The sequence below is a fragment of the Hyperolius riggenbachi genome, chromosome 9 (assembly GCF_040937935.1).
Source record: "Hyperolius riggenbachi isolate aHypRig1 chromosome 9, aHypRig1.pri, whole genome shotgun sequence".
Classification (NCBI taxonomy): Eukaryota; Metazoa; Chordata; class Amphibia; order Anura; family Hyperoliidae; genus Hyperolius; species Hyperolius riggenbachi.
The window spans coordinates 179,985,092-180,057,180 of NC_090654.1; the positions used below are offsets into that span (position 1 = coordinate 179,985,092).

The 72,089-nt window shown below is 46.0% G+C and overlaps 1 long non-coding RNA gene across 1 annotated transcript; it reads left to right on the forward strand.

Annotated features, from left to right (window-relative positions):
• The first annotated feature begins 27,872 nt into the window (after positions 1-27,872).
• On the forward strand, positions 27,873-43,203 carry LOC137531790 (uncharacterized). Its single transcript, XR_011023755.1, has 3 exons — positions 27,873-28,027; positions 42,179-42,272; positions 43,146-43,203. It is a non-coding gene; the product is annotated as an uncharacterized lncRNA (long non-coding RNA).
• The last annotated feature ends 28,886 nt before the right edge of the window (positions 43,204-72,089 follow it).

Below are 72,089 nucleotides of genomic sequence, written 5' to 3' on the forward strand. Positions count from 1 at the left end.
ATTTAAGTATATAGATCCCACCACAAACAACTGGTTTGCAGAAAATTCAGGTTCACGAATCAAAAATTTGATGATCGCTAGAGATGGCCCGAACCTCCAATTTTCGGTTCGCGAACCTCCCGCAAAAGTTCTGTTCTCTCAAACTTTTGCGAACCGCAATAGACTTCAATGGGAAGGTGAACTTGGAAAACTAGAAACATTTATGCTGGCCAGAAAAGTGATGGAAAAGAGGTTTCAAGGGGTCTAACACCTGGAGGATGGCATGGCGGAGTGGGATAGACGCCAAAAGTCCCCGGGAAAAATCTGGTTTTGACGCAAAGCAGCGTTTTAAGGGCAGAAATCACATTGAATGCTAAATTGCAGGCCTAAAGTGCTTTAAAACATCTTGCATGTGTATACATAAATCAGGGAGTGTAATTAGAGTACTGCTTCACATTGACACACCAAACTCACCGTGTAACGCACCGCAAACAGCTGTTTGCGTAGTGACGGCCGTGCTGGACTGGTGCGCACCATGGTGAGAGTGCAGGCCGTAGCGGTTTTCAAGCCCATATGGTCACCGGGCTGAGGTAGCTGAATGACAGAACAGTGAGAACAGTGACTGTCCAGCTGATTAAATTTTATCTGTCCACAATGAAGCAATGACCTTATTATATTGGGTGTGCACCTTCCCCCCCCGGGACACTCATATAGCTGGCGGTCATTGCTTCATTGTGATATGCAAGCCCCTTCACCGCGGCAAGGTAATGATCACAAAGGGGAATTGGCACTTGTACGTACCTTTTGTTTTGTTCTTGCAGCCGCAGTGCAGCCAGAAAAATTAGGCAGGCATGTACATGCACCAGAAAAATTATTATAGCAGCCATTGCTAGCAGAGGCCTTAAAAATTCAGGAATCCGCCTGGAGTCCTGGACCCTGTTGGTGGTGGCGGAGAAGGATAGTCAAGCGGCCTGCAGGCAGAGATACTGTGTGGGGAGTGACTTAGTCTTGTGGCAGGCAGTCACACGGCGTGCAGGCAGAGATGCTGTGTGTGGGGACTGATTTAGTCTTCGGGCAGGCCTGACCGTGCTTTGCAGATCACTTGGTCAGATGGTCTCTTGACCCAACGCTGTGTGCCAGAGATGACACCACTTGCCTTTCAACATCACGGTACAGTTTGGGTATCGCTTTTTTGAGAAAAAATTACATATCTTCCACTGCGGTGTGTGGATTTGCTTTTGTGTGCTGCTTGATGGTACGTGCCTTCTTCTGAACACTGTACTTTGGTCGCAGGCCACACAAAATCATGACAGCGTGACCTCAAACAGACCTGCCAGGTGGTCTGCCTCTGCCTTTTGTTTTGTCCTTATTGGGGGGGGATGAAGTGAAAGGTATGCACTGACTTGACTAATACAATGTGCAGTCAGTCACACAGGTGCAGTTAACAGGTATGCACGGAGTGGTATATCACACTGCGTGCACTCATGTAGGTAGGCGAGTGCACTGAAGTGAACAACAGGTAGTAGGTATATGCAGTGATGGGTATTACATGTGCACCTGTCACACACAGACAGGTATCGGATAGACACAGTGACACTGCGTGCACTCACGTAGTTAGGTGGGTGCACTGAAGTGAACACAACAGGTAGTAAGTATATGCAGTGATGGGTATTACATGTGCACCTGTCACACACAGACAGGCACAGTGACACTGACTGACAGGGCTGTATATAATGCAAGTGGACCACACAAAAACAAAAAATATAGATCACAAGAACAAGATTAGCTCTCAAAAGAGCTGTTGAGGGGTGCTTTTTTTTAGCAATAACAATCAGCCATGAGCAAGTTAACAAGCCTACAAGAGCCTAACTAAGCTTTCCCTATTAGAGTCTGCAGCAGCTATCCCTTCACTAATTACTGCAGGCACACAAGGAGTGAGTCCACTGCATGATGCTGCCTGCCTTTTATAAGGGGGGGATGGGGCTCCAGGTGGGAGTGTAGCCTAATTGGCTACAATGTGCCTGCTGACTGTGATGTAGAGGGTCAAACCGAACTTCCCGGTTCGCTGCGATCGGGAACCGTTCGCCGGCTAACCGTTCGGGCCATCTCTAATGATCGCTACATCACTAGTGGGGAGAATATAGTAAAGTATTTGTGAACTGGGCAGCACGGTGGAATAGTGGTTAGTGCTCTCGCCTTGCAAGCGCTGGGTCCCTGGTTCGAATCCTAGCCAGGTCAACATCTGCAAGGAGTTTGTATGTTCTCCCTGTGTCTGCATGGGTTTCCTCCGGGCACTTTGGTTTCCTCCCACATCCCAAAAACATACAGATAAATTAATTGGCTTCCACCCAAAAAAAAAATGGCCCTAGACCATACATGCACTACACGATACAATACAATAACATTTGCAAAGCGCTTTTCTACCATAGGACTCAAAGCGCCTAGCTGTGTCTCAGATTAATACAGGGTTGCAGGCTAGGTTGTGTTACAGTGGAGATAGTCAGATGTTCATGAATGCCAATGAGGTAGGTTTTCAGTTTAGACTTAAATGCTTCCAGGGATAGAGCTGTCCTGATTGGGTGTCGCAGGGAGTTCCAAAGTGTAGGGGCAGCATGACAAAAGGCTCTGTCTCCAAAGGTTTTGAGGTGGACTCTGGGGGTGACCAAGGTGTTATGTCCTTTTGATCTAAGATTGTGGGGGGTGTGATGCAGATGCAACAAGTCCTTCAGGTATCCAGGGCCCAGATTGTGCAAGGATTTGAATGTCAGTAAGCCAATCTTAAACAGAATTCTCCATTTTATCAGTAGCCAGTGGAGTGAGCACAGAGTTGATGTTATGTGACAATGGCGGGGTTGGCTCGTTAACAGCCTTGCGGCGGCATTCTGTACTAATTGCAGGCGGCGTAAGTCTTTCTTATGCAGACCTGTGTAGAAAACATTGCAGTAGTCTAACCTTGATGTGACGAAGGCATGAACTAGGGTTGGAAGATTGTCTGAAGGAATTAGGTGTTTAATCCTTGCAATATTCCTTAGGTGAAAGAAGGAATGTTTCACAACAGCTGAGATTTGATTCCTGAAGCTTAATTTCCCATCAATCAGTACTCCCAGGCTGCGCACACAGTCTGAGTTGTTCAGGTCTGAGCTCCCTATCCTTAGCGGTGTTGATTGAGACTGGGGCTGCTTTGCTGTTGAGCCCTGGCCCTCGATAACAAGAACCTCAGTTTTGTCAGCATTAAGTTTTAGCCAATTATTATTCATCCACTCCTGAAGCTCAGCTAAGCATGCGTTTATTTGTGGAGTAGGGTCTGTGACGTCAGGTTTGAATGACAAATATAGCTGGGTGTCATCAGCATAGCAATTATATGTCAGGCCATGTTTTTGTATGATTTCTCCAAGTGGCAGCATGTATATGGTGAAAAGTAAAGGGGATAATATAGCGCCCTGAGGTACACCGTAATTTAGTGGCACAGGGTTGGAGAGGAAGGGCCCTAAGGCTACCCTTTGTGTTCTGCCAGCCAGGAAGGAGTTGAACCACCGGAGAACAATGCCATCTATGCCACAGTACTCTTGTAGCCAGTTGAGCAAGATTTCATGATCGACTGTGTCAAAAGCCGCTGAGAGGTCGAGCAAAATCAGGATGGAACATTGACCCTTGTCTCTTGCAATGAGCAGATCATTGCAAATCTGGGTGAGGGCTGTTTCACAGCTGTGATATTTCCTAAAGCCAGATTGAAGAGGGTCAAGGATGTTGTTTCTGGAGAGCTTGGCTTCAAGTTGGAGGTAGACAGCCTTTTCCTTTTCAATAACTTTTTCCAGAAAGGGGAGGTTTGAGACAGGTCTGTAGCTGTTTAGAGCATCTGGGTCTAAGGATGGTTTCTTGAGTAGAGGCCTGACGATTGCTTCTTTCAGAGTAGAGGGAAACCACCCTTCTTGTAAGGAGCCGTTGACTATTTTGTGGAATGCCGGTGTAAATAGTTCAGGGCATTTCAACATGAACTTAGTGGGGCCAGGGTCCAGATCGCAGGTAGTCTGGCAAAGGTTTGAGAGGATATCCAAGATGTCTTTTTCAGTGATTACCTTAAAATCAGACCATGGTTGTAGGCTATTTTTGCACCTGTTATATGGCTCTGCATGGGTTTCTGGGGCTGTGAATTGAATGGCAGATTGTATGGAGGAGACTTTGTCTGAAAAGAAGTGGGCAAATTTCTCGCACACATACATACATATGACTATGGTAGGGACTAGATTGTGAGCCCCTCTGAGGGACAGTTAGTGACAAGACAATATACTCTGTACAGTGCTGCGTAATATGTCGGTGCTATATAAATACTTAAATAAAATGAATAAATAAACTGTGTTAGGAGTGAAGGATGATTTTAAAGAAAACAAAGAGAACTCTGGAAATAAATAAAGTTTCCACTAGATCCGGTGGTAGCGTGAATCCCAATACACAGAGTATTAAAAAAAATGATTAATAGTTGTCCATTAAATCATGCTTGATATTCTACAAGAATACTTTATTTTTAAGTATTAGCACTGTGAATCAGCTCTTGTATGTTGCAAGACAAGACAAATAACATTTATATCACCCTTTTCTTCTGGCGGACTTAACCACTTGAGGGCCGCAGTGTTAAACCCCTCTAAAGAACAGGCCTTTTTTTTTTGTTAAATAGGCCACTGCAGCTTTAAGGCCAAGCTGCAGGGCCGCACAACACAGCACACAAGTGATCCCCCCCTTTTCTCCCCACCAACAGAGCTCTCTGTTGGTGGGGTCTGATTGCTCCCCCCATGTTTATTTTCTTTTTTTATACAAATATTATTGTTATTATTTTTTTAATAAAAAATATGATTTCTTTAAATATTTTTTCCTCTCCCTCCCCACAGCCGGGCAATCACGGCGATCGGCTCTCATAGGCTTCTGCCTATGAGAGCCGATCACTCTCTGGTGTCCCAGGGGGCCAGCCGTGTCACACGGCTGTCCCCAGTACAGCACTGCCTTAGATTGCAGCGCTGTACAACCCTAATAGATGGTGGTTTCGCCATCTAACAGTCTCTGAGTGGCGATCGCCGCTGGGAGACTGAAGGCAGAGTGGAGCTGAATATTGGCCAAGTGCACCATGGCCGTGTAGGAATGCCTGAAATGCCCACACACCTTCCTGGACTGCTAAAGGACCTCCTGTAAGCCTGCCTGAGTACTTACACACAAATCTTTGGATTATAAGATTCAGCACATGTGCCATGCAGAGTACATGTGTCAACTTTCCCAAACTCAAATCTGACAAGAGATTGCTGCTGTTGTCACACACCACGTTGCTGATCTCCAGTTGGTGCGGGGTCAGCCACTGATCCACCTGCTTGTTCAGGTCAGCCAGGAGAGCTGCTCCAGTTTGACTCTCGGCTTTGAGGCAAGACATGTCTAAGATGGCGTGACACTGTCGTACCTGGCATGCAGCATATGCCCTGGGGAGCTGGGGGTGTGTAGTTGGAGAGGAGATCACAGCACCAGTAGAGTGGCACTGCCGCTCAGCCGAGGAGGAGGAGGACAACAACGAAGAGGATGTAGCAGGAAGAGTAGGAGGCGAAGGAGAGGAGGTGGCAGCAGGCCTGCCTGCAAGCCATAGAGGTGTCACAAGCTTTTTTTGTGGTGCTTTTCAGCAACAAATATCAGCAAGGAGCAAGCTAACAAGACCTAACTAACACTTTCCCTATCTCTCCAGCAACTTCACCCTTCTCTCACTACCAGCAGGCAGCAGACAGAGTGAGAAGATGGCAGACGCAGCAGCGTTTTTATAGGAGGGGGCTGGGGTCCAGGAGGGAGTGCAGCCTGATTGGCTGCCATGTGTCTGCTGACTGTGATGTAGAGGGTCAAAATTTAGCGCAATATGTTTGCAACAAAAGTCATGTACATGAGTCAATTCCCCTTCGTGATCGTTACCTTGTCGGGGTGAAGGGACTTGCGTATCACAATAGCAATGACCTATATGAATGTGTTGAGGGGCACACCCAAGATAATAAGGTTGTTGCATCCTTATGGACAGATCAAATTTGATCAAATGGACAGTCACTGTTGTTCTGTCATCTGTCATTGAGCTACCTCAGCCTGACCATATGGGCTTGAAAACTGCCATCGCCTGCACTCTCGCTATCGTGCGCACCAGTCGAGCACGGCCATCACTACACACACAGCTGTTTTTGGTGCATTACACAGTGAGTTTAGTCTGTCAGTGTGAAGCAGTACACTACTACACTACCACTACTTACACTACCTACACACGCAAGATGTTTTCATGCACTTTATGCCGCCAATTTAGGAATGCAATGTGATTTCTGCTCTTTTAGGGATTATAACCCTGCTCTGCGTCAAATCTGTAATTCTCCCCAGGACTAGAGTTGGGACGAACCTCCGATTTTCGGTTCGCGAACCGGGTTCGCGAACTTTCGCGAAAGGTTCGGTTCGCGTTAAAGTTCGCGAACCGCAATAGACTTCAATGGGGATGCGAACTTTGAAAAAAAAAATAATTATGCTGGCCACAAAAGTGATGGAAAAGATGTTTCAAGGGGTCTAACACCTGGAGGGGGGGATGGCGGAGTGGGATACATGCCAAAAGTCCCCGGGAAAAATCTGGATTTGACGCAAAGCAGCGTTTTAAGGGCAGAAATCACATTGAATGCTAAATGACAGGCCTAAAGTGCTTTCAAACATCTTGCATGTGTATACATCAATCAGGTAGTGTAATTAAGGTACTGCTTCACACTGACACACCAAACTCATCGTGTAACGCACCGCAAACAGCTGTTTGTGTAGTGACGGCCGTGCTGGACTGGTGCGCACCATGGCGAGAGTGCAGGTTTTGGTGGCTTTACAGCCCATATGGTCACCTGGCTGATGTAGCTGAATGACAGAACAGTGACTGTCCAGCTGATCAAATTTGGTCTGACCACAATGAGGCAACGACCTTATTATCGTGGGTGTGCCCCCCGAGACACTCATCTAGGCGCCGGTCATTGCTCCATTGTGATACGCAAGCCCCTTCACCACGGCAAGGTAATGATCACGAAGGGGAATGGGCGCATGTACATGCCTTTTCTTTTGTTGTTGCAGCTGCCCGCAGTGCAGCCAGAAAAATTAGGCAGTCATGTACACGCACCCGAAAAATTATTACAGCGGCCGCTGCTAGCAGCGGCCTAAAAAATTCAGCAATCCGCCTGGAGTCCCGGACCCTGTTGGTGGTGGCGGAGAAGGTAGTCAAGCGGCCTGCAGGCAGACATGCTGTGTGGAGGGACTGGGAGCGACTTAGTCTTCTTGGGGCAGGCCAGGCAGCCAGTCACACGGCGTGCAGGCAGAGATGCTGTATGTGCGGGGACTGACTTAGTCTTAGGGCGGGCAGCAGCCCTCCGGGATCCATGCCTCATTCATTTTGATAAAGGTGAGGTACTTAACACTTTTGTGACTTAGGCGACTTCTCTTCTCTGTGACAATGCCTCCAGCTGCGCTGAAGGTCCTTTCTGAGAGGACGCTTGCGGCAGGGCAGGAGAGAAGTTGGATGGCAAATTGGGACAGCTCTGGCCACAGGTCAAGCCTGCGCACCCAGTAGTTCAAGGGTTCCTCATCGCTGTTCACAGCAGTGTCTACATCCACACTTAAGGCCAGGTAGTCGGCTACCTGCCGTTCCAGGCGTTGGTGGAGGGTGGATCCGGAAGGGCTACGGCGAGGCGTTGGACTAAAGAACGTCCGCATGTCCGACATCACCATGAGATCGCTGGAGCGTCCTGTCTTTGACTGCGTGGACACGGGAGGAGGATTAGTGGCAGTGGTACCTTGCTGGCGTTGTGCCGTCACATCACCCTTAAAGGCATTGTAAAGCATAGTTGACAGCTGGTTCTGCATGTGCTGCATCCTTTCCACCTTCCGTTGAGTTGGTAACAGGTCCGCCACTTTGTGCCTGTACCGAGGGTCTAGTAGTGTGGCCACCCAGTACAGCTCATTCCCCTTGAGGTTTTTTATACGGGGGTCCCTCAACAGGCAGGACAGCATAAAAGACGACATCTGCACAAAGTCGGATCCAGTACCCTCCATCTCCTCTTGCTCTTCCTCAGTGACGTCAGGTAAGTCAACCTCCTCCCCCCAGCCGCGAACAATACCACGGGAAGGTTGAGCAGCACAAGCCCCTTGCGATGCCTGCTGAGGTTGTTCTCCTGCCGCTGTCCAATCCTCCTCCTCCTCCCCCAAAGAAACACCTTGCTCATCATCCTCTGAGTCTGATTCGTCTTCTGCACACGACTTCTCTTCTTCCTCCTCCTCCCCCCTCTGTGCTGCCGCAGGTGTTGAGGAAACAGCTGGGTCTGATGAAAATTGGTCCCATGCCTGTTCCTGCCGTAACGGTTCCTGGTCACGCTCATTCACAGCTTCATCCGCCACTCTACGCACAGCACGCTCCAAGAAGTAAGCGTAGGGAATTAAGTCGCTGATGGTGCCCTCACTGCGGCTCACCAGGTTGGTCACCTCCTCAAACGGCCGCATGAGCCTGCATGCATTCTCCATCAGTGTCCAGTTGTCGGGCCAGAACATCCCCATCTTCCCAGACTGTTTCATTCTACTGTAGTTGTAGAGGTAGTGGGTCACGGCTTTCTTCTGTTCTAGCAGGCGGGAGAACATGAGCAGGGTCGAGTTCCAGCGAGTCGGGCTATCGCAAATGAGGCGTCTCACCGGCATGTTGTTTTTGCGCTGAATTTCCGCAAAGCGTGCCATGGCTGTGTAAGACCGCCTCAAATGCCCACAGAACTTCCTGGCCTGCTTCAGGACATTCGCTAAGCCAGGGTACTTTGCCACAAATCTTTGAACCACTAGATTCATGACATGTGGCATGCAGGGTATGTGTGTCAGCTTCCCCATATGCAAAGCGGCAAGCAGATTGCTGCCGTTGTCGCACACCACGTTGCCTATCTCCAGGTGGTGCGGGGTCAGCCACTCATCCACCTGTTTCTTAAGAGCAGCCAGGAGAGCTGCTCCAGTGTGACTCTCCGCTTTGAGACAAGCCATGTCTAAGATGGCGTGACACCGTCGTACCTGGCATGCAGCATAGGCCCTGCGGAGCTGGGGCTGTGTAGCTGGAGAGGAGAACTGCCACTCAGCCAAGGAGGAGGAGGACAGCGAAGAGCATGTAGCAGGAGGAGAGGAGGTGGCAGGAGGCCTGCCTGCAAGCCGTGGAGGTGTCACAATTTGGTCCACTGCGCCCTGCTTGCCATCGTTCACCACCAGGTTCACCCAATGGGCTGTGTAGGTAATGTAGCGGCCCTGCCCGTGCTTGACAGACCAGGCATCCGTGGTCAGGTGTACCCTTGACCCAACGCTCTTCGCAAGAGATGACACCACTTGCCTCTCAACTTCACGGTGCAGTTGGGGTATGGCCTTTCTCGAAAAATAAGTGCGGCCTGGCATCTTCCACTGCGGTGTTCCGATGGCCACAAATTTACGGAAGGCCTCAGAGTCCACCAGCCGGTATGGTAACAGCTGCCGAGCTAACAGTTCCGCCACGCCAGCTGTCAGACGCCGGGCAAGGGGGTGACTGGCCGAAATTGGCTTCTTCCGCTCAAACATTTCCTTCACGGACACCTGACTGCTGCTGTGGGCAGAGGAGCAGGAAGCGCTCAAGGGCAGAGGCGGAGTGGAGGAGGGTGCCTGTGAAGGTGGAAGGGAGAAAGCGGCAGAAGCAGATAATGCACCTGATGGAGGAGGAAGAGGAGAAGGAGGGTGGCTTTGCTTTTGTGTGCTGCTGCTGCTTTTGCTCAGGTGGCCATCCCATTGCTGTTTGTGCCTTTTCTCCAGGTGCCTTCGTAAGGCACTTGTCCCTCCGTGAGTGTTGGCCTTTCCACGGCTCAATTTTTGTTGGCAGAGCGAACAGATGGCTTTGGTCCAATCTGAGGCACACACATTAAAAAATTTCCACACCGCTGAGCCACCCTGGGATGTGGGCACTATGGGGACCTCAGCAGCTGATGCTGAAGGGCAAGTTGGCTGGCTGTACATAGGTGGCAATACATGGTGCCGGACACTGCCACCAGCTGTTTCTGACGAAGAGCTGCCCCAGCTTCTTTCAGCAACTTCTCTCCTCCTCCTACTCTCTGACTCCCCCTCTGAACTGTCCCCCTCTTCATCTCCTCTATTGGGTACATACAGAGGATCCCTATCATCGTCATCATCGTAATCATCCTGCCCAGCTTCGCTTGCCTCAGACAAATCCAAACATGCACCAACATCAGTAGGTCCTTCATCCTCCTTACACGTTACATCCATAATGTTGCCGCGTAACTCAGACATATGAGCTGGTGAAAATTCATCTGGCTGTAACAACAATGGCTGTGCATCAGTGATTTCACCACTAAATAATTCTTGCGAAGTGTCAAATGCAGCGGAAGTGGTGCTAGTAGTAGCACTGGTGGCTGAGCAAGATGAGGTGTTCTGTGTCGCTAAATACTCAACCACGTCCTGACAATCTTGGGAGGTGATGGGACGTGCCTTCTTCCGAGCACTGTACTGTGGGCCAGGTCCACACGAAATTACATTTACACGACCTCGCGCAGACCTGCCGGGTGGCCTTCCTCTGGCTCTGCCACTACCTCTTCCTCTACCTGTTTTGTCCATATCGGGTATGCACGGAGTGGTATATCACACTGCGTGCACTCACGTAGGTAGGTGGGTTCACTTAACTGCACAGGTATGCGCACTGATGCGGTGGGTTCACTGAACAGAACAGGTATACAGTGGCGGGTTCACAGAACAGGTATGCAGTGGCGGGTCCACTGAACAGAACAGGTATGCAGTGGCGGGTTCACTAAACAGAACAGGTATACAGTGGCGGTTCACTAAACAGAACAGGTATGCAGTGGCGGGTCCACTGAACAGAACAGGTATGCAGTGGCGGGTTCACTTAACTGCACAGGTATGCGCACTGATGCGGTGGGTTCACTGAACAGAACAGGTATGCAGTGGCGGGTTCACTAAACAGAACAGGTATGCGCACTGATGCGGTGGGTTCACTGAACAGAACAGGTATGCAGTGGCGGGTTCACTAAACAGAACAGGTATGCGCACTGATGCGGTGGGTTCACTGAACAGAACAGGTATGCAGTGGCGGGTCCACTGAACAGAACAGGTATGCAGTGGCGGGTTCACTTAACTGCACAGGTATGCGCACTGATGCGGTGGGTCCACTGAACAGAACAGGTATGCAGTGGCGGGTTCACTAAACAGAACAGGTATACAGTGGCGGGTCCACTGAACAGAACAGGTATGCAGTGGCGGGTTCACTAAACAGAACAGGTATGCAGTGGCGGGTCCACTGAACAGAACAGGTATGCAGTGGCGGGTTCACTAAACAGAACAGGTATACAGTGGCGGTTCACTAAACAGAACAGGTATGCAGTGGCGGGTCCACTGAACAGAACAGGTATGCAGTGGCGGGTTCACTTAACTGCACAGGTATGCGCACTGATGCGGTGGGTTCACTGAACAGAACAGGTATGCAGTGGCGGGTTCACTAAACAGAACAGGTATACAGTGGCGGTTCACTAAACAGAACAGGTATGCAGTGGCGGGTCCACTGAACAGAACAGGTATGCAGTGGCGGGTTCACTTAACTGCACAGGTATGCGCACTGATGCGGTGGGTTCACTGAACAGAACAGGTATGCAGTGGCGGTTCACTAAACAGAACAGGTATGCAGTGGCGGGTCCACTGAACAGAACAGGTATGCAGTGGCGGGTTCACTTAACTGCACAGGTATGCGCACTGATGCGGTGGGTTCACTGAACAGAACAGGTATGCAGTGGCGGGTTCACTTAACTGCACAGGTATGCGCACTGATGCGGTGGGTTCACTGAACAGAACAGGTATGCAGTGGCGGGTTCACTAAACAGAACAGGTATACAGTGGCGGTTCACTAAACAGAACAGGTATGCAGTGGCGGGTCCACTGAACAGAACAGGTATGCAGTGGCGGGTTCACTTAACTGCACAGGTATGCGCACTGATGCGGTGGGTTCACTGAACAGAACAGGTATGCAGTGGCGGGTTCACTAAACAGAACAGGTATACAGTGGCAGTTCACTAAACAGAACAGGTATGCAGTGGCGGGTCCACTGAACAGAACAGGTATGCAGTGGCGGGTTCACTTAACTGCACAGGTATGCGCACTGATGCGGTGGGTTCACTGAACAGAACAGGTATGCAGTGGCGGGTTCACTAAACAGAACAGGTATGCGCACTGATGCGGTGGGTTCACTGAACAGAACAGGTATGCAGTGGTGGGTTCACTAAACAGAACAGGTATGCGCACTGATGCGGTGGGTTCACTGAACAGAACAGGTATGCAGTGGCGGGTCCACTGAACAGAACAGGTATGCAGTGGCGGGTTCACTTAACTGCACAGGTATGCGCACTGATGCGGTGGGTCCACTGAACAGAACAGGTATGCAGTGGCGGGTTCACTAAACAGAACAGGTATACAGTGGCGGGTCCACTGAACAGAACAGGTATGCAGTGGCGGGTTCACTAAACAGAACAGGTATGCAGTGGCGGGTCCACTGAACAGAACAGGTATGCAGTGGCGGGTTCACTAAACAGAACAGGTATACAGTGGCGGTTCACTAAACAGAACAGGTATGCAGTGGCGGGTCCACTGAACAGAACAGGTATGCAGTGGCGGGTTCACTTAACTGCACAGGTATGCGCACTGATGCGGTGGGTTCACTGAACAGAACAGGTATGCAGTGGCGGGTTCACTAAACAGAACAGGTATACAGTGGCGGTTCACTAAACAGAACAGGTATGCAGTGGCGGGTCCACTGAACAGAACAGGTATGCAGTGGCGGGTTCACTTAACTGCACAGGTATGCGCACTGATGCGGTGGGTTCACTGAACAGAACAGGTATGCAGTGGCGGGTCCACTGAACAGAGCAGGTATACAGTGGCGGTTCACTGAACAGAACAGGTATGCAGTGGCGGGTTCACTTAACTGCACAGGTATGCGCACTGATGCGGTGGGTTCACTGAACAGAACAGGTATGCAGTGGCGGGTTCACTAAACAGAACAGGTATGCAGTGGCGGGTCCACTGAACAGAACAGGTATGCAGTGGCGGGTTCACTTAACTGCACAGGTATGCGCACTGATGCGGTGGGTCCACTGAACAGAACAGGTATGCAGTGGCGGGTTCACTAAACAGAACAGGTATACAGTGGCGGTTCACTAAACAGAACAGGTATGCAGTGGCGGGTCCACTGAACAGAACAGGTATGCAGTGGTGGGTTCACAGCACAGGTATGCAGTGGTGGGTTCACAGCACAGGTATGCAGTGGTGGGTTCACAGCACAGGTATGCAGTGGTGGGTTCAATGAACAGGTATACAGTGGCGGGTCCACTGAACAGAACAGGTATGCAGTGGTGGGTTCACAGCACAGGTATGCAGTGGTGGGTTCACAGAACAGGTATGCAGCCAGACAGGAACAAGCTAAGCCTAACTAATCTTTCCCTGAGAGACAGTCTGCAGCAGCTCGCCCTACTCTGACTAATGCAGGCACACGAGTGGCCGTAATGGCCGCCGCTGCCTGCCTTATATAAGGGGGGGTGGGGCTCCAGGGGCTAGTGTAGCCTAATTGGCTACACTGGGCCTGCTGACTGTGATGTAGAGGGTCAAAGTTGACCCTCCATGTGCATTATGGGGCGAACCGAACTTCCGCAAAGGTTCGCCTGCGGGACGCGAACGCGAACCACTGAAGTTCGCATGGAACCGTTCGCAGGCGAACCGTTCGGCCCAACTCTACCCAGGACTTTTGGTGTGTATCCCACTCCGCCATGCTCACCTCCAGGTAATAGATAGAGATGGCCCGAACCTCCGATTTTCGGTTCGCGGACCGCGAACGCGAACTTCCACGAAAGTTTGGTTCGTGTGAACTTCCGCGAACAGCAATAGACTTCAATGGGAAGTCGAATTTTGAAAACTAGAAACACTTATGCTGGCCATAAAAGTGATGGAAAAGATGTTTTAAGGGATCTAACATCTGAGTATTTTCATGGATAAGTGTAATAGACGCCAAAAGTCCCGGGGAAAAATCTGGATTTGACACAATTCAGCGTTTTAAGGGCAGAAATAACATTGAATGCTAAATTGCAGGCCTAAAGTGCTTTAAAACATCTTGCATGTGTATACATCAATCAGGGAGTGTAATTAGAGTACTGCCTCACACTGACACACCAAACTCACTGTGTAACACACCGCAAACAGCTGTTTGTGTAGTGACAGCCGTGCTGGACTGGTGCACACCATGGCGAGAGTGCAGGCCGTGGCAGTTTTCAAGCCCATATGGTCACCGGGCTGAGTTAGCTCAATGATAGAACAACAGTGACTGTCCAGCTGACCAAATTTGGTCTGTCCACAATGAAGCAACGACCTTATTATCTTGAGTGTGACCTCTCCCCCCACCCGAGACACTCATATAGCTGTCGGTTATTGCTTTATTGTGATACGCAAGCCCCGTTTCCGCAGCAAGGTAATGATCACGAAGGGGAATGGGCACATGTACATGCCTTTTGTTTAGTTGTTGCAGCTGTAGTGCAGCCAGAAAAATTAAGCAGGCATGTACACGCACCAGAAAAAAAAGTAGTATAGCGGCCGGTGCTAGCATCGACCTTAAAAATTCAGGAATCCGGGGCGCATGCGCGACGCGCTGGGCGGAGGACGCAACCCGATGTAGCTCCTGCCTAACGGAGCAGAATTTACCGCTTACCGAGGCTAATTCAACATTTCAGTGACCAGAAACAATAGCACCCTCGAGTAACATCACCTGTGCATGTCTCCAAAGAGAAAGAAGGGAGTTGAATCTCACCAGAGGCTAGTAAGAGACTATCTCCTAAGGCCGCTTGACTCCGCCATGTCGTCACAAGATGGCCGCGGCTCCCCTACTCCCTCCCAGGCCTCGCAGGCAGAATCCTGCCCAGAGTGGACGACAGCTCGACCGGAACGAAACAAGGGCCTGACTAAGCAGGACTTGGAGGACAGCCTTGAGAACATGTGTGCTAAACTAATCACCAAGTTCCAAGCAGAGCTGCATAAGACAGAATCCGCTCTGATGCTGGAGATTGCTTCGCTCGGAAGCCGCACAGATCTATTGGAAAGAAAACATGACGACTTGTTAGCAGAACATCAAGCTTTACGGACGGAACACGAGCAGTTACAAGAGACCGTGAACTCTTTAGAAGGGCGGACCGAGGATCTAGACAACCGCAATCGTAGGAACAATCTACGGGTGAGGGGATTACCAGAATCATTCGCAGAGTTGGAACCGCACGTTTCCGCCATTTTTGCAGCCCTTCTCCCGGATGCGCAAGAGGGAGCTTTCATATGTGATCGCATGCATCGAGCCCTACGAGCACAACCAGGCCCAGATATGCCTCCACGCGATGTGGTATTATGCCTGAAGGATTACCTCATTAAAGAAAGCATCTTAAAAGCCTCAAGGGAACAACTCTCAATCGAATACGAAGGTAACCGAATTCAAATTTTCCAGGATGTATCACCAGTGACCCTTGAGCGCCGACGGAAAATGAAAGGTATTACTGCTGTGCTCGTCAAGGCCCAGATTAAGTATAGATGGGGCTTCCCCTTTCGTTTATTAGTTCCCCACAATGGAACTACCTTGTCTGCATCCACTCCATCAGAGGGAAAACACCTTCTTGCAAAATTGGGGCTGGAACATCTTCCATTTACACCGCCACGTAAGAACACTAGAGCCCTTTCCCCTATCTGGACACCCTCTAAATCAAGAAGAATCAGAAGCCTCCAATCCTCGGAAGAACCGGATTGAGGCATTGCTCTTGGTGAACTTCTCCCTCTTTTTTGATTTTTTATTCAGGGGACAAAACACTTTATTAACCTCCCATGGAGTAGCGGTTTGCTCCTGGGCTCTCGCAAGTGCTTTAGTAGCTCCCCCCTTTTGATCTCTTCTTTCGGTGGGTGACAAAGGTTTCTCCGAGTACACCAGCTCCTGTTTTGGAACTGGCTCGGAAGAGAAGAATTGTTGTTTAAATTTCTCATGATGAATATTCTACTTAGGTTTGCTATGTTCATTTTTTTCTTCTTTTTTTGTTATTTGTTTACGCTAATTCTATTTGATCTAGTTGGTTACCGGTTTTCCCCTGGTGTCTGCAGAGTACCTGTGCTGTCCACCCTGGTCATACATATCTTTTTGGTCCAGTCAGCTGAAAGGAGGAGGAATGGCCATATCCCTGGTCTGGTGAGCCTATCCCAAAATACTGTATTTATGCTAACTAAAACTTCTATTTATAATGACACTACAGATTTTATCACATAATGTCCAGGGATTTAACTCCCCAACAAAACGCAGAAAAGCTTTCCTGCAATATAAATCACTTAAGGCAGACATAATCTTTTTGCAAGAAACCCATTTTGCAAGAACAGACCCTTTAAAATATATGGACAAAGCTTATTCCAAATGTTATTACACTTCTTATACCACTAAGACCAGGGGTGTGGCTATACTCATGCATAATAGAGTAGCTTTTGAACCTTCACACATCTATAAAGATCCAGAGAGTAGATTTATTATTGTTCAAGGACAACTGAGGGGAAAGAACATCACATTATGCAATATTTATGCTCCCCACACTTTACAAGCTGAATTCTTCAAGATGGTGTATGATAAACTGGAGAATTACCACTCTACACATCTAATAGTAGCGGGCGATTTCAACTGTGTACACAACCCGGTAGCAGACAGAAGTAAATTGTCTGAGCATAGTAGAACCTTCCCCAGAGCGCTGATAAGTCGTCATAAATCGTTCCAACTAACAGATCTCTGGAGAACATTCAACATGGGTGACAAAAGCTACACCTATTTTTCACACCCACACCAGGTTTATGCTCGCCTAGATTATATCTTTGTCTCACCTATCTTGTTAGCAAATGCTACTCATTCTGGGATTCATCTAAGTGTTTGGTCTGACCACCACATTGTATCAGGAAATCTCTCAGGGTTCGGGGCTCCATTTTCTCCCTTATCCTGGAGATTGAACGACCTCCTTTTGCAAGCTCAATCAATTTCAGATTCTATAAATGAAGCTTTGGAGGAATATTTTATACATAACAACAATGGTGAGGTTTCTGCCACAACATTATGGGCAGCACATAAACCGGTTATACGGGGTAAACTGATTGGTCTTGCCATAAGGAGGAAGAGAGACAGGTTGTCAAAAATATTACTTCTTACTAAAGAACTTGATAAGTTATACAAACAACATGAATCTGGGGAGGGGACGGTCACAAGTGCAATGATCCGTGAGAGGAGATTGGAGCTAGATAAACTATTATCTGAAAAGGTAGAGAAGACCATGAAATTCGCTAAAGCTAAATTCTTGTTATATAGTAATACATCTAGTACAATGTTCGCCCGGAAATTAACGCAATACTATAGACCCCCTCATGTATTTCGACTACAAAATAAGAGTGGAAGCTTAGAAGCCATTCCGGAAAAAGTTCTAACTATACTTGAGGAATACTACTCCAAACTTTTTGCACCCCCCACGTCCATTCCAGCTACCCAAATAGATAATTGGCTAGAGTCATTACCCATTCCCTCTATATCACAAGACCAACTAGAAAGCCTGAACTTACCTTTTACGAACAAAGAAGTTTATGAGGCAATCAACTCTTTAAAAGCACAAAAATCACCAGGCCCGGACGGCTTCACTAGCAGTTACCTAAAAAAATTCTCGCAAATATTGATCCCCTATATGGTAGACATGTACAACGAAGTCCTCTCAGGCCATAAATTCCCGGCAGATATGATTCAAGCCAACATGACATTAATTCCAAAACCTCTTCTAGACCATACTCTCCCTCAGAATTTTCGGCCAATCTCTTTAATAAATAATGATATCAAGGTGTTCTCAAAGATACTGGCGACTCGCCTCTCACGGATCATTCTCTCTCTGGTATCCCCATCACAGTCGGGTTTTATGCCACAAAGACAAACAATTGACAATACCCGTCTGGCTTGCAATATCTTGCAAGATGCACACTTACACAATAATAGACTTCTTATGCTAGGATTGGATCTCCAGAAAGCATTCGATTCAGTTACCTGGCCTTATCTTTATAAAGTTCTTGGGAAAATGGGTTTATCAGGCAAATTTATATCAGGGATCATGGCTCTTTACAATGCCCCCCAACACGTATTAGAATACCGGGATTATTTTCAGATCCAATTTCACTGGGAAGAGGCACTCGCCAAGGGTGTCCTCTCTCCCCCTTATTATTCTCTTTGGCTCTTGAACCCCTGTCCCTGGCAATCCAACAAAATCCTAACATTAAAGGATATGAGCTCAACGGTGTAGAATTTAAAGCTAGCTTTTACGCTGATGACTCCCTTTTATTCTTATCACAGCCATTAACCTCAATGCCCACCTTGTTACCTTTATTGGAAAGATTTGGATTACTATCTGGGCTGCATGTGAACGTGACAAAATCACAGGCCATGCCAATTAACCTACCTCACCAGGTAGTAAAACTATACCAAGCCAATTTTAATTTTAAATGGCAGGAAAAGAATATGTCCTACCTGGGAATTAAACTTCCAGCACAATTTACCGCTTTAGTAGCAACAAATTACACTCCTCTTCTTAATTCTATATCTAAAACCTTATTAGAATGGTCCAAATATAGGATATCCTGGACAGGTAAAATAGCAGCGGTCAAAATGGTAATCTTGCCACGTATCTTATATATATTTAGGGCAATCCCTTTAACTCCTGGGAAAAATCTTATCTCTCAATTTCAGAAAGTTATCGATAAATTTGTATGGGGTCAAAAACCGGCAAGATTCAAACAAACTACATTATATAGGCCAATAACATATGGGGGAGCTGGGGTTCCTCACCTATGGACTTACCTGTTAGCCACAAGATTTTCACAGATGTTGTACTGGTTCCGTCCCAGTCTTAACATTCAATGGATTCAATTTGAAACAGATTCATTACTTCCCTACAACATTCAAACTTTACCATATGTGTCAAAGCATTATGTAAAGAAGATAAAATCCCTTAATCTTATTGTGGCCGACACATTATGCTTATGGCATAATAACTACCCTAAATTTAACTTAAAATCCACCTTTGCGCCCAAATTGTCCTTTATGGGGCATCCAGAATTTCTTCCAGCATTTACAGATGATTCGGCTTTCAGATGGTGGAAAGAGAATCTATATACTACCTCAAATAGATTTTGGATTCACGATAAATTTCTGCCATTTTCCTTATTGCGTTTCAATAAAAATATTCCATGGGAAGAACACTTCAGATATTGTCAACTCAAACACTTTTTCAATAGAAATTCCACGCATGGAAGCAGAAATAATGCTACATACTTTGAAAATTTGTACCTATCGGAACAACCTTTTTCAGGAATTATCTCTCTTTTTTACTCGCACTTTATTGAAATTTATGCTGAATCCAAATCAAAGAACATGTTAGAATGGGAAGAGGAACTCCAGACAGAAATCGACATCCCCCAATGGAATAGGATATTCCAGCATCTTAAACAGGCTACTAAAACGGCGGCAGTAAGAGATACAGTGTTTAAGGTCATACTCAGGTGGTACAGAACACCTGTAAAGTTGCACAAATTTTTGCCTCAAATACCTCCTTATTGCTTTAGAAATTGCCAACAACAAGGCACTATGAAACACATATTCTGGGAATGCCCGATAGCAGTAACTTTCTGGTCTCAAGCTAAAGATTTGCTGGAAAAATTAATCTCCAAACCTATTACTTTAACTCCCTTGCAGGCCCTGTTTTTGACCCCAAACAATGAGATCCCAAAAAAATGGAAAAGAGCATACTTTGCATTGCTGGGGGCAATGTTATGGGTAATAGCCCTCTCATGGAAGAAAAACAACCTTCAGTTTGAATTGGCCTTGACCAGGGTGGACAGCATAATGCTCACCGACTATATCCTATGTACAATGCAGGACACTATGGAGAAATTTCATAGCCATTGGGATGATTGGTCCCACGCTCGCACTGGTACCAACTCTTAAATATAATACGCTAGTTGAACTACTGGTTCTTCACTATCTCTTTTTCTCTCTTTAGTTTTAGCTTGTTATAGTGTTAATAGGCCTTTGGTGTAAATTCTTTTTTTTTTTTTTTTTTTTCTCATAAAATCTCACACAGATTTCTCTAAGTAACAAAGTAGTATACCTTAAACGTATTGGAAAACCATATAAACTAACAGAAGTTTATATAGCAAAAGCCGAAAACCTACTTTTAAAGACCTATGTTGTGGAAAATATGCTATACTGGATATGTTGTATTAGAATCTTATGGTATAGATTGAACATGTTTGTATTTCACTAGCTTTTGGATACAACTGTGATTTTGTACCTTTTTTGAGCAATAAAACCAAAGTGAAAGAAAAATTCAGGAATCCACCTGGAGTCCTGGACCCTGTTGGTGGTGTCGTAGAAGGCAGTCAAGCAGCCTGCGGGCAGAGGTGCTGTGTGGGGAGCAACTTATTCCTGGGGCAGGCAGGCAGAGATGCTGTGTGTGGGGACTGACTTAGTCTTGGGGCGGGCAGTAGCCCTCCGGGATCCATGCTTCATTCATTTTGATAAAGGTGAGGTACTGAACACTTTTGTGACTTAGGCGACTTCTCTTCTTAGTGACAATGCCTCCAGCTGCGCTGAAGGTCCTTTCTGACAGGACGCCTGAGGCAGGGCAAGACAGAAGTTGGATGGCAAATTGGGACAGCTCTGGGCACAGGTCAAGCCTGCGCACCCAGTAGTCCAAGGGTTAATCTCTGCTCACAGTGTTTACATCCACACTTAAGGCCAGGTAGTCGGTGGAGGGTGGATCCGGAAGCGCTAAGGCGAGGCGTTGGACTAAAGAATGTCCGCATGTCCGACATCACCATGAGATCGCTGGAGTGTCCTGTTCTTGGCTGTGTCGACATGGGAGAAGGATTACTGGCAGTGGTACCTTTATTGCGTTGTGCTGTGACTTCACCCTTAAACACATTGTAAAGCATAGTTGCCAGCTTGTTCTGCAAGTGCTACATCCTTTCTGCCTTTTGGTGATTTGGAAACATCTCCGCCACTTTGTGCCTATACCGAGGGTCTAGTAGCGTGGCCACCCAGTAATTGCCATTCCCCTTGAGTTTTTTTTATGCGGGGGTCCCTCAACAGGCTGGACAGCATGAAAGATGCCATTTGCACAAAGTTGGATCCAGACGTACTATCCATCTCCTCTTGCTCTTCCTCAGTGACGTCAGGTAAGTCCTCCTCCTCCCCCAGCCACGAACAATAACATGGGAACGTTGAGCAGCACAAGCCCCCTGTGACTCCTGCTGCGTTTTTTCTTCTGCCGCCGCCGCCTCCTCCTCCTCCTCCAAAGAAACACCTTCCTCATCATCCAAGTCTGACTCCTCTTCCCCACATGACTCTTCCTCCTCCTCCTCCCCCCCCCCCTCTGTGCTGCCGCAGGTGTTGAGGAAACATCTGGTTCTGATGAGATTTCAGGACATCCTCTAAGCCTGGGTACTTTGACACAAATCTTTGAATGACTAGATTCAGCACATGTGCCATGCAGGGTACATGTGTCAGCTTTCCCAAATTCAAAGCGGAAATGAGATTGCTGCCGTTGTCACACACCATGTTGCCGATCTCCAGCTGGTGAGAGGTCAGTCACTGATCCACCTGTTTGTTAAGAGCAGCCAGGAGAGCTGGTCCAGTGTGACTCTCCGCTTTGAGGCAAGACATGTCTAAGATGGTGTGACACCGTCATACCTGGCATGCAGCATAGGCCCTGGGGAGCTAGGCCTGTGTAGCTGGAGAGGAGATCGCAGCACCAGTAGAGTTGAACTGCCACTCAGGAGGAGGAGGACGACAACAGCGAAAAAGATGTATCAGGAGGAGAGGAGGTGGCAGCAGGCCTGCCTGCAAGCCGTGGAGGCCTCACAAGTTGGTCCGCTGCACAGCCACATACTCCCTGCTTGCCATTGGTAACCAGGTTGACCCAATGGCCTGTGTAAGTAATGTACCTGCCCTAACCGTGCTTGGCAGACCAGGCATCTGTGGTCAGGTGGACCCTTGACACAACGCTGTGTGCCAGAGATGACACCACTTGCCTCTCAACTTCACAGTACAGTTTGGGTATTGCCTTTTTAGAGAAATAATTGCGGCCTGGTATCTTCCACTGCGGTGTCCCAATGGCCACAAATTTACAGAAGGCCTCAGAGTCCACCAGCTGGTATGGTTACAGCTGGCGAGCTAACAGTTCTGCCAAGCCAGCTGTCAGACGCTGGGCAAGGGGGTGACTGGCAGAAATTGGTTTCTTCCACTCAAAGATTTTCTTCACAGACACCTGGCTGCTGTGGGCAGAAGAGCAGGAACCGATCAAGGGCAGAGGCGGAGTGGAGGAGGGTGGCTGAGAAGGTGCAAGGGAGAAAGCGACTGAAGATTCTGCACCTGAAGGAGGAAGAGGAGAAGGAGGGTGGCTTTTATGTTGTGTGCTGCTTTTCCTCTGGTGCTCTTCCCATTGCAGTTTGTGCCTTTTCTGCATGTGTCTTTGTAAGGCAGTTGTCCCTACGTAGGTGTTGCCACTTCCACGGCTCAATTTTTGGAGGCAGAGAGAACAGATGGCATTGCTCTGCTCTGAGGCAGGCACATTAAAACATTTCCAAACCGCTGAGCAGTGGTGCTTGCAAATTTTCACCTAAGCCATTTTCGCATCGAAAAATCCCGTTTTCGAATTCGGCGAATCTTCACGAAAATCTTCAGAAATATTCGCGTTTTCGACCAGCATCAAAAATTGAAGTATGCGGACGCTTATGCGGAAAAATGTCCGCAATAATCCGCAAGAAACTTTGCTATCTGCGGACGCTTATGCCCTTATGCAGAAAGATGTCCGCAATAATCCGCAAGAAACTTCCCTATATGCGGACGCTTATCCTCTTATGCGGAAAAATGTCCGCAATAATCCGCTAATACATGCGTGGCGAAGCTTCGCATAGCAGTACTATGACTACGTGGAAATACGTACGCGATGAACTATGAATTTAAACCAAAAATTACGGGCATTAGGTGAAAATTAACATGAAAATATTTGATCGAAAATTCGCCTGTCGAAGCGAAATTAGGCAAAATTCAGCGAAAATTCAGGAAAACAAATTTTTTCATTTTCGCTCATCACTGCCGCTGAGCCCCCTGGGGTGATGGCACTATGGTAGCATCAGCAGCTGACATTGAAGGGCATGTTGGCTGGCTGTCCATAGGTGGCGATACATGGCGCCGGACACTGCCACTAGCTGTTTATGACGACAAGCTCCCCCTGCTTCTTTCAGGAACTCGTCTCCTCCTACTCCTCTCTGACTCCCCCTCTGAACTGTCCCCTTGGTCATCTTGTCTCTTAGGATCCCACGTGACATCTGTATCATCGTCATCATCATAATCATCCTGCCCAGCTTCGCTTGCCTCAGACACCTCCAAAACTGCACCAACAACAGGTACTTCATCATCCTCCTCCTCACACGTTATGTCAATAGTGTCGCCTAACTCAGACATATGAGGTGGTGTAACTTGCTTAGCACCTTCATCTGGTTGTAACAATAATGGCTGTGCATCAGTGATTTCCTCTGGGTCTGCCTCTACCTCTGCCTCTACCTGTTTTGTCCGTTTTGTCCATATCGGGGGGATGAAGTGAAAGGTATGCACTGACTTGACTAATACAATGTACAGTCACACAGGTGAAGTTAACAGGTATGCACGGAGTGGTATATTACACTGCGTGCACTCACATAGGTAGGTGGGTGCACTGAACACAACAGGTAAGTATATGTAGTGGTGGGTGTTACAAATGTGCACCTGTCACACACACGTACTGTGAACAGGTACAGTGACTGGTGGTAAAAAATATCACACTGCGTGCACTCACGTAGGTAGGTGCGTGCACTGTGAACAACAGTAGGTATATGCAGTGATGGGTATTACAATGTGCACCTGTCACACACAGACAGATACCAGACAGGCACAGTGACACTGTGTGCACTCACGTAGGTAGGTGGGTGCACTGTTAACAACAGGTAGGTATATGCAGTGATGGGTTTTACAATGTGCACCTGGCATAGTAGTAATAATTATACCACCAAGGGGCCAAAGGCCAGCTGCGACTGACTGACAGGGCTGTATATAATACAAGTGGGCCACACAACAAAAGAGCTGTTGAGGGGTGCTTTTTTAGCAATACGAATCAGCAAGGAGCAAGCTAAGAAGCCTACAAGAGCCTAACTAAGCTTTCCCTATAGGTCTCTGCACAGCAGCTCTCCCTTCTCTAATTACTGCAGGCACACGAGTGAGTCCAATGCCTGATGCTGCCTGCCTTTTATAAGGGGGGTGGGGCTCCAGGATGGAGTGTAGCCTGATTGGCTACAATGTGCCTGCTGACTGTGATGTAGAGGGTTAACATTGACCCTCATGATGCACTATGGGGGCGAATCGAACTTCAAGAAAAGTTTTCGGTTCTCCACGAAGACAAACCACCGAAGTTCACCGGGAACCATACCCCGGCTAACCGTGTGGGCCATCTCTAGTGATAGGCCCCTTGAAACATCTTTTCCATCATTTTTGTGGCCAAAAACAGGATTTGTAGTTTTTCAAGTTCGCCTGTCCATTGAAGTCTGTTGCAGTTCGCCGGTTCGCGAACTTTTGCGGAAATTCGCGTTCGAGATTCGCTAACCTAAAATCTGAAATTCGGGCCATCTCTTTTTGTGAGCAACGAACAGCTTGGATCTCACATAATTTTGCAGTGAAATTTAGAACAATGTTGCAAAATTACAATTTCAGGCTATTGTGAAATGAATTCTGCATGTAATAGTAATTATGATCCATAATTTCGCAAGCACATGTAATTTCACAAAAATATAGCTTACTCATGCTCATATAAACTTCAATGCATTTATGTGAAAATGCATTTTCTCATATGCGAAAATATTTTTTCTTATTCCCTACAGACTTCGAAGCATTTATATGAAAATGTGTCTTTTCATATGTAAAAAGAACTGTTCACAAATTCTTCAATGCACTTGTACAAAAAAATTACATGAATTAATTTAATTACCCCCCCCCCCCGAAGAAAAAAATCCCACTTATCATCAAACTTGTACAAAATTTCACAAAATGTAAATTATTAATTAGTATCAACACTACTTGAGAGATGTTGATTGCATTTTTTGAACAATTAATTTTTCTCATAATTTAGTTGTGGTTTTTTTTGGCATAGGAGGCAATCTGGGCAACACAATTAACAAAAACACTCTCACCTTCTCTTCCCTGGTGTAAATTTTTTTTAATTAACAAACACAGGAACTAAGTATTTAAACACAACATTGAGTTAAAACTGAGGATAAAAATGTAGTAATTTGTTGTCTGGAATAGTGAAGTTCTCTTTACACAGAATGTGGCCAAGAGATGGAGAAGGGGTACATAATGATACAGACAATGATATTCATCAAATATTGACACTGAATACAGAACTGGTGATTACAATGACAGATATAACATGATGAATAAAATGCATAACAGAGTGCGAGCTATGAAATAAATAACAAATTCCAAGACACAAAAGGGTAAGAGAGCCCTGCCCTTGCGAGCTTACAATCTAAAGGACATGTACTGCAAGCTGCCTGATGCTCACCGCTCATCGCAAGCCAAAACTTACCTATCATGGGCTTAATTCACAAAACGGGCACGTTCGCACGATAAATTTGCGTTATTGTGCAAATTCACGTTAACGCGCGACCGCAAATTTTTGCATGCAATAACCGTTTTTTCACACGAAAACGCGCTAAAACGCATAAAAAGCCGTGCTAACAGCCGTGCTAACAGTTAGCACCGTTTTGTGAATCAAGCCCTAGATGTTTTCCGGAAGTTCAGTTGCCCCCATAGTGCTTCATGAGGGTCAACTTTGACCCTCTACATCACAGTCAGCAGGCACATTGTAGCCAATTATGCTACACTCCCTCCTGGAGCCCCACCCTCCCTTATAAAAGGCAGGCAGCGAGGGAGAGCTGCTGCAGACTCTCATAGGGAAAGCTTAGTTAGGCTCTTGTAGGCTTGACACAGACTTTTTTTTACCTTTTATAACCTGCTTTTGCACCGTGCTTAAAGGGGAACTGAAGAGAGGTATATGGAGGCTATCATGTTTATTTCCTTTTAGACAATACCAGTTGCCTGGCAGCCCTGCTGATCCTCTGCCTCTAATACTATTAGCCATAGCCCCTGAACAAGCATGCAGCAGATCAGGTGTTTCAGTGGTTCAGACTTATAAGTCTGATCTGACAAGACTATCTTCATGCTTGTTTCTGGTTTTAATCAGATACTACTGCAGAGAAATAGACCAGCAGGGCTGCCAGGCAACTGGTATTGATTAAAAGGAAATAAACATGACAGCCTCCATATACCTCTCTCTTCAGTTCCCCTTTAAATAAAAGAATCCTGTTTCTGAGTTCCAGAATCCACATCTCTTTTATATATATATATGATATATGCTCCTGTAGGCTTGTTAGCTTACTCCTGGCTGATTGTTATTGCTAAAAAAGCACCCTCAACAGCTCTTTTGAGAGCTAATCTTGTTCTTGTGATCTATTTTTTTCTTTTTTGTGTGTGTCCCACTGACACGTGTGTTGCATAGACAGACTTGGTAATTCCTACTGTGTGTGCCACTGCCAGGCCCAGCACATTCAGTGACTACCTATGTGTGTGTGACAGGTGCACATTGTAATGCCCATCACTGCATATACCTACTATCTGTTGTTCACAGTGCACCCACCCACCTACCTACTTGAGTGCACGCAGTGTCACTGTGCCTGTCCGGTACCTGTCTGTGTGTGACAGGTGCACATTGTGATGTCCATCACTGCATATACGTACTACCTGTTGTTCACTTTAGTGCACCCACCTACCTACGTGAGTGCACGCAGTGTCACTGAGTTTGTCCGGTACCTGTCTGTGTGTGACAGGTGTACATTGTAATACCCATCACTGCATATACCTACCTGACAGTCACTGTTGTTCTATCATTGAGCTACCACAGCCCGGCAACCATATGGGCTTGAAAACCGCCATGGCCTGAACTCTGACCATGGTGCGCACCAGTCCAGCATGGCCGTCACTACACAAACAGTTGTTTGTGGTGCGGTTCGGAGGTTGGGGCCATCTCTAGATGTTTTATGTTAATTGGTTGCTTCCTACCACTCCCAGATACTCCTGTTGTGTTTGGATAGTTTATGTTCATATACATTATCTTTTTTTGTTCAGATTGTAGCCTGATTGGAAGGTTTTCTGGCTTATTTGAGTGGGGATGGTTATTCCCCATGTGTGCTTGCAGTGTTTGCTTCTTTGGCAACTTGAGTTTGTGAGTACCTTCTATTGATATCTTTTTTTTTCCTCTGGTTCTTCTCTGGTGGCTGGTTTATTAACTTCTACGGCATTATGGATAAATGACCTGGCTTCAAGTTATCATTTTAACTTTTATATTGATGAGTTAGGACAGATTTTCCTGTGTCATAATCATTGTGTCTGAATAGAAGCTTGGCATGAAGCTCCATAGTAACTTGCAACATCCAAGCATACCATTTGTATTGGTTGCCTGGCAACCGACTCTCATGTAGGTCTGCATGACCATGTTACAAGTGGAAAGATGCCTATTGTGTAATTTACATTTCCAATTGCTATTCTGCCTTAATAGCTCATATTTGCAGTACAATGAAAAAGATGAGATTCTAATAGTGTTATCTTTCCATTTAGTAAGATTTGTCCACCTCCTGTCATTTACTTGTCTTATTAAAAAGCAGACAGCAAGCTAAAGCCAGAGAATTAAGTATGAATTTATCTCCTTGACAACAGAGGTCAAACAGGAACTCGGGAAAGATACTAAGAGGCAAAAGAAAGTTTATGAAAGGAGAGGCCAGAGGTCTGACTGAGCCAGTGAGTTGACAGTGCTTTGTTACTAAGAGCCATTTTCGCTGGCAATCTTGTATACTTAAAACAATTACATTTTTTGTATAATAATTCAGCTCAAATGACTATATTATATTGCATATAAAAATTTCTCTACACACTTCAGACCAAAGTGTTACAGCGGTTTTCTTTTGAAGAACAGTTTTTTTTCCCTTTTTAATGAAAAAGGAAATTGAAGTTAATGGAAATACAAATGTATGTAAAATACTATATAATTAACAACATATCCACTTATATTGAACAAGAAAGCATCTATGTGACGCTGTTCATTCATGTATGGCCTCCTCTTTCAGCTTGCTGAGTTGTGATCAGCCAGCAGATTTGTTTCTGGTACTTATAGTATATGGTCATTTAAAGAAATATATGGATCTACTGTATGTGCTGGATAAACAAGTAAAGCATATTACAATCTCCACCTGCCACAGTGACATCTTGTGGCAGGTGGGAAACCTGGCTGTACTACATCTGTTTAAAATTATATACACCAGGGTGCTCAATAGGTCGATCGCGATCTACCGGTAGATCGCGACCGCCTATTTGGTAGATCGCGGCCTCTTGGCCACGTCTTGTTAAATATAGCCGCGCGTGTTCTCTGTGTCGTGCTGCGGCTGTCAGAATCTGCTTCCGAGCAAAGCAGCGCTGATGGGAGAGGCGCGGCTAAACAGAGAGGCGTGGCTGGAGGGGGAGAGGAGCCAATTGAGCAGCACTGATGGCAGAGGCGTGGCTGGAGGGGGAGAGGAGCCAATTGAGCAGCGCTGATGGGAGAGGCGTGGCTGGAGGGGAAGAGGAGCCAATTGAGCAGCGCCGATGGGAGAGGCGTGGCTGGAGAGGAGCCAATTGTGAGCGTCTTCTCTGCCTCCTCTGTGATGGTCAAGCGTTGTGGCCACGCCTCCCCCTTGTCCCGCGGGCTTCTACCACCGCATCCATCTTTGGAAGGACTGGACTGGAGATTGGAGAGCGGAGGAATTGCATTGCTGCCAAGGTGGGGAATAGAATTATGGTGCTGGTGGGTCAGGTCGGGTCGCGCTGCAGGTCGGGGCCAATTAGTTTACTGTGGGGCTGCAGGGGAAAGGGGATTTAGTTATTAATCATAGAAGCCATGCGGGGGGAGGGGAGGGAGGGCTGGGGGTGGCAGGGGGTTTAACTGAGCTTAATGTGGGCACCCCTAGTTGAGGGAAGGATTGCTGCCAAATATGCTGGGGTGGGGAGGGGGGTTATTGTCACTGTGTGGGGGTACATTTGTGGGGAAATCTGCCAATGAGATTGTATTTGTGGGGAAATCTGCCAATGAGATTGCACTTGTGGGTAAATCTGCCAATGAGATTGCACTTGTGGGGAAATCATCTGCCAATGAGATTGCCTGTGTAGGGAAATCATCTGCCAATGAGATTGCCTGTGTGGGGAAATCCTCTGCCAATGAGATTGCCTGTGTGGGGAAATCTTCTGCCAATGAGATTGCCTGTGTGGGGAAATCCTCTGCCAATGAGATTGCCTGTGTGGGGAAATCCTCTGCCAATGAGATTGCCTGTGTGGGGAAATCCTCTGCCAATGAGATTGCCTGTGTGGGGAAATCCTCTGCCAATGAGATTGCCTGTGTGGGGAAATCCTCTGCCAATGAGATTGCCTGTGTGGGGAAATCCTCTGCCAATGAGATTGCCTGTGTGGGGAAATCCTCTGCCAATGAGATTGCCTGTGTGGGGAAATCCTCTGCCAATGAGATTGCCTGTGTGGGGAAATCCTCTGCCAATGAGATTGCCTGTGTGGGGAAATCCTCTGCCAATGAGATTGCCTTTGTGGGGAAATCCTCTGCCAATGAGATTGCCTGTGTGGGGAAATCCTCTACCAATAAAATTGCCTGTGTGGAGAAATCCTCTGCCAATGAGATTGCCTGTGTGGGGAAATCCTCTGCCAATGAGATTGCCTTTGTGGGGAAATCCTCTGCCAATGAGATTGCAATTTGTGGTCGTCCCATGCTAAACTTAGCATTTATAATGTTGTTATATGACTATACAAGACTTGTATAGTAATATACCAGCATTATTAATGCTAAGGTCAGTATTTGAAATGTTGGTAGATCTCCTGGCCTCGGCGAATTTTAACCACTTCGCCCTATCTGGACGGATATATCCGTCCAGATGGGCACTGCTGCTGCAGCCGTGTCGTGCGCGCGATCGGGCGCGCGCCCGCGCGCGCTCCCGCTGCCCCCCCCCGATCAGTGAATGGGAATATAATTCCCATTCACCGATCTAATGCTTCATACACACTTGAGATAAAAGTCTTTGGAAAAGGCAAGATCACAGACCAATCTTACCACCCTCCATGTAGTATGAGAGCCCTACTCTACACAGTCTTTTCTATGGAGCTGAACTCCACATCAGACAGAAATCTTTGCAAGATGCTGCACACACAGATGCTGTACACATGCAACAGATCAGTATCTGCAAAAGATCTGTTCCTGCCAAAGATCCGTTCCTGCAAAATGCATTCATAGTCTATGAGATCTGCAGATCCTCATACACACCTGGATTAACAGACGTCATCTGCAGATCAGACAATCATCTGCAGATCTGAAAATCCATCCTGGTGGATCTGATCTGCAGATGATTGTCTGTTAAACAAGGTGTGTATGAGGATCTGCAGATCTCATAGACTATGAATGAAATTTGCAGGAACGGATATTTTGCAGGAACAGATCTTTTGCAGACACTGATCTGTTGCATTTGTACAGCATCTGTGTGTGCAGCATCTTGCAAAGATTTCTATCTGATGTGGAGTTCAGCTCCATAGAATAGACTGTGTAGGTATGGCTCTCATACTACATGGAAGGGGGTAAAATTGGTCTGTGATCTTTCATTTTCCAAAGACTTTTATCTCAAGTGTGTATGAAGCATTAGTCTCCGGCAGAAATGCCGACGCTTTCTCATCAGAGAGCGCGGTATTTCTGCCCCCAGGAAACATCACCTTCTTCTTATAGTTCCTAGATGCGAGATCGTTCGCATCTAGGAATTTTTTGAATGTGGCCATCTTGTGGCCAAATAGTAAACTGCACCCACATACCTAAATTAAATAAAAAAATACATTATATTACATCTAAAATTAGCTATTTACCTCCCAAACTAAAATTACCCAAATACATTTTTGTATTTAAAAAAAAAATAAAAAAAATTACAATAAAAAAAAAAAAAAACTACATAAATAGTTACCTAAGGGTCTGAACTTTTTAAATATACATGTCAAGAGAGTATCTTATTAATTTATTTAAAATTATAAGCTTATAAATAGTGATGGACGCAAATTGAAAAAATGCACCTTTATTTCTAAATAAAATATCGGCGCCATAAATTGTGATAGGGACGTAATTTAAATGGTGTAATAAGCGGGACAAATGGGCACATAAAATACATGGGTTTTAATTACTGTAGCATGTATTAATTTTAAACTATAATGGCCAAAAACTGAGGAATAATGATTTTTTTCCATTTCTATCTTAATCTTCCTGTTAAAATGCATTTACAGTAAAGTGGCTCTTAGCAAAATGTACTACCCAAAGAAAGCCTAATTAGTGGCGGAAAAAACAAGATATAGATCAATTAATTGTGATAAGTAACGATAAAGTTATTGGCGAATGAATGGGAGGTGAACATTGCTTGGATGCTTAAGATTTTCGACGCTGTAGGCTGAAGTGGTTAAAGTAGCTCGCGAGCCGAAAAAGTGTGGGCACCCCTGATATACACTGTCATGGAGGCTGCAGAGACTGAAATGTGGGGGCAGAATTAATTGGGCCTGAACTCCAGTAAAGTTACCATGGGCAGGGAGTGCATGGTAATTTTACCATTACTAGCACCAGGGCAGTACTCCCAGTCAACCCATTAACGCCTCACACTTTACAGCTAAACATGTTGACGCCCCCCCCGCTCCACACACACACACACACACACACACACACACGCGCGCGCGCGCACACACACACACACACACACACACACACACACACACACACACACACACACACACACACCTGACACTGGTAATTGTAAAATTGCTGTGTGTAGCAGAAGCACAGCTGTTTTACTGCAGTTTACTGCATGAGGCCCTTTGAAAGATGACACCCTAAAAATAGAAATGCACTTTAATTGAAGAAAACACTATTTGTATACAGAGCAGGTAATATAGGGAGCCAATGGTGCACTCAGTAAAGTTTATTATTTCTGCACTTGAGCTAATCCTTGTCCTTTTTGCTTTATACTTTTTTACCTTTTACTGTGCCAAGGCAGAATGGAGACCTAGTGATTATTGTTTCTGCATGCCAACATTTTTTTTAATCCAACCAGGGGCGGACTGACAACTCATGGGGCCCCCGGGCAATAGGAGATTATGGGGCCCCACATACCAGTGTTTCCCACCTTTCACGTTATATTTTTACAGACTAAGATATAATAATTTATTGACAACAGTAAATATGTTATATTGAGATATTACATAGCGACAAAAACCGCTGCGCCGCGCATAGCGCGGCGCGCCAAAAGATGGGTGTGGTCACGCAACAGAATGTGGGCGTGGTCATGGGTGGGGCAAAATATACATGACCTTAGCAGTGGTGTAAAAGGTCTGCTGGGGAAGTTTGCACTCTGCCATAGTGCTTCCCCCCAAAATACATGTAATCTGACAGCATTTCACAAAAAATCCATGCAATTTGGCAGAGGTTCCTCCAAAATACAGATAATATGGCAGTCGTTCCCCCAAAATAGACGTTATCTGGCAGCAGCGGTTCCCCCAAATATACATAATTTGGCAGCGGATCACCAAAAATACATGTAGCAGCAGTGGTTCCCCCAAAATACACAGAATCTGGAAGCAGCAGTTCCCCCATTATACACAATCTGGCAGCGGTTCCCCAAAAATACACATAATCTGGCAGCTGTTTCTCAAAATACACTTAATCTGGCAGCAGCAGTTCCCCAAAAATAGTTAATCTGGCAGCAGTTCCCCCAAAATAGGTGCCCCCAGTATAAGTAACCAGGTCAAAGGGTATCCCCAGTGGAAGTATCCAGGTCTATAGGTTTTCCCAGTGCAGGTATCCAGGTCTATAGGTGTCCCCAGTATAAGTAGCCTAATCTACAGGTGTCCCCAGAATAGATAACCAGGTCTATAGATGTCCCCATTTAGGATAGCCAGGTCTATAGATGCAGAGGCGTATCTAGAGGGGTGCAGGCATGGCTCGTGCCATGGGCGCCACAGCACCATGGGCGCCATGGCTGCCTCCTCCTACTGGGAGGCATCACTGATATTGGAGCGGTGACTTATACTGGGGGACACCTCTCTCTACCTATTCTGTTGGGATACTTGAGGGGTACTTATACTGGGGGACACCTGCCAAACCTATACTAGGGGGACTTCTATAACTGGGGGTATACCTCTCACCACTTATGCTTAAGAAGGCTATTTATACTGGGGAGACACGTCTAGTTACATATACTGGGAGGGCAACCTAAACTGGGGGCTACCTATGCTGGGTGAATTACCTATGACTACCTATACTGGGGGGCTACCTCTGGTTAATTATACTTGGGGAGCTAACTCTAGCAACCTATACTTGGGGGGGGGGGGGGCTATTAATACTAGGGGGACTTGTATCATTGCAAGAACATAAACTGTTATTATTGGGCAAGGTGTTCTGACCAAGTGTGTGTACGTGTGTGTGTGTGTGTGTGTGTGTGTGTGTGTGTGTGTGTGTGTGTGTGTGTGTGTGTGTGTGTGTGTGTGTGTGTGTGTGTGTGTGTGTGTGTGTACGTGTGTGTGTGTGTGCGTGTGTGTGTGTGTGTAGGAGAGGGGCGCAATTTCAGTGTCTGCCACAGGCGCTATGTTCCTCCGATACGCCCCTGTATAGATGTCCCCAGTTAAGATAGCCAGGTCTATAGCTGTCCCCAGTATAGGTAGCCAGGTCTACAGGTGTCTCCAGAATAGGTAGCCAGGCCTATAGGTGTCCCCAGTACAGATAGCCAGGTCTATAGGTGTCTCCTGTATAGATAGCCAGGTCTTTAGGTGTCCCCAGTATATGTAGCCAGGTGTATAGGTGTCCCCAGTATAGCCAGGTCTATAGGTGCCCCCAGTATATGTAGTCAGGTGTATAGGTGCCCCCAGTATATGCAGTCAGATGTATAGGTCTCCCCAGTATAGCCAGGTGTATAGGTCTCCCCAGTATAGCCAGGTGTATAAGTGCCCCCAGTATATGCAGCCAGGTGTATAGGTGTCCCCAGTATAGCCAGGTTTATAGGTGCCCCCAGTATATGTAGCTAGGTCTATAAGTGCCCCCAGTATATGTAGTCAGGTGTATAAGTGCCCCCAGTATATGTAGTCAGGTGTATAGGTGCCCCCAGTATATGCAGCCAGATGTATAGGTGTCCCCAGTATAGCCAGGTTTATAGGTGCCCCCAGTATATGTAGCTAGGTCTATAAGTGCCCCCAGTATATGTAGCCAGGTGTATAGGTGCCCCCAGTATATGCAGCCAGGTGTATAGGTCTCCCCAGTATAGCCAGGTCTGTAAGTGCCCCCAGTATATGTAGCTAGGTCTATAAGTGCCCCCCCAGTATATGTAGTCAGGTGTATAAGTGCCCCCAGTATATGTAGTCAGGTGTATAGGTGCCCCCAGTATATGCAGCCAGATGTATAGGTCTCCCCAGTATAGCCAGGTCTATAGGTCTCCCCAGTATATGCAGCCAGGCTTGTAGGTGTCTCCAGGAGGGGAGACAGCCAGTGAAGGAGGGCGATGGGCATAGCAGCGGAGAAGGGGGGAAGTTTCCCCCCCTCCTCTCACCTTGGGGCCCCCCTTCCTGGCTCTCCCCTCCATAATCTGTAAGACAGCTGGAAGCGGCTGACAGCGGGCGGAGACTTACCGCTGTTCAGCCACCGGAGGCATCGCTGATCTGTGTGCAGCTAGTCTGGGCTTCTCAAGCCCACACTAGCTGCACACAGATCAGCGATCCCTCCGGTGGCTGAACAGCGTCTCCGCCCGCTGTCAGCCGCTTCCAGCTGTCCTACAGATTACGGAGGGGAGAGCCAGGAAGGGGGGCCCCAAGGTGAGAGGAGGGGGGGGAAACTTCCCCCCTTCTCCGCTGCTATGCCCATCGCCCTCCTTCACTGGCTGTCTCCCCTCCTGGCTGCTCAGGGTTCTATGGCGGGTGGCGGGCCCCCCCTGACCACGGGCCCTCGGTCCGTGCCCGAGTGCCCTAATGGTCAGTCCGCCCCTGAATCCAACACTCCCAATAAGATACACCATTACCACAAAAGATGCATGCTAAAGCACTATGACTTTCATCACTATGGATTAAGATTTAATCCCCAGGGTGATAGTCCTGGCCACCAATGGTGGCCCACCATCTGATATTGGTGCAACTCTTTGCTACAGCTGAGCAATGCATACTTGCTTTGTGTAGGGGAGGAGAGACAATAGTGTATGATGAAGGGACTTTTAGTGGATGAGAGCACTGGCTGTTGCTGTCACATTATAGAACTAATGTGCTAGATCTTTCAGCAACCTTGGCGATATATATATGCAAATTTTCCATTCCAATGGGTAGATACATCATCTGTTATTTAACTGCATTTAAAAAAAAATTTCCCATCATAACTTTAAAATCGATTTACTTAAAAACGACAAGGCTGTTTTACCCTTGATCCCACTACTCTCCTTAAAATACCTATCAAATGTGGTGATTCTTTCATGTATGGGGGCTTTGCTACTAACAGCTTAAGTCTGCGCCAATTACTTCAATGCAATTTTGCCCCAAAATCTAAACATGTGAAAAACACATTTTCATGCAAAATACATGCAAATTTCTGTGAAAAAGTTTAATGAGTGAAAAAGAGCCAATTTGCTGTGAGGTCACACTTTCTAACATCTGCCTGCTCATCCTTGTTGGCCACCCACATACTGTATCTCACAAAGTTGAGTACACTCTCACGTTTTTGTCAATATTTTATTATATATTTTCATGGAACAACACTGAAGATATGACATTTTGTAATGTAAAGTAGTCAGTGTACAGCTTGTATAAGCGTGTATGTCAGTGTGCTGTTCCATCAACATCACTCAACACACAGTCATTATTGTCTAAAGAGCTGACAACAAACCCCTACGTGAAGAATGACATTTTTCCCAATTAGAGGTTTTCCCTTCCTGAGATTATCTTACTCATTAGTTCTCAGGTGTCAATTGGGGTTGTAATCACTCTCACACTCTCTCATACTGGTCACTGGAGTTTTAGCATGGTGGCACCTCATGACAGATAACTCTCTGAGGATCTTAAAAAAAAGAATTGTTGCCAGGGATGTTGAACTCCACTCCTCAAGGTCCTCTCACATTTTGGCAAAGTTCAGATGATGGACTTGCATCAAACAGCCACATGACACCCAGTACCTGCACCAATATACATCAAACCTACAAGAGGGTCAAATAAAGAGTAAAGCAGTGCATACAAATTTAAAGGGAACCTGAAGTAAGAGGGATATGATGGCTGACATATTTATTTCCTTTAAAACAATACACATTACCTGGCTGTTCTGCTGATCACCGGCTTCTAATAATTTTATCAATCGACCCCAAACAAGCATACAGATCAGGTGTTCTGACTAGATTAGCCACATGCTTGTTTCAGGTAGGTTTATGATTTAGACGCACATTACTGCAGCCAAGAGATCAGCATGATGCCAGGTAACTGGTATTGTTTAAAAGGTAATAAATATGGTAGCCTTCATATGCCTCTCACTTCAGGTTCCCTTTAAATTGCTACCTTTAAATGATGAGTGGCTAAAAGTGCAGTCCAGCTCAAGTGTTTTGTTCATGAGCAATACTTTGTGCACGTCTGCTGCAATTTTGAATTCACTAGCAAACAATTCATTTGATTTGCTGTGTCTTGCAGTTTTAATTTCCAAAGACAAGCACCAGTCTGTGTTTAGTTTACAGATCAAGGCTGTTTACAGCTTAACTGTGTACAAAAAAAAATGAAATCAAAAACAGGACATTTTATCAGTCTGATGCATAAATAACAACATATCTCATTTAATAAACACCAGAGATTAATGTCTGAATTGCTTAAGCCAGAGATCTAGATTCAGGTTAAATCCCCCCTGCGGAAAGCCGTGGTTTAAGTCAAATGCTAGGTTAGCTGATTCTGCACATTCAAACTGAAAATAAAAATGTATTTTGTATGAAGCATCTGCTGTTTTTGTTTAGGAAAATGTGGTAAGATACATTAACAGTGGTGACACTAACAGATGTTCCAGAGCTAAATACATTTACAAAGCTGTTCATCAGCAAATGACAGTACACAGTGAATAAATCTATTCTGAGCCAATAACCAGCAGTGTAAGTTATACCATGTAAGCTGTGCTCTGTTGTCATCTTTCCCTACTGGGCTGTCACCCAAACGAAGGGCTTGAAAATGTTGACCCATGTATACATCTGCTGCTATAAAGGACTCCTGTAGTGTGCTAAAATTATTGGAAGGTGAAAATACACAGCTTTGCTCACTTGAAATGGATTTGTGGAGGTCATGGGACACTAAGGTATGCCTCCTTACCCATGTCATAGAGCCCCATAAAGTCTCAATGTTTTTGTGCTTTTAAAGCCCATTTCCACAGTTTGGTTCCTCAACCCCAGTTTGAGAAATTCATAAGGCTCATCCACCATAACTAATTTAAAAGCTTTTTTGTGCACACACTGGGCAGTCCCAATACCACACCCATCTCTTGCACCACCCCTCTCCACAGACCAACAGTAGAAACATGGTGATTGACAGTCCAGTCATGTCCTGATTAGGGATGATCGGAATGAGGAAATTCTGTTCCGCCAGAATTGCGGAATTCCGCTAGAGCTATAATTCCGTCGCCATTACATTACCACAGAATTTTGGGAATTTCCGCGGAATTTTGCTAATTTCCATTAAGGCGGAAAAATTAAAGTAATCGCAAATGAAACCTTGTTTATGCTAAATGGTAGCCCATGGGACCTAGTGGCTGTACCCCCGGTCATTTTTTTGGTTTTGTTTTTTGAATGTTTTTTTTTATTATTATTATTTTTTTTTGCAGCAGAAGGTATCGCTTAAGCCATGGGACCTAGCAGTGGTCCCATAGCGGTCATTTTGGCACCACAGGAGGTGTCGCTTAAGCCATGGGACCTAGCGGTGGTCCCATGGCGGTCGTTTTGGCGCCGCAGGAGGTGTCGCTTAAGCCATGGGACCTAGTGGTGGTCCCATGGTGGTGGTTTTGGCACCGCAGGAGGTGTCACTTACGCCATGGGACATTGCAGTGGTCCCATGGCGGTGGTTTTGGCGCCGCAGGAGGTGTCGCTTATGCCATGGGACCTTGCAGTGGTCCCATGGCGGTCATTTTGGCGCCGCAGGAGGTGTTGCGTAAGCTATGGGACCTGGTGGTGGTTCCATGGCGGTCATTTTGGCACCGCAGGAGGTGTCGCGTAAGCTATGGGACCTGGCGGTGGTTCCATGGCGGTGGTTTTGGCGCCACAGGAGGTGTCGCGTAAGCTTTGGGACCTATAAAAAATGGTTGGGATAGGTGAGATAGCTAGTGAGCTGGTTGCTAACATCGGATTAATTGTTTTTTGTTAACACTGTAATTGGTGCTGAAATAATTCCGATTTTCATGCAGAAATCCGTTTGGGTGGATTTTGTAAGCCTCTGATTGGTGCAGAAATTCCGATTTTCATGAAGAAATCCTGTTGTTTTCACTTTAAACTTCTTCTAGGGGATCCTTGTGATTGTCTTGCAAAATTCCGCATTCCGCCGGAATTACGCATCGTTCCGCGGAATTTCCGCTATAGCGCTAAGGCAAATCCGTTCCGATGCGACGGAACGGAATCACCAAATTCCGGCCAGAATTGCGGAAAAAAATATTCCGCGGAACGCGGTAAGCATCCCTAGTCCTGATCTCATAATCCTTAAAGTGTATCTGTAGGGTAAAGTGCCCTAAATGGTTACTGACCTCAATAGAGGGAAGCCTCTAGATAATCCAGAGTCGTCCCACATTCTCTTCCACCAGCCTATCCCAGCACTTTGTCTCCCAGAAGACCATTGACAAGCCTTTGTCAACGGCTTGCGTATATGCAGTAGCATGGATCTGATCATGGTTGACTTTTCTGCTGAAGCCTTGGCGGGTACGTGCTACTGTGCAGTAGCAGTGGGACCATGCTCCTTGTCATATGGGAATGCGGCCATGAGCTTTGGAAGAAAACAGTGCTGGAATGGCAAACCGGAAGAAGATGGTGGAAACCTCTGAAGGATCCAGAGGCTTCCCTCTCCCAAGATAAGTATCTATCTTTCACTTAAAGAAAAGTGAACTCTAGGTGAGAGTGATATGGAGGCTGCCATATTAATTTACTTTTAATTAATACCAGTTTCCTGGCAGCCCTGCTGATCTATTTGGCTGCAGTAGAGTCTGAATTACACCAGAAACAATCATGCAGTTAATCTTTTGAGTTCTGTCAATATTGTCAGAATCTGCGTATGCTTATTCGGGGTCTATAGCTGCAAATATTGAAGGCAGAGGATCATTAGGACAGGCAACTGGTATTGCTTAAAATTATATAAATATTGCAGCCTCCATATCACTCTCACCTCGGGTTCACTTTAATAAGCTGACAATCAGCCAAGATGTAAAAGAGCTTCACAACTTGCAACAAGAGGCCAGACATAGTCAGAGTCTAATCTAAGCATAATCAGACTTTAAGAATAAAGAAAAAGGTAGTAATCTAGTGGCAAACAAGCTTTTATTTCTATTAATTAAGGTTTCCACAAAATTTGTGGATTCCCCCTGCTTCAAGCCCACACAGAGGGTGCGATTCACAAAGCTGTGATAAATGCTATCACAGCCGTGATGAGCTTAGCGCGTGGGTTAGCGCACGTCCAGGTTTGCGCAACAGTAAAGGTTTGCACGCATTAACTTTCCCCGTTCACGCGCTGCAGCTAACCCATATGTTAACGCGTGAACAGATATCATTTATCATGGCTTTGTGAATCGAGCCCAGAATGCAGAATAATACATACCTTTCAACAAATGATTCAACCTTATTGAGTCTTATAAATTCCACCCTCCGGGGAACAGCTCTTTAGGGTACACCATGTGCTTGTTAACTTTTCCCAGGCTTACTTCAACTTTACTGGGCACTACCCCTTTTTATCTACCCTCTAATCATCAGGTTCACACATTGGCCCCTATGCAATTAATTGTAATTAATTAGGAGATAATTTTCATCTTCTCTGTAAACTAAATTTTCAGCATTTTACAATTGAAAATGTACCCAAAAGTTGGTGAAAAAGTACTATTTAAATTACTATACATTAAATTAAATTATATAAATTACTATTGAGTACTTTCTTGCTTGCTGGTGGCTTAAAAGGCATTTTATGACAAGTTGTAAAAATATCACCTAGGAGAAAACTCAGGAGAAAAAGTGAATTGCATATGGGCCATTATGTACACACTGTACATTTAACAGATACTATGTCCACCTTATCCTTATGTTGTCTTACAAGTGCATACACAATGCTCCGGAGTGAACTGCTTTCTCATAAGGTACCAGACCTCCCTCAAAATGATTTTTTTTTTGACCATTGCAATCAAAAAAATAAAAATAAAATAATCATCATGAAAATATTAACGTTACAAAAACATTTTATACTTCGGGAACAATAACTTCTCACTGTTTCCACCTCTAATCAAAGGAGGCATATGATCCCGCACCATCTATTTCAATTGTGAAATACCATGCCTTTGTTTAAAGAGTGTTGCCATTGGTGCGTCCTACCTAGGGATAGGGGAATCAAATGTCTCTTATGCTGGGCATACACAGCTCGTTTTTTATTATCATTCGTGCCGCTGATGGCTCGATTGATAATATCCGACGTGTCCGATCACCACGCCGGATCGATACTGCGCTCGATCCACCCCGCGCGGAACGAACGGGGGTGCGCCGGCATCGAGCCAGCGGCTCGATTCCGGCACACAAACGAGCCGTCTATGCCCAGCATTATAGTCTTCTTATGGCCTGGATCCACAGATTTACACTCCTAACAACTTATATGCTGTACCAAACCCACAAGGACTTTTCAATGCATAAAGAACATACGTCCTGCTGCAATTGTGGGATGACCATGCAATTGTTTCCCCACTATGTTTATGAATAATGCAGTCTCCCTTATTGATGGCATTACAGCACCTCTATAATGGGCAAATTATTCCTCATTCTTACCCTCTTTGCTTCTCTCTTCCGGTACTTCTGGGTCAGCTATGCTTACTACATCTCTGATTGCTTTACCTTGCCTAAACACAAACAAAAGAAAGCTCAGAGAACAACTTAAAACAACCATCTTGCCAGTCCTTCTGAAGAATTTGACATTATTTCATGACAACCTGTATGAACATACTTGACTATCTGCAGTAAGTGTGGACACATTTTGTTTTCTGATACTTTTCCTACATTCTCCAGAAGTCATGATAGAGGAATGATTTATTCTACCAATCTCATACATGTTTGCTGCTGTCTCATATGCCTCATTTGTGGATGATGTTTGTCCAGCATTCAGGAATTTTTGGACATTCAAGACATTTGGGCATGGGCGTAGCAATCGCCCCTGTAACACCCTGCCATCGCAGGGTGGCCCAGAGGCTTTGGAGGCTTCTCCTCTCCCCAACTGCAAGTTCAGCCAATTAGCAAAAAAACCTCACTGTTCACTCACAAAAACTGTGTGCAGAAGAGTGTGTAATTTTTTTCCTGCTTCCAGACGCTGCTTCACATCAGAAAACTCTCCGCTGCCATTCGCCGGCTTCCAATCGCATGGGGTTCAGGGACCAAGGGTCCCCATGCTATCATTTTTACAAGGGAGGCCCTATTAAGTCTAGTTATGCCCCTGCATTTGGGTATTGATTTAATGGAAACTATCGACATCAAGCTAGTTGTTTCTGCTGGTAGGTTTTGTAAACAATATCATTTGTTGCAGGTCGTGCTAAGGTGGCGCTAGATAGAGGTTCTCTTTAGAGTTACATAGTAGAATGGGTTATCCTTCTTGTATTCTCAAAATAACAATATTTTGTGTGTGATCTACCAGTTTTTGTAAACAGATTGTCAACTAACATCCCATCATCCACATCCAGATGTTGAATATTGTGTATGGAGTGTTCCAGGGTGAATTTCATCATTGGGTAAGTGGTGTTCACCTTAGCCACCATCTGTGATAACAAAGTCTCAGGCACCTACCACAAATTCAGAAAGTCATTCATATAATGACAGCATCTAAGGATGTGTGGATGACATAATGATTTCATCAAAAACGTCCTTTGTTCTAACTTGCACACAAACACAATGGCAAAGGATGGAGCCTGGGTTAACACGTTAGTGCTCCATCTCTAAAAATTATGCTGGTATTCAAATTTAAACTGTTTAAGCCTCAATTTTAACTCCAAGCAATCAATTAGAAAATGTATCATGTCATCCAAAAGGTAGCATCTAATGTTACAAAAGCAAAACCTCAGACTCTGTTTTAATGGCTATTATTCAAATATTAAGCCACAAATTTTGTGTCAGTATCTCTTATCCTCCTCATTCCAATGGCAAGTCGGACACTTCCAGCATTTGGCGCAAACGAGTGAGCTCCTTGCAGAGTGGGGATGGTATCTTCAGAGTTCCAGCAGGTGCACGCAGGCAGGCTTCCTCCAGTGTTGCCAGGCAACAGGGCATGTGAGATGTTCACTGTACGCTCTCTGGCACCATCACTAAGCAGGAAGCGATTGGCTTTATTGCCAGAGCCAATCACTAGAGGGTGGAAGTGTGTTTCATTGGACAGAAGTGTGGGTGGCTTTTCCTCATTGGCTGACAATATGTTTTGGTGTTATTCTACTGCTTTCTGTTATGACCCATTGCCTGTTACCTGACTATTCTTCAAATTTCTGCCTGGACCTACCTTTGCCAGTTTTTTTGTTACCTCTCTTCTGCCTCATCCCTGTATATCTGGTGTAGATTGTTTTGTATGACCTCTGGCTTGTTTTATCACATTATTGATTCACCCTCTATTTCAGTCATCTGATTCCTGTGAATGACCCTGGACTGTTTGACTGTTCTGAATTACCAGTGCCGCTGCTTAGTGTGAGTCTTGGTGTTACCACTGTCTTAACTTTATCAGTTTCTATATCACATAAGGCTGAGCGTGAATGAGCCACATAGGGTGAAGACTGTGGTGTAGATTGGGGCATAGGGACTGATCATAAGACAGTAGATCTGCCGGGCCTTAGTTTTGTCTAGTGGATACAAGCAAATCTAATAGTTAACACTATTAGAGAAATGCTGTGTCTAAATTGTAAGCTTTAAACTATTGATCTATTATTGATCTGCATATGTGATTGGATTGCTGCGCATAGTTTACTTTTAGTAATATAATGTTTCAAGATGGACTAAGAAGCTTTCCGAGTATTTTAGAAAACCCTTTCAACAATGGCCCTATTCAGCAGTATGAAAGTCACCTTGTAGCCCCCTTTATCTTGCATAACTTTACTCCTTCCTATCCTCACTTAAAAAAAAAAAAAACATCTTTCCTAAACATTTCACCTTTATCATTCTTGTAGTAACAATTTATCTATTAAAACTCTAAAATTAGCTAAACATAGGTTTTATGAATATTCATAATTTACAAATTAGCAGTATGTTAAAAACACTGAATCTTTAAATCAATAGTTCCCAAAGGCAACAGCTTCTTATTTCATGGAAATTTATGTGAGCGCCAGACACCTATAATTTTGTTTATAACAAAACAATCATGTAAATTGTGATCTTAAAAGCACAATTCAGCACTCACAAAGAAAAAGAAAAGGCGATAGACAGTACAATTCATGTACTGATTTGTGGGGGAAAAATAATATATCATACAAATGTGATTACATGATATTGGTACATAATGATTGCTTTATAAAAAATGTAAGCCAGCTGCATTATCCGCTAATAGTACAGGAGGAAAACATATTTCTCTGTTTTCATCCTCTCCTGATTCATTTGGAAAATCCATTGCTGCAAATCGCTCATTTTTCAAGCACCTAAATTTTCCTTGGATGTATTTATTATTACATCTAAATTGGGGTGGTTGTGGGGAGTTTATCTATACTTACCTCATGCTTCTTCTGGCCCCCTGTACTCTTTGAGGTCCCTTTGTCACCCCATTTACAGTCCAGCGACCTGGCTGGATCATGTACTCTGAAACATGCACTGTCCCACCTGCAGGAGGCACGCAGGCAGGACAGCATATGTGCCGAATTGCACGACCCAGCCAAGTCGTAGAATTAGGGTGAAAACAGAAAAACAGAGGGGGCCTAGAGGACATCAAATACTGGGGTGGGGGAGGGCGGGCTGGGAAAAGCACCAGGTAATTGACAATCAACCCCCCCCCCCCATCCAGGTGACCTTTATTTACATCTCCACTGAGTCATCTCTTTTCAAAGTCAACAAAGCCAAATAAGCCCAGATTGTCTAACCCAGGCATGGGCAAACTCAGCCCTCCAGCTGTTACGGAACTACAAGTCCATTTGCCTATATGAGTCATGACTGTGGCTGTCAGACTCCTGCACTGCATTGTGGACCTTGTAGTTCCGTAACAGCTGGAGGGCCGAGTTTGCCCATGCCTGGTCTAACCTCAGACCTTTCATCCTTTTGATTATTTACCTTGCCTGTTTTTGTACCTTCAAAATTGTTCAATGTTCTTCTTATGATAATATAGTACCTTACATTGTATTCTATACATTTTAATTTGTGGCCTCAGAAGTTATTTATACAGTGGAATTAGTACAGTAGTGACAGTAGTATTTTATAAATCAATTACAAAAATGTCCTTTTGCTCTGCTCTGCAGTTTCAGATTTATCTGTTTTTGTCTAAGGCCTTCAATTCTGTCCATTTTTTTCTAGTGGTTCTAACTTCCCAGTATATTTCTAAGTTATCTTTGGCTGGACTTGTCTATGGCTCCGTTAGTTTGTCATTTTCAGTGAGCCTTGATTTTTATAGTATCTGATCATCTTATATTTAGAATTCTGGAGACATTATTTTATGAATGCTGGTAACTGGGAGCTAATAGTCAAAGGGCATATTCAGGAAACTGGGGTAAAATTGCCAGTACTTTTATCCATTAATTTGTCATTTTTTTATTGTATTATATGAAGCCCTCAAAGTCTTGCAGATAGTGCCCTGGTGGGGATTTGAACCGGGGCACTAGGGATAACTGATAGCCAAAATTTAATTAATTGGTTAATTAAGTTAATTAAAGGACTTTTTCCAAGGTTGCATTTTTAATCCATTTTAAGTCTTTGTGGAAATGTTCAGAGTGTGGGAAATATTTTGGTGATAAAGGAAACCTTGCCAAAGATGAGAGAACTCACACTGGTGAGAAACCACATGCATGTGCTGAGTGTGGGAAATATTTTGTTCAGAAATCACAGCTTGTCAGACATGAAAGATCTCACACTGGTGAGAAGCCCTTTTCATGTGCTGAGTGTGGGAAATGTTTTGCACTGACTTTAGAGCTTGTTTCACATGGATGTTTTTTTAAAGTCAGCAAAATGACATTCTGCAGCAGAATTCAGAATGTCATTGCTCTGGGATTTTCTATACTGAGTATAGCAAGTCGAGGGCTGGGGATGGGATCAATAAGTGCAGTGCTGTTCGTCAGTCATCGGGGCAGGGATTTATGCATTCTTTGTTGTTCATCGGGTATCGAGAGGATATGGCACTATACCAGTACCAGGTGAAGAAGCAGCCCTTCATGGAGCTATATCTGAGTTATAACAAAAAATATGCAAATTGATGCACCATCCCCTTATATAAGCATTTACTCACACATCTGCTGCTGCAGGAGCTAGCTGTAATGTGCAATTGACTCAAAAAAATAAATACACAGCACTCAATCTGTGTTGGGTAAAATTTGAAAACATTTAATGACCAAAGATTGTCAGTAATCACTTAAAAGGATCGTTACCCACCCCCCATATAAAAACAGGAGGACATCAGCCAAGTATGTAAAGAAACCATCAACGGAAATAGGAGAAAATTAAGAGCATGAAGTATGAAGTGAAGTTGATACTTGTTCCCACTATTCCTCTTAACATGCATAGTTTTGGTGGTGATAGCATGTATGGGGGCTTTGCTATTAACCATTAAAGTCGGTATGAAATTACACAAAAATTACACTTAATTGTGAAATTAAAGTCCCTGATTATAGTTAGAAACAAAATAGGTAACAATTTTTTGCAAATATTTGCATTACGATGTTGCATTGCAATTGTGAATTACTATGCAAAATTACAGGTATGCAGAATGTGTGCTCATCACATGGTCTATTTGATTGGTTTCATTGATGCCAGGTATAATGTATGTTCTTTTGTGGAGGGTTCTATGTGGAAAACAGGTGCTAGATTTTCAAATATGTGTTCATCACGGTAAATTGCTAAGCCACTGGTCTCTACATAGAGGATATGTTAAATCAGCTAATGTGTCAAGACAATCATTGGCCTATATATTTCCATGCCTATTGGTTTAGGGGTAGTTGGAGGCGCCCGTGTCGGATCGGGGGGACTTATGGTGGGGTCCCTGGGTTGTATGCATGTATGTGGACACTGATATTACAGCTCTATATTTATGGAGATAGCCTACCTTATTAGTAGTAATCAAACCGTATAAAAAGTTCAGAATTTATTTGTGCACAAATAAATTCTGAACTTTTTACACGGTTTGATTACTACTAATAAGGTAGGCTATCTCCATAAATATAGAGCTGTAATATCAGTGTCCACATACATGCATACAACCCAGGGACCCCACCATAAGTCCCCCCGATCCGACACGGGCGCCTCCAACTACCCCTAAGCTTATGCTACATCCTCCCAGAGGATCCACAGATACCAGGAACATCCTGGCATATCTGAATTTTCCTGGAGTGACGACCATACCGGACGGTAAAAGGCCGAGTGAGGGCGGTACTCCCCCCACATGCCGAGACGAGTGGTTGCCTACAGCAACCCACACTTGTGAGTATTACTCTTACTCTACTAATAACCTGACGTTAGTCCAACGGTAATACACCAGATCGGGCTCCCGATCTCCCTGTGTCTTTGTCGTTTCAAGTCTCATGCCTATTGGTGTTAATCATAACACGTTTCAAATACTGTTTTTCTTTCAGTTGGTTTGTTGAAGCTTCTCTTCAATATCCAACTTACAAAATTATTTGTTTATTAACCAGCAAGAAGCATAGAATTGACTACCAGATATTAAAGGGGAGCTTCAGCTTAAACAAACATACTGTCACTAAGTTACATTAGTTATGTTAATTAGAATAGATAGGTAATATAATCTCTTACCCACCCTGTTTTAAAAGATCAGGCAAATGTTTGTGATTTCATGGGGGTAGCCATCTTTTTCATGGGGGCAGCCATCTTTTTGTTTGAAAGGAGGTGACAGGGAGCATGAGACACAGTTCCAACTGTCCTGTGTCCTAATCACCCCTCCCAGCTGTGCGCTAGGCTTCAAATCTCAAATTCAAAATAAAATACATTTGTGGCAAAACAGCAGAAGGAGAACAACATCAGAACAACATCAGAAATCCCATCATGCTTTGCACAGCATCAGGGGAAAAATGCCCATGCAGTTTTCTTCTGTGCTGCAAAAATTAAGGCTTGGGTAAGAAAAACAAGCCTTTTCAGTGCTGCTGAGTAGATTTTTAGTCTGGAGGTTCACTTTAATGTCTACTATAAAGCTTATGTCATACTACCCTTGTAATTCAAGGCCACTGCAAACAAACATATATTTTATCTTCGAGATTGAATCCTGTCTATTCCATCTTGTATGGCAGTTAGATCAATATTATACTCCTTAAAGTGTACCCAAGATAATTAAAAAAAAATAATCAGATACGTTCCTAAGAAGAGGGAATCCTTTGGATCCTGCAGAGGCTTCCTATGTCCTTCTAGCCCCATTGCTGTGTGTGGACCCTTGGAACATAACCAACAAGAGCTTGCCAGATATGTTACATCATGGTTCCACTCCTCTTATTGCATAAGCATAGTTGTACTGCGGCTATGCAAGTACAACCATGCATGTGCAGTAAGCCAGAGCCACTCATGCTCACGTGCAGGCCTGGATTTACCTCAAAAGAGCCTATAGGCCCAGATGTTCTGGCACCCTAGACTGTGCCCTCCATGCACATACAAACCTATTGAACCGCACCACAAGTGTGCTGGCTGGCCCCACTGTCACTTTTCCCTTACTCTCCTTGCCTTTCATAGGTAGCTACAGGTGCCCCTTAGTGTTATGTAGCCAGAGCTATCCTAAGTATCAGGTAGCCAGAGGTGACCCCCAAGTATTAGGTAGGTAGAGGTGGGGAGATCTGGTCAATGCCAAGACTAGGGAGGGTAACCTCTCTTTTACACTCCATTTGAGACTCTGCATAGGTAAGGCACTTAGGGAGTGGAGTAAGCCACCTTTCCATCCTTAGGCACCTGTAGGCACGTGCCTACAGTGCTTTATGGTAAATCCGGCCCTGCTCACATGGGTGCAACAAGGCCCTGCTCATGCATGAAGAGGAGTGTGGCCACAAACTTCAAATGGGTCCCTGGAAGTGGTGGTGGTCTTGAGGAGGACTCGGTGAGTCTTTGGAGGATCCAAAAGCTTGCCTTGTCAAGGGTAAGTTTCTAATTTTTTGTCCTCCATTGTCTAAGGAATCTTCTTTTAATTGGTCCAGAATTATTATGTGTAGCTTTCATAACTTTATTATTTATTTTACACAGTAAAGTTGTTGGCCCTTGTCCTGACCCTTCTTTGGAGTGCTCCTACCTCACTATACATTAATTGATTGAGCAGCCTAGGTGTGATCTCATTATTCATCTATAATATTCAGATAATTTATTAGACTGTTTACTTTTAACTTTAGAATATTCTATTATATATTATTTTAATTTCAGCTATTATTTGAAGGCAACTTTTTATGAATAGGCTTTTGTATTCAGCTGAGCACAAAGACTACCAAGGACAAGATAAACAATTATTTCTAATTTGCACCTTTAGAGCCACTGACCTATTTAGAAGGCCTATTCACTGCTGGTAATGGAATAAAAGCCATCCAGTAATGTATATTATCCTGTCCATTTTGTTTAACAATAAGCACAGCATAACGAATGCATGTAATGGCTTTTCAAACTTGGGCCCAAAGGTTGAATAGCGCAAAAAACATAATCGAAATCTGCAGGAATACAGGGCCTCTATTATTGTCATTATTTGTTGAGCTACTTGGAGATTTATGATTTGTTAAGGAAAAATCCAGTTGCTATTGTGCTGAAAGTGAACAATCAGTTTTGAGAAACTTGTAATGACAGCAATTTAATATTCATTCAGAGGAAGATCTTTTTTCCTGAGTCTTGTTTCCTCCCTTTTCATTATCTGCCTAATGTTTATTCTTTGCAGACACTTACAAATGATTTTCATGCCATCTGCAGTGCTGACATATTATAATTTGTTTGGTTAGTGAACAGAGGTGAAGCAAAAAGAGAATGCACACCAATGCAATATGTTTAGGGGTCTTTCTGTTCTATAAGTTCTATCTCACAGGAAATAGAAAGCAAGCAGAACATGGGGGCTAGGGCCCGAATTCACCATTCACCGGTAAGGTTGGTGTGTGCAGGTAGCACACTGCAATTTTACCAGTACAAATGTCAAGAGAGCACTGCCCATTATCCAATAAGTAAAACATGTTTTACCGGGTTAATGTGCAGATTGCTATGGTAACACATGACGTAACACAGGTTACCATAGCAAGGTGCATGTTACCCCAGTAACACATGCTGCTACTGAGTTAATACAGTCCTGCTCTCCTGGTGTTAGTACTGGTCTGTGCTACCTACACATAGCAATCTTACCAGTGCATAATGGATCATGGCCTAGGTGGCTTCAAATGTCATACTGATTTTTTAGTGTCAGTGGTTTTGGTGTCACACCCTTATAATGCCACCAAGGTAGTCAAAATGGAATCAGAAACAATTGGGTTAGTTGAACTGCATGCTCCTGTGTTTTTGCAGGTAACCGCCAATTATGAGCAGATATCATTTATCTGCAAATATTAGCTATGACAAACATATAATATGAGTCATATGTCAACAATATCAGTGAATGGTAGGTATATTCAAGTAGATTCCTGTGCCAGGAGGCTAGAGACATTTGAGGAACAGACTGGCAATAATAGGTCTACTAACAGCAAGTAATTCTAGTAACAGCAAGGCAGAGCTCATTAGATTCTAGTGGCAAGCAAGCAGTGACAGGTGGATTATGTTGGCAACCAAGTAGCGATGAGTAGAATCTAAGAGCAAACTGGTAGTGATCAGTAAATTCTAGTGACATACAGGTAGTGTTTAATAGATTCTAGTGACAGACAGGTAGAGAGAAGGGTATATTCTAGTGACAAGCAGAAATGAGTAAATTCAAGTACAGTCAGGTGGTGACTCTCAGATTCTAGTGGCAGGCAATAATAGTTACATAGTTACATAGTTATTTGGGTTGAAAAAAGACATATGTCAACCAGAAGCAATAGTGGTAAACAGAAATCGGTAGATTACACTGCCGGGTAGGTGTTAGTAGATTTCAAATGAGGGACAGATATTAATCAGTAGATTAAAGTAACAGCCACTAGGTAGAAAGTAGAAAGTAGTAAAAAGTGATTGGTGGTAGAAATAGTGACAGGTCATCTGTGACGGGTCATTGCAAAGGGTGGGTGATGAAAAGAGGCAGACATTAGTGGGTAATGACAGAAGGTAATCACAGATAGTGGTTGTTTTTGAGTAGTGACAGGTAGGGCATTACAAGTATTTACATAGATACATACGGTAGCTATTTTGGTTGAAAAAAGACTGCTCACTGAGTTCAACCAGAAATTATGGTACAACACTAGTATGCACCCTCACATATTCCAATTAATCTAGAGGAAGGTGAAAAACACTTGCAGTCTTAAAGAGACTCCGTAACAAAAATTACATCCTGTTTTTTATCATCCTACAAGTTCCAAAAGCTATTCTAATGTGTTCTGGCTTACTGCAGCACTTTCCACTATCACAGTCTCTGTAATAAAACAACTTATCTCTCTCTTGTCAGACTTGTCAGCCTGTGTCTGGAAGGCTGCCAAGTTCTTCAGTGTTGTGGTTCTGTGATGCATCTCCCCCCTCCTGGTCCCTCTATGCACACTGCCTGTGTATAATGATCTCTTGAGATACAAAAGGAAGGATATATACAGCCTGCTTGTGTATGAATGTATTTTCTATGTGTGGGCATACTGTACATCAACCTACTTCCTGTTTTGGTGGCCATTTGTTTGTTTATAAACAAACTTTTTAAAACTGTTTTTAACCACTTTTAATGCGGCGAGGAGCGGCGAAATTGTGACAGAGGGTAATAGGAGATGTCCCCTAATGCACTGGTATGTTTACTTTTGTGCGATTTTAACAATACAGATTCTCTTTAAGGCTGCCATACACTGGTCGATTGCCACCAGATCGGCCAGCAGATAGACCACTCTGTGATCGAATCTGATCAAACAGGGATCTATTGGCTGCCTACACTGCAAACAAATTTTGAATCGATTTCACTATGAAACTGGTTCACAATCTTTGGAGCTGCCGCCGCCCCCCTGATCCGGCCGGCGCGAGTCCCCTGGTCTCCGCTGTCTCTTCTCCGCTCTGGGTTCCAGCTTCACTTTACTTCCTGTCGGGGGCAGTTTAAACAGTAGAGGGTGCTCTACTGTTTAAACTTCCTGTCGGGACAGGGTGTAAGTGAAGCCAGCCAGAGCCCAGTGCAGAGAAGGGACCACAGTGATAGCGGGGACATGCGGCGGCAGAACAGGTAATGTATTGCTGCTAGCGTCGGTTGTCGGACATTCGAACGCCGCTATCGACGCACTCCCGATCCTCCGGCGATCAAGCGAAATCTTACGCACGGACAGATCAACGGGAACGATCGATTTTGGACGGAAATCGATCATTCGGTCAGCATTTGCACAACGATTTCACAGCCGATTTGATCACAGTGATCAAATCTGCTGTATATAGGCGGGAAATCATGTAAGAGTATGGGCCCCTTAAGACCAGTTAGCCCTGAAAGGGAAAAAAATCCTCTGCCATATCTGCTTCCTGTGGTGAAACATTCCCAATTTTAACCATATTCACTCTTAAAGAGCCCATTCCTAAATAAACGACAAAAACAATTGTCCTCCATACGCAGATGATGTCCCCTAATCATTTGCACATGCCTGGGGACAAAAAGCTCATCTCCCAAGTCCTATGATATATTTATACATGTTAATTATATCATAGAGAAAGTCTAGCGCTCATCCATTATAAAAACGTATAATGGGGAGGAACTAAAGGGAAATAGCTGTAGCGCTTTGAAATTGGATAAATACATGTTAATTAGGTCTTTTCTGAAGGTGTGTTCACACAGAACCCGGGTCATCGGGCCCTGATCCCCTTGGAGGACATCACTGGGCTGGGCTGCACAGATGTGAGTCAGCTGTGTAGCTGAAAACATACTGTGTTGCTATGCGGGGGAACTGAAGGGATGACAGAGTGGTGCATGCATGACATCACGTGGGGAGCGGCCTGCACAAAAAGATCATCTGTTGCACAGGGTGAGTTTGTCCACAGGGTGGATTGCATGCAGGTCACCGGTCGGAGATCTGGGGCTAGTGTACACATGTCTGATTATCTACTGAAGCAGTCATTATCAACCGTCTCAGCTGACTTTATTCAAGGGTGTGTACGAGGCATAAGGCATCTTTTCTCCTGACTAAATAAGCCCAGTTCTCTTCTCCTGGAGTTGAGTTTTAAGCTAATAGAACTGATGCATCAATCCAGTAGTAAAACAGCATACATTCTTTGAACTGAAGCTACAAACCCTGGCAGAGAGGGTTAACTCACCACTGTTGTCACCGCTCACTAAACTAAACCCATTGTTAAAGTAAACCTGAGATGAGGGAAAAGAGAATTTTCATTTACCTGGGGCTTCTTTCAGCCCCCTCTAGTCTGTTAGTGCATTCAGTGTCCTCCAAGGCCAGTCTGTAGTGCTTCTGCTTTCAAAATAAAGTTTGCAACCCAGATGCTACTTACTGCTCATACCCTGTTCCAGGCCGTGATCCTCCTAGATTGCTTCCATGGCATTCTGCACATGCACAATTACAAGTATGTATGAAATGCACATGTGCAGAGTGCTCCCTGCTTTGCAGAGCGCTCCCAGTCGCTGACTTTATCAGGGCTGACAGTGGCACAATGGATCAAACCAGAGGACACGGAGGGAGCTGACAGATGGGGCTGGAAGTAGCCCAAGGTAAGTAAAAATCCTCTTATTCCCCTTGTCTCAGGTACACTTTAACCCACAGTTCCCCAACCCTGTTCTCAAGGCCCAACAACAACAGTACGTCTTGCTAAAAACCAAAAACATGCACAGGTGAGGTAATTAGTGTTTCAGCAGAGCCAGGGCCGTATCTATTAAGAGGCACCCGTGGGCCGGTGCCATGGGTGGGTCCTCGGGGGGGCACCTATAGTTCATTTCTTTTTTTTTTTTTTTATTTCTTCATAAAAAAAAAATATTTTTTGTTGTTGTTGTGCAGGGGGGGGGGGGGGGGGGGACGACCGGGGGGAGTGTCGGAGAGCGCACCTACAGATGAGGGGAGCTCGCTCACCCCCGCCCTCCAGCAGAGTGGCAGCGGCCAGCCAGGACATGATCCTGAACTCTGCATGCCGCCGCCTGGTCTAGTGACGTCACTAGACCAGGCGGCGGCATGCAGAGTTCAGGATCACGTCCTGGCCAACAGCTGCCACTCTGCTGGAGGGTGGGGGCAAGTCGGAAAAAGCCCGGGAGACACGAAGGAGCCCCTGGCAAGAAGATTTGAGTCACCGCTGGTGCTGCAGCCCAGCTACCCAGTCAGGAGCCCGCTTGCCCAGCCAGGTAGGTACCCAGCCAGCCCACTGCCCAGCCAGGTACCCAGCCAGCCCGCATGCCCAGCCAGGTACCCAGCCAGCCCGCTGCCCAGCCAGGTACCCAGCTAGCCCGCATGCCCAGCCAGGTACCCAGCCAGCCCGTATGCCCAGCCAGCCCGCATGCCCAGCCAGGTACCCAGCCAGCCTGCATGCCCAGCCAGGAACCCAGCCAGCTCGCATGCCCAGCCAGGTACCCAGCCAGCCCGCCCGCATGCCCAGCCAGGTACCCAGCCAGCCCGCATGCCCAGCCAGGTACCCAGCCAGCCCGCTGCACAGCCAGGTACCCAGCCAGCCCGCATGCCCAGCCAGGTACCCAGCCAGCCCGCATACCCAGCCAGGGACCCAGCCAGCCCGCATGCCCAGCCAGGTACCCAGCCAGCCCACTGCCCAGCCAGGTACCCAGCCAGCCCGCTGCCCAGCCAGGTACCCAGCCAGCCTGCATGCCCAGCCAGGTACCCAGCCAGCCCGCATTCCCAGCCAGGTACCCAGCCAGCCCGCATGCCCAGCCAGGTACCCAGCCAGCCCGCATGCCCAGCCAGGTACCCAGCCAGCCCGCTGCCCAGCCAGGTACCCAGCCAGCCCGCATGCCCAGCCATATACCCAGCCAGCCCGCATTCCCAGCCAGGTACCCAGCCAGCCCGCATGCCCAGCCAGGTACCCAGCCAGCCCGCATGCCCAGCCAGGGACCCAGCCAGCCCGCATGCTCAGCCAGGTACCCAGCCAGCCCGCTGCCCAGCCAGGTACCCAGCCAGCCCGCATGCCCAGCCAGGTACCCAGCCAGCCCACATGCCCAGCCAGGTACCCAGCCAGTCCGCATGCCCAGCCAGGAACCCAGCCAGCTCGCATGCCCAGCCAGGTACCCAGCCAGCCCGCCCGCATGCCCAGCCAGGTACCCAGCCAGCCCGCATGCCCAGCCAGGTACCCAGCCAGCCCGCTGCACAGCCAGGTACCCAGCCAGCCCGCATGCCCAGCCAGGTACCCAGCCAGCCCGCATACCCAGCCAGGGACCCAGCCAGCCCGCATGCCCAGCCAGGTACCCAGCCAGCCCACTGCCCAGCCAGGTACCCAGCCAGCCCGCTGCCCAGCCAGGTACCCAGCCAGCCTGCATGTCCAGCCAGGTACCCAGCCAGCCCGCATTCCCAGCCAGGTACCCAGCCAGCCCGCATGCCCAGCCAGGTACCCAGCCAGCCCGCATTCCCAGCCAGGTACCCAGCCAGCCCGCTGCCCAGCCAGGTACCCAGCCAGCCCGCATGCCCAGCCATATACCCAGCCAGCCCGCATGCCCAGCCAGGTACCCAGCCAGCCCGCATGCCCAGCCAGGGACCCAGCCAGCCCGCATGCCCAGCCAGGTACCCAGCCAGCCCGCTGCCCAGCCAGGTACCCAGCCAGCCCGCATGCCCAGCCAGGTACCCAGCCAGCCCGCATGCCCAGCCAGGTACCCAGCCAGCCCGCATGCCCAGCCAGGTACCCAGCCAGCCCGCATGCCCAGCCAGGTACCCAGCCAGCCCGCTACTCAGCCAGCCCGCATGCCCAGCGAGGTACCCAGCCAGCCCACTGCACAGCCAGGTACCCAGCAAGCCCGCATGCCCAGCCAGGTACCCAGCCAGCCCACATGCCCAGCCAGCCCGCATGCCCAGCCAGATAACCAGCCAGCCAGCATGCCCAGCCAGGTACCCAGCAAGCCCGCTGCCCAGCCAGGTACCCAGCCAGCTCGCATGCCCAGCCAGGTACCCAGCCAGCCCGCATGCCCAGCCATATACCCAGCCAGCCCGCATGCCCAGCCAGGTACCCAGCCAGCCCGCATGCCCAGCCAGGGAACTAGCCAGCCCGCATGCCCAGCCAGGTACCCAGCCAGCCCACTGCCCAGCCAGGTACCCAGCCAGCCAGCATGCCCAGCCAGATACCCAGCCAGCCCGCATGCCCAGTCAGGTACCCAGCAAGCCCGCATGCCCAGCCAGGTACCCAGCCAGCCCGCATGCCCAGCCAGGTACCCAGCCAGCCCGCATGCCCAGCCAGGGACCCAGCCAGCCCGCATGCCCAGCCAGGTACCCAGCCAGCCCGCATGCCCAGCCAGCCTGCATGCCCAGCCAGATACCCAGCCAGCACACAGCCCAGCCAGGTACCCAGCCAGCCCGCATGCCCAGCCAGGTACCCAGCCAGCCCGCATGCCCAGCCAGGTACCCAGCCAGCCCGCATGCCCAGCCAGGTACCCAGCCAGCCCGCATGCCCAGCCAGGTACCCAGCCAGCCCTCATGCCCAGCCAGGTACCCAGCCAGCCCGCATGCCCAGCCAGGTACCCAGCCAGCCCGCATGCCCAGTCAGGTACCCAGCCAGCCCGCTGCCCAGCCAGGGACCCAGCCATCCCGCATGCCCAGCCAGGGACCCAGCCAGCCCGCATGCCCAGCCAGGTACCCAGCCAGCCCGCATGCCCAGCCCGCTGCCCAGCCAGGTACCCAGCCCGCATGCCCAGCCAGCCCGCATGCCCAGCCAGGTACCCAGCCAGCCCACTGCCTGCATGCCCAGCCAGGTACCCAGCCAGCCCACTGCCCGCATGCCCAGCCAGGTATCCAGCCAGCCCACATGCCCAGCCAGGTACCAAGCCAGTCCAAAGCCCGCTCGCCCAGCCGGGTACCCAGCCAGCCCACTGCCCGCTCGACCAGCCACCCAGCCTGCCCGCTCACCCAGCCAGGTACCCAGCCCACTGCCCACTCGACCAGCCACCCAGCCTGCCTGCTCGCCCAGCCAGGTACCCAGCCCACTGCCCGCTCACCCAGCCAGGCTGTGGCTGGAAGTGTAATGGTTAAGGGCTCTGCCTCTGACACAGGAGACCTGGGTTCAAATCTCGGCTCTGCCTGTTCAGTAAGCCAGCACCTATTCAGTAAGGAGTTTCTTGGGCAAGTCTCCTTAACACTGCTACTGCTTACTGAGTGCGCTCTAGTGGCTGCCTCGCAAGTGCTTTGAGTCCGACAGGAGAAAGGCGCTATACAAATACTGCAATTAATTACTCAGCCAGCCCACTGCTTGCTCACCCAGCTACCCAGCCAGCCCACTACCCGCTCACCCAGCCAGGTACCCAGCCAGCCCACTGCCCGCTCGATCAGCCACCCAGCCTGCCCGCTCGCCCAGCCAGGTACCCAGCCCACTGCCCGCTCGCCCAGCCAGGCAGTGGCTGGATAGTGTAATGGTTAAGGGCTCTGCCTCTGACACAGGAGACCTGGGTTCAAATCTCGGCTCTGCCTGTTCAGTAAGCCAGCACCTATTCAGTAAGGAGTTTCTTGGGCAAGTCTCCTTAACACTGCTACTGCTTACTGAGTGCGCTCTAGTAGCTGCCTCGCAAGTGCTTTGAGTCCGACAGGAGAAAGGCGCTATACAAATACTGCAATTAATTACTCAGCCAGCCCACTGCTTGCTCACCCAGCTTGCTTACCCAGCTACCCAGCCAGCCCACTACCCGCCCAGCCAGCCCACTACCCCGCCAGGTACTCAGCCAGCCCACTGGTGTTATGCTGCCCACTGTGTGATTTACTGCTGAAATGCTGCCCACATTGTGATTATTTTCTGGTGAAATGTTGCACTCATTGCGATTATTATCTGCTGAAATGTTGCTCACATTGCGATTATTTTCTGGTGAAATGTTGCCCACATTGTGATTATTTTCTGGTGAAATGTTGTCCACATTGCGATTATTCTCTGCTGAAATGTTGCACTCATTGTGATTATTCTCTGCTGAAATGTTGCCCACATTGTGATTATTTTATCGTGAAACATTGCTGCATTACGATTATTTTATGGGGAAACGCTGCCCCATTACGATTATTTGGCACCTATGTGGGCGGGGGGGGCATCCAAATTTTCGCAAGGGAGCCCAGTGATTTCTAGTTACGCCCCTGACTACTACCTAAACTGGGGATACCTATAGACCTGGATATCTATACTGAGGACACCTATAGTATGTCTACATTTGGACACCTATAGACCTGGCTACTGTACTTATACTAATTATTTATAAAGCAGCAACATATTACGCAGCGCTGTACAAAGTATGTATTGTTTTGTCACATAACTGTCCCACAGAGGGGCTCACAATCTAATCCCTACCATAGTCATGTGTGTATGTAAGTATCGTAGTCTAGGGCCAATTTCCTACTTGCTTTTTTAGGGTCACTTTACTCATACCCGGGGAGAAACCATGGCCCCACTGACTTTGGGCTGCACTCTTACGAGGAAATTTTAATTGGCCACACCCACTGTGTTATGGACATGCCCACTGCATTCTGTGGCCATGCCCATTTTTCACCACGGCGCGCCTAGCGCGCCGCCAACATCCTCTTATAGGGCGCCGTAGGTTTGGGGTGCCTAGGGGAGCCCAAACCCTAAATACAGCCCTGAGCAGAGCTAATTAACTACCTCTGTGTGAATTTCCACAAAACATGCACTGTGTTGGCAGCCTTGAGGACAGGGTTGGGGAACACTGCTTTAACCAATCTCTCTCTGCTACATTGCATACTGCTCTCCATCTTCCTGAAGTTCACAGACAGAGAAGAGAGCAATGTGCTGCACAGCAGTAAGAGATGGGTTAATGATAGGTTTAATTTTTTTATTACACACTCATCCCTATAAGCAGCATATAAAACAACTGTGACTCAGCGGTTTAGCTGCTGGCCAATAACGGAAGGTTAAAATTTAGAGAAACCGAGAGCCCAATATAGTGTAGTATGTTATGCAAAAATAAAGTAAGGATAATGACAGTGAGAAGAGTATACTCACAAGCGTGGGTTACCACATAGGCAACCACTGTACAGGTGAGGAGATTAGACCTGTCCTCACTCAGGGATAAGAAGTCTCTTTCTGTAGATCAGAAAAAAGGGGTAAATCACCCCTCCACCAGGAGTGGACACGGTATAGCAGTAGGTGAACAGAGGCGCCAGCAGAATACAAAATGGATAAAACCTTTAAAATTTGCTTGGAGGAAGTGGTGGACTTACCTTCATAAAGCAGACACGAAAGACTGTCTGAATAGTAGCAATCACATTTATTATATAGTACCCCAAAAAGTGCAGTGCAACGCGTTTCGCAGGGCAAGCCCGCTTTATCAGGCAATAAACATGGGGACTAAACAGAATTTCGGCAATAGCAGGTGTAGGCGCTACACCTGCTATTGCCGAAATTCTGTTTTGTCCCCACGTTTATTGCCTGGTGAAGCGGACTTGGCCTGTGAAACACGTTGCACTTTTGGGGTACTATATAATAAATGTGATTACTATTATACAGACAGTCTTTCGTGTCTGCTTTATGGAGGTAAGTCCACCACTTACTCCAAGCAAATTTTAAAGGTTTTAACCATTTTTATCCTGCTGGCGCCTCTGTTCTCCTACTGCTATTAATGGAAGGTTATCTCCAGTCATATTTGCAGTTAGATTTTGCACACAACTCAGTTCTGTAGTCTGTCTGTAGCGATTGGTGTCAGCACGCAGAGAGAATCTGATTATTGGTGATCTGCAGTATCACCAAGAATGCAGATATATACCTGATTATTGATGATCTGCAGAATCACCGATAATACAGATATATTGCTAACCTCTGGACACCTTTTGGTATGTGAGCGTTTGGTGCAACAGTAGTACTTTGAGTAATGCACCTGCTGAGCAGGTGATAATAAACAGTAAAGAGACACTGCTCTGAGAGCACAAGAACCTTCCAACAGCCTGAGACTCCTCAAGGGGTGGAGTCAGGCTGAAGATAGGGAAGGCCAGAGAGTGAGTGACACCTGAAGGTGGATGTCACTATCTGGTCTGGAGACTATCTCTTAATAGGAGAGATAGCTCTTGAGGTCGGGCTCGCCAGGTCGGCAACACACTGACAGATAAGTACAAAGACAGAAGGCTGATTCGGTATCCAAGGCAAAGCAGGGTCTGGCAACGGAATATCAGATATGCGAGGTACCGAATCAGAAGACAGAGGAATAGTCAAAAAAGCAATAAGTCATAACAGATATCAAACAATGCCTAGTCTGGGTGCAAGGTCCGTGGTCTCAGCACCCTGGAACTAGTCTGAAGAATAACACAGATAGTAATAAAGTTCCCTAGTCTGAGTACGAGGTCCGTGGTCTCAGCACCCTGGAACTAGTCTGAAGAATAACACAGATGGTAATACAGTTCCCTAATCTAGGTGCGAGGTCCATGGTCTCAGCACCCTGGAACTAGTGTGAAGAATAACACAAATGATAGTACAGTTCCCTAAGCTGGGTGTGAGGTCCTTGGTCTCTACACCCTGGAACTAGTCTGAGCATAAACAGAATAACAGTTCAAGTAATCTGGCTAAGTGTGAATTCCCAGGTCACCTGGTTCAAACACACTGTAGGATCTGACTGAGGTCTGAGTGCTTCCACGTAGTGTTCGCAACGGCAGACAACTTGCAACTGGCCAGCAGAAACTATATATGTAGTAGTGCTCTCCAGCACCACCCCTAATTGTTCAACCAATAGTATCCTGCTCCGGAGTCAGCTGATCGGCGTGGTCTAGTATAAGAATTCTGCCTCTCAGTGCGCGCGCGTGTATTCCTAAGCCTGTGTGCACTAACAGACCCAGCCACACCAGACACACACTGCCGCGTGCAAACCGCCGCGCTGGACGCGGAACCAGCCGCCTGACTGTTGTTGCATGCGGCGGCTTTTCCGCGTTCCGCCCTGCCACTAGACACACGCTTCCGCTTGCAAACCGCCACGCTGGACGCGGAATCAGCCGCCTCCTCAGTAGCACACGCGGCGGCTTTTCCGCGATCTCTCACACTGTCTTAGAAGAATAAACCTGTCATATGTTTCACTTTAAGGTAGCACATCATTTAAATGCAGACTGAACATATTGCTTTTAAAATGCAGAGAAAATCATGCAGTTAGCTACAACACAGCCCTGAAGTACATTTGCCCGTAACAAATTAGTGGTGTTTTGCAGAAATTATAGACACAAATACATTAACAATATCTGTGTTCTTGCTGAGTTCCTCAGGGCAGTACAAGACCTCTGACCACTCTCTGACCCCGTATTATTTCACCTATCTGCAATCAGCTACTTGTCTCTGTGACAGGTTACAAGTTTCTTGGCCTTTCTGCTTTAACCTAACATTTTCTCCATTATAATCCTTGCAATTTAATAGCATTGTAACCTTGTTTGTGACTTCAGCGCATGCCAATAATTCTTGCTCTTTGCTCGCTGGCCTTACAGTAGCTTTTTCATACTGAGTTTTGCAAAAGACTCAGCTGTTTTAAAAGTGAAATCAATATTGTGTTTTTGAAAAGTGTGTCTTTGGAAACAAGGCAAGATGGCAGGTTGGGAAGCTTCCTTTTGGTTTCACAACTAGCTAGAAAAAAAAACTATTTGCTCATTAAAGTGGGGTTACATTCTAGTTTCCAAATAAGAAAAATATTATTCTACATTAATTAAAATACATATTGCCTCCCCAATAAATAATTATTACAAAATCAGGACCTGTTTGAACCTGCAGACCCTTATTTCCTAAGTCGAGAAAGAGAAAGTAGTTTTTTCAGAGATTGGACGGTTTTTACGTTTTTCCCCTGCTTTTGCAATTCTGGAGCGGTTTTTTTTTTTTGTGACTTTGGATTGATTGTGATTTTTTTGAACGATCACAATTTTTTGGGATCAATATTGGTGCTCTTTTACACTACATGCAATTCTGATATCCAAGTTTGATGCAATTTTCCATGCATTTTTCTGTGTTTTTAAGACATCAGAAATCAGAATTGCAATTTGCAGTGTAAGAGAAACCTCAGAGAGTTTTTGGAGTGATTGTGTTTTTAAATGCAGGATTGAGCTTAAGATGGCTCACCCAGGATGAATACAAAGAAAATAAAAATATTAACCATGGTGTCAGGCTTTGGGCAGAGGAAAGTATATTTATTGTGAGGTTGCCACATAACGTTTTTATTTTTTTAACTCATCTTGCATAGAGTTTAATACCACTTTAAGCCCTTCCCAACCACCTAACACCGATAGGCTTTGGGAAGATGGCACCCTCAGGACTGCCTAATACTGAAAGGAGTCAAGAGCGGTGGGCGGAGATTAGCGGGGGATCCTCGCTTGAGTGATGGAGCTCCGCTCCCCTCCTTCAACAGTCTGCCGGCGGCGATAGTCTATTTACATTGTACAGTGCTGCGATCTACTGCAGTGCTGTACTGGGGGGGGAGGGGGGGGCAGCTGTGTCACTCGGCTGGAGAGGCTCTGATTGCGATCCCCTCTCATAGGCTGATGCCTATGAGCGAGGAGCACCGTGATTGGCTGTTGGGGGCAGGGATGAAAGAAATAAAAATAAATATAAAATAGAGAATTAAAAAAAAAAAGAAAAAGAAATAAATTAATAAAAAAATAAAACATTGCAGCAGCAATCAGAGCCCACCAACAGAAATCTCTGTTGGTGGGCAGAAAAGGAGTGGGGATTCACTTGCATGCTTAGCTGTATGGCTCTGCAGTTAGCAGTTAAAGCTGCAGAGCACTAAATTGTAAAAAATAGCCTGGTCACTAGGGGGTGCAAGCCTGAACCGGTTAAGTATAATTAGTGTAGTAAACAAAGCAAGACATGTATCATGCATCCTGATCCAGGGGGAAGAATCGAATACTGGAAAAACATTGTCCAATTTTTTACATATGCATCTGGCTTTTTAACAGCTGGGTTCCGTAGCTGTTAGAACTCTTTTCAGTACTCTTGTAAGTACTCTATAGTGTAAAGTATAGTTGGCAAAAACTAGCAATTAGATTTCCTTTCCATCCCAGCCATTAGCCCGACTACAATGAAATATTATGTTTCCTCCATGTCCTACCAATCCCTCTCAAAATAAACCTCCTTAATGTAAAATTCTACTCCTCCTCTATGACCTAGAAGTTCGATTTCTACAACATATTTCTGCATAATGTAATCAACAATTCCCTTTCCATGTCCCAGCAAATACTCTGGAATGCAGCTCAAAAAATGAAACCCCTCCTAATGTAAAAACACAAAAAAGTAACTGGATTACCCCAAGAAATAAATATAGCATGTTTTAAAAACAAAACAATTTAAAAGAGGTAAGTGTTGGCTTACCACATAAAAAAATCACTAACCAGACAATAAAAGCTTATTCAAATTTTCAAACTATCCTTCAACATTTTTAATTATTAGGGGGGGGGGGGGCTTTTTTGTCTTCTGTACCTTCCACCTTTCTTGGGAGTTGTTGGGATTTTTTATGATTTTTATTTTTCATAAAACACATTTCTATTCTGAAAGAGAACACAGCAGGATTTATAGTACAAAAATAAGGATAGGGTCAGGATGTTTAATTACAGGCACACATGTAAGATCTCCAGTTTATCAAATATAGCCTGAGCCGTGGAAGGCTGATTACATGTTTGCCATGTTTAGTGAGTTGAAGGTAAGGAGAGGCAGCAAAGGGAAAGGTTTTGATGAATCATTGGTAAAGGTGTGTGATTCCAACAAAAATGTGCACGTTTTATGTTATTTTGGTATAGCCAATCAAATATCACTAAAACCTCTGAGAACACACTTACAAAGAAATTCAGAAATGTAGGTAATAACTCTGGTTTTACATGAACTCTTAATGCAAACTATTTGCTTCTCTACAGGGAAAGTGGAAAATTAGCATATAGTCCAGATAAACAATGATAATCTGTGAAGTTTGTGACATCTGTGAAGCCCCAAAATAAATCACTAATTAGGGTATGGAACATAGCAAGAGCAAAAGGTGTTAGTGTATATTTGTTATAGCTGAAGCAGGATCAAAAAATTGTCTTTGAATTGTCTCCTTTTTTAATGTGGACTAGAGTATAAGCACCATGGAGGTCAAGTCTTGTGACATTTTTGGTTGTTCTGAGCCTCTGGCAGAGATTAAAGAGAAATTGAAGCACCTAGTGATTTCTGAAGTTAATTTAATTAGGGTTACAGTAACCTTTGCAGGGTCAAAAAGACTGTTCTTCATTTGCAAAGAAAAAAAAACCTTGCTGTTATGCTCACATGAAGTTAAAACTTCACTTGTGCCTGACATGGGTTCTTCCAGTCTCAGTTTGAGTAGCCATTGATCTTCCCCAGAGTGTCCTGCAAAGGTTGGTGGGGTACTAGTGGGTGGTGGGCTACTTTTCTGAAATGTGGAGATGAGAAAAACTGAGATCACAACTGGGAGGTAGCAAGCACAGTGATGTTAACAGGTGGAGGCCAGGGCAGGTGGTATGTAGGAAGATTTCAGGGCACAACCAAAGTTAGGACAAGCAGAACGCAGACAAAGTCATCGGCATACATACATGGGCAATCAAGGTCAGGAAAGCTAGGTCACTACAGAGTGACACTCTATACACTTGCCAATAATTAAAGAGGGGGAGACAGTGAGAGACAATTGAAGCAAAAAGAGTGCCAGTGGATTTATATAGCTGACTTATGGAGCTAGAACGCAAACGCGAGAGCGGTAGCCGCACCTCCTGGCCACATGACACTATGATGAGTGGTGATGTTGGGACTGGAGTGGTGAGTTAATCCACCCCCTTTGCTGTAATCAACAGATGACATGCAAGCGTGAGTAAGTGAATAGGAGAGCGGTAGCTGCGCCCCCCTGGTCACATGACGCTATGACAATCGGTGAGGCTGGAATTGGAGTGATGAGCTTATCTGCCTCCTCTATGTGACAGCAGTGATAGCTAAAATTGGTCTGCTTCGCTGCCCTGCCCACAAAACCCAGCCTCCTGGAGTGTATTTAAACGATCAACCAATCACCTGCCGAATACATCCTGATTAAATCTGTGATTGAAAGGCACAACACGTAGATGTGCGTGACCTCATCTGTCATGGGATCCCTCCACGTTGCCTGCCTGAACGGCATCTCTGAACCCAGCGTGCATGCTGCCCCCTTGGATAAAATTTAAAGCCCTGTCATTGATTTCAAGGATTCCACCTCTGCCCTCAAAAACACACACACAAAGCGCCCTTGTCTTAATGCTCAGTATCTACCTCAGTGTCTCTCCAAATAGAAGGTAGCAGTAACAGTGCATTGGGACTTACCGTAGTATCTAGAAGAACCCTTTTATAATAGGTGGACGCTAACTATTTATCTCTTCTCATAAGGAAATAGTACAGAGTAGTGATGACGAGCGCAAATTTTGCATAGATGTAATTTTGCAATTACAATGCAAAATCGCAATGTGAAATTTTGGGAACAATAACTCATTTCATCTGTAATTGTGAACATTTGTAATTTTGCGTAATTTTCACATAATTGTGTGACAAATGTAGAGGTTAACAGCAAAGCCCCCTTACATGCTATCGCTCACCACCACAACTGCTACATATGTAAAAGAGAATAGTGGGTACAAGTCAAAAAGTTTCAAAAAGACCTTGTAGTTTTTGAGAATGGGTTTTAAAAATGCAAAGGAAAAGTCATTTTAAACTCTCATTTTTCTGAGTTTAAAAAACATTTTCTTTTACATTTGTAAAATTGATTTTCTCAAAAACTACAAGGTGTTTTTATGTGAAAATTATGCTAAATTACGAATGATTACACAAAACCAATTGAATTTACAAATTGGAATTACGTATGGCCATGCAACTGTAATTAGCTGGTTACAATCATTACTAGTAAATTAGTTCTGCCATTGAGGCAGCTAGGCAGAGAACATCTAATTAATATTGATTTGTAATTCACCAACATAGGTTCTTCTTACAGCAGATCCCTCAAAACCACAGCTATTAAGATTGGGTGGAATTTAAACAGTCAATATTTGGGGTAAATTTAGGCCTGACCGGCATTTGAACTGCAAAACCAGAAAGGAAAGTGATACCAGTTTGGAGAATGGACAAACTTTAACAATAGCAAACTGGACTAGCAGACCCACTAAAGTGACCCAATATGCAGGTCACTGCTGAACATCTTAAAAAACATTACAAACCTTCCTGAGCAATAAGTTTTATGTGCAAAATATTCAGATTTTTTTTTATAAAGTTCAGGGACCAGTCTTTTGTGGCCAGTGGAACATCATGCAACATACATTACATTCAGTGACACAGTAGGCAATTCAAGGAGATGTAGCTTTGCAAACAAGTAAATATCACTATTGTAATTTTTTTCTAGAGACACACAGGTTAGTTACACTTAACCTTTAAGCAATCAAATATTTTTGTGCCTTCAAGATATACCTTAATAAGGAACAGAAACCCTCATCATGGAGACTGCGCCCATGTAGCCCTTTTGATATTTTAACTATCAGCCTGAACTAGGATGTTCCTTTAATACTTTCCTATCATCCTACCAGGAAATACACTTTCTGTGTAGCTTGCTTTTAATGTTTGAAGATCACTGAATATATCAGGAAAAAAAGTGTTATTTCTCTGAAGTCATAACACAATAATTTCAGAGAAAAATCTTACAGTTGTATGGATAAGGTCAAGCTCAAGTTTAACTTTTGAAAATGCATGTGAAGAAAAAATATAAAATAACCTAGTTTTATTACTTTTACACAAAGTTATTGATGAACCAAAGGTTATATTATACGCTCAGGAAATGTCTCATGGGCCTTTCTGGAAGCCTGCCAGTGTTCTAGAGTGTCCTAGTTGGACATAGATTCTGGTATTGTACCTCTTTCTACCACAACTAAGAAATGTCTACTATGTAAGTGTCCAGTCATATGGATCCTTTGTGTGCCATCTAGTATCGCTTGCGAACATTAGTGTATGTCAACCTCAGAGATGGATTAAGAGATGTAATGGGGCCATGGGCAAGGTAGTCGACTCGGGGCCCCCTTGTGGTCTTTTTGGTAAGTTGAAGTGGAGAGAGGTCAAGGAAGGAGCCTAGGTTGTCTGGTGGGTGATCCTGCTCAGGTTCACCTAAATGCACTAGTTATGTAACTACTCTGATCACCTCAACAGCAAAACCAGCATCTCTGACTAGCTTATATACACAGTTAGATGACACTGAACTGAACTGAATAGTTTAGCTAGATTTACAAAATACAAAAAAAAATCATGTAAAAACACACAGAGAAAGTAATAGTTGGGTATTTTGCTTTCCTGTCTGAGACAGAATTAAGCCAACATTGACTGTCATAGGCAAATGCAGGAGGGGATTACACCTGCCCAGAATCCCCCCTAATACCAGGGCCGGTGGAGTGTCTGGGAAACAGACAGACGTTTAGAAACCAGAATATCTGCAGGCATCCTGCAGCTCACAGCACTGCCCTCTTTCTTTCCCTGCTACAGTTGACTTTGGATGTAGCAGCAGCGTGTGTACAGAGCATGGAGCAGCAGCATGTGTACAGAGCATGGAGCAGCAGTGTGTGTACAGAGCATGGAGCAGCTCTGGGGAACTCTGGGGAACAGAGTCAGGAATGAGCACAGTCCTGTGCCCTGCTGTGTGCATGCTTCACTATGTCCTTCATTACCAATTCCATCTGTTTTCCTTATTATCTGTATTCAAACTGTTCCTGATCGATCATGTCGATCGGGAACAGATCGGACATTTAGGAAATAATGGTCAGATCCTGTCAGTCGGATGGGATCTTGCATTATGTGTACCCAGCATGATATACTACCATATTATTATACTATATTGTGTGGCTGAGGGAGACTTTTCAGGAATCCCCCCAAGTTGAAAATCCTGGGTTTGCCCCTGATTGTGCAGTATGTTAATGATTTAAATCTGGGAATATAAAACTATTTAGATACTGTTATTGTATATTGATTACACCTTCATGTACTTCAGCCCCTTGGATTTTAGGTATAGGTGCCTTCAGTATAGGTAGCTAGCTATAGGTGCCTTCAGTATAGGTAGCTAGGTATAGGCGTCTTCAGTATAGGTAATTAGGTATAGGTGCCTTCAGTATAGGTAGTTAGGTATAAGTGCCTTCAATATAGCTAGTAGAGATGGCCCAAACTGTTTGCCGGCACGAGGAATCTCGGCGGTTCGCGTTCGCATCGAAACACACATTTTTTCCTGGGACACTGGAAGTGGGGAAGAGCCCCTTGTTCATGGATTGGACAAGGGCTCGGGGGGGAGAGGGGAAGGCTTGGCCACCCCTCTCCCCCAGAGCCCCCCATACCATGGACCATGCGCGCTGGTATAGTTCAGGGTGCGGAGCCCCAGTCGGCCCGGGCCCTGCATTCTGGCTATCCCAGCCTGCATGGGAGACAAGGGGTTACAGAGGCTCGGGAGGGGGGACCCCACACCATTTTTTTATTTCTCACACTCTGAACATTAAAAAAAATTAAATAAAAAAAACATTTTTTAAATATTGTTTCCCACTATCTTTTTAACATACAGTATCCTGCAAATGTGGTGTTGCTAGGATGTAAGGGGCCTTTGCTATTAACTGCTAAAGTTGGCGGGAATTGTTTCTCTAAGAACTGTCATTTAGGCATTTAAATGTATACTATTTTCCTTTGAAATTTTAAAATCGATTTTCTCAAAAAGTATAAGGTTTTTTTGAAAAAAAAATGTTTTCCTTTTGTTCCCACTGTTCTTCTTAACATTCCCATGCAAATTTGGTGTTTCTGGCATTTAAGGGGGCTTTGCTATTGACCGTTAAAGTCGGTGGCAGTTGGAACATTTCCCACCCTCAGTAGGAGATCTTTAAAATTGATTTTCTCAAAAGTATAAGATCTTTTTGAATTTTTTTTCTCTTGTAGTCACTGACCCCCTCCAGGTGTTAGACCCCTTGAAACATCTTTTCCATCACCTTTGTGGCCAGAAACAATGTTTGTATTTTTCAAGTTCGCCTGCCCATTGAAGTCTATTGCGGTTTGCACGGTTCGCGCAAACTCAAACTTTTGCGGAAGTTCGCAAACCCAAAATCGGAGGTTCCAGCCATCTCTAATAGCTAGTTAGGTATAGGTGCCTTCAGTATAGCTTGTTAGATATAGGTGCCTTCAGTATAGGTAGTTAGGTATATATGCCTTTAGTATAGGTAGCTAGCTATATGTACATTCAGTATAGGTAGTTAGGTATAGGTGCCCTCAGTATAGCTAGTTAGGTATAGGTGCTTTCAGTATAGCTAGTTAGGTATAGGTGCCTAAAGTATAGGTAGCTAGCTATAGGTGCCTTCAGTATAGGTAGTTAGGTATAGATGCGTCCACTCCCCCTGCGCCTCCTTCGCTCGCAGATTGGAGCGCACACAGATCTCTCTCTCGTTCCAGCTCGCTTTGACTGGAGCACATGCAGATCTCTCTATACTTGCTGCTCGCTAACGCTCTGAGCCGAGCAGGAAGGAGAGAGAGATCTGTGTTCACTCCCTTTGGGAACACATGCACTAGGTAAGCTTCTGCTGGTGCAGAGGGCGAGCAGAGGAGTCGTGGGTGAAGCGGGTGAGAACTGGGGGAGAGGAGGAGGACAGGGGGAGAGGCGGATGCATGGGGACACACCATCATGATTCAGCAGATTTGATTAGCGCAAAATGGTGTCGGGATTCAAATCCACAAATTTCAAATCTTTTACAAGATTCAAGGGTTTTGTGGATTTGACAGATTCGCTGTCCCACCACTAGCTACTATTGAAGCCAAACAGATCATCAGGACAATGAGACACATGGCAAAATAGGCAGCACCACACTTACAAGGTCATCTTCTGTCCATTTATGAGCTTGGGCATACTGTGCATGTACGAGTACAATCCACACATTATGGATAGAGTACAGTCCACACACAATCCACACATTACCATGTGGCACAAAGCCATTCATGCATGGTGGTAAAAGCTGAGCATAAGGGGCATCATGCTACCGGCAGGCATGGAACATACTTACGTGGTCACAAGAACATGTCTGATAAGCCCTTGTTGGATATGTGCTCGAAGAGGATGAGGAGAACCTCTAGCCTATCTAGCCTATCTAGAGGTAGAGATGGCCTGAACCTCCGATTTCAGGTTCGCAAACCTTCGCCAAACGTTTGATTCGCGCGAACTTTCGCGAACCGCAATAGACTTCAATGGGGAGGCGAACTGAAAACTAGAAACATTTATGCTGGCTACAAAAGTGATGGAAAAGATGTTTCAAGTGGCCTAACACCTGGAGGGGGGCATTGCGGAGTGGGATAGAAAGTCCCGGGGAAAAATCTGGATTTGACGCAAAGCAGCGTTTTAAGGGCAGAAACCACATTGAATGCTAAATTGCAGTGCTTTAAAACATCTTGCATGTGTATACATCAATCAGGGAGTGTAATTAGAGTACTGCTTCACACTGACACACCAAACTCACTGTGTAACGCACCACAAACAGCTGTTTGTGTATTGATGGCCATGCTGGACTGATGTGCACCATGGGAAGAGTGCAGGCCGTGGTGGTTTTCAAGCCCATATGGTCGCCGGGCTGTGGTAGCTCAATGATAGAACAGTGACTGTCCAGCTGATCAAATTTGGTCTGTCTACAATGAAGCAACGGCCTTATTATCTTGGGTGTGCCCCCCCCCCCCCCCCCCCCGAGACACTCATATAGCCGTCGGTCATTGCTTCATTGTGATACTCAAGCCCCTTCACCGAGGCAAGGTAATGATCACGGACGGGAGTTGGCACATGTACATGCCTTTTGTTTTGTGGTTGCAGCTGTAGTGCACGCATCAGAAAAATTAGTATAGCAGCGCCCTCAAAATTCAGGAATCCGCCTGGAGTCCTGGACCCTGTTGGTGGTGGCGGAGAAGGCAGTCAAGTGGCCTGGGGGCAGAGGTGCTGTGTGGGGAGCGACTTAGTCTTGGGGCAGGAAGTCACACGGCGTGCAGGCAGAGATGCTGTGTGTGGGGACTGACTTAGTCTTCGGGTGGGCAGTAGCCCTCCGGGGTCCATGCCTCATTCATTTTAAAAAAGGTGAGGTACTGAACACTTTTGTGACCTAGGCGACTTCCCTTCTCAGTGACAATGCCTCCAGCTGCGCTGAAGGTTCTTTCTGACATTACGCTTGAGGCCAGGCAAGACAGAAGTTGGATGGCAAATTGGGACAGCTCTGGCCACAGGTCAAGCCTGCTCATCCAGTAGTCCAAGGGATCATCGCTGCTCACAGTGTTTACATCCACACTTAAGGCCAGGTAGTCGGCTACCTGCCGGTCAAGGCGTTGGTGGAGGGTGGATCCAGAAGGACTAAGGCGAGGCTTTGTACTAAAGAATGTCCGCATGTCCGACATCACCATGAGATCGCTGGAGCATCCTGTCCTTGCCTGCATGGACATGGAAGGAGGATTACTGGCAGTGGTACCTTTATTGCGTTGTGCTGTGATATCACCCTTAAACACATTGTAAAGCATAGTTGCCAGCTTGTTCTGCATGTGCTGCATCCTTTCTGCCTTCTGGTGAGTTGGTAACATGTCTGCCACTTTGTGCCTATACCAAGGGTTTAGTAGCGTGGCTCATACAGCTCATTCAACTTGAGTTTTTTTATACGGGGGTATGTTGAATGCAGACGTACTATCCATCTCCTCTTGCTCTTCCTCAGTGACATCAGGTAAGTCCTCCTCCTCCCCCCAGCCACGAACAATACCACGGGAACGTCGAGCAGCACAAGCCCCCTGCGATGCCTGCTGCGGTTGTTCTTCTGCCGCCACCTCCTCCTCCTCCAAAAAAAAAAACCACCTTCCTCATCATCTGAGTCTGACTCCTCTTCCCCACACGACTCTTTCTCCTCCTCCCCCCTCTGTGCTGCCGCAGGTGTTGAGGAAACATCTGGTTCTGATGTAAATTGCTCCCACAACTGTTCCTCCCGTAACTGTTCCTGTTCACGCTCCTCCACAGCTTGATCCACCACTCTACGCACGGCGTGCTCCAGGAAGTAAGCGTACGGGATCAAGTCTCTGATGGTGCCTTCACTGCAACTCACCAGGTTGGTCACCTCCTCAAACGGCCGCATGAGCCTGCATGCATTTTGCATGAGTCTACAGTTGTTGGGCCAGAACATCCCCATCTCCCCAGATTGTGTCCTTTTACTGTAATTGTACAGGTACTGGGTGACGGCTTTCTCCTGTTC